Below are 72,089 nucleotides of genomic sequence, written 5' to 3' on the forward strand. Positions count from 1 at the left end.
TTTTCTGTTGCCTAAATATTAGCACTAATTTCGGTCATTTCCTCCTTTCGACGGAAAGGAGTAACTGTAAGCACCCACCCACCGTGAACGTTAATGTTTGAGATACTGGTATTGACTTTTTATTTTCCACAGGCATCTCGAATTTCGTAGAAAAGCGCAAACAGTCAAATTATAAGAGAATGCAACTTCACCTTTATTGTTAACTTTTCAGTTGTTACAAAGCAGGCAATCAAAGCAGTATCTAACGGTTTGAACCAGAATCGAGATCATGCCCGTGCACGATAAAATAGTTAGTTTCAATCTGGCAATTCAGTCTTCTCCGAATTCCGGACACAAGGTCTTTTCTGTGCAATGTTTGGTTTCAGGATGTTGCTCCATTTGTCACTGTAGATGTCGCAGATGTATCTTCACTTTGTTTTTTTTTTCAATTTGAGGTCATGCCACCCTTGAACAAGACTCTCATATCTCTGAGCTGATTTATCCAAGAATAGCGTAAACAGAACACATTTATATCCTCCGTTTGCTGGATCAGTCCAAATGTATCCTTTTTTTCTAAATACATAGGCGGAATACCCATCATAACAGGCGTTTGTTAAGGCATTGTGTTTCATTTCACTTTTTCCTTTCAGAGCAAGTGGATTTGGTGTTTGGTCAAAGGGTGGTGATGGAGGGTTGATTTGCAAAATGGGGGACTTTGATCAGTGGTGTGCCAAAAGGATCGGTGCTGTGTTAACTGCTTTTTGAATGTTAATAAACGAGGTTTGGTTAGTAAGATTGCAGGTGACGGCAAAATTGATGATGTCGTGGACAAGGAAGGTTATCTCAGAGAACAACGGGAACTTGATCAGATGGTTTGACGGGTAGAAAAATGGCAGACAGAGTTTAGACTAGATGAAAGTGAGGTGCAACACTTTAATAGGGCAATTCAGAGCCGATTTGTACACTCAGTGGAAAGATCCTGGGGAGCCTTATCACATAAAGAGATTGTGTAGTGCAGGTTCACAGTTCGATGTAATTGGAGTCGCAGCCAGACAGTGCAGTGAACTAGGCGTTTGCTGTGCTTGCCTTTCTTTGTCAGTGCATGAACTGTAGGGGGTAGTAGGCCACGTTGCAGATGTACATGACATTGATTAGGCCAGTTGTGGAATAGTGCGTTCAATTCTGGTATCCATGCTATATGAAAGATGTTGTGAAACTTAAAAGCGCCCAGGAAATATTTACATGGACGTTGCAAAACTTGAATGATTTGTGGTATAAGCAGAGACTGAAAAGGCTGAGGCTGTTTTCCCTGGAGCATCAAAGGCTGAGGTCTGACCTTACAGAAGGTTATAAGATGGTAAGGAGTATAGATAGAGTTAATAGTCAAGTTCTTTTCCACAGCGGAAGGGAGGCCAAAACTAGACAGCGTGGGTTTAACGTGAGAGGGAAGATTTAAAAGGGACTTAACCGTTAACTTTCTCATGCAGAGTTTAGTGAATTTATGGAATGAAGTGCCAGAGGCTGTCACAATTACAACTAAAAGGCAGCTTGATTGGCATTTAAATAGGTAGGGTTGTGAGTGATGTAGGACAAATGCTGGCAAATGGGACTGGATCAATTTAGGATATCTGGTCGTCATGGATGAATTGGACTGATGGGTCTGTTTCTGAGCTGTACATTGCTTTGACTCGGCATATGGCAACCATCGGATTGTACGCGTTTGTATTACATTAAATATAACTTATAAAAAAAACAGCCATACCTAATGAAAACGTATCCATTTCTTAAGGGATCCGATATGTAATCCACACTTTGAACGATGTTTGAATACAAAAGGGGTCAGTGTATTTGGAAACAGCGTGGGGCATAATGTGAAGACAGACGGGCCGCCCTAATATCCCTTATTTTAGGGCCCAAATAAATGGAGGAATGGTCTCTCCTGTTCAGATTTCATAGTATTTTGCATCATCAACTTTGATTTTATTTTACACCACTGAGTAAACGGTTGAGCAGAATTACGCGTGATTTGGAAAGTTTGAAAAGATTGGGCCTTCTCGCAAAGGTCGGCAGTATGAAGAGGTTTCATAGAAAATTTTCAGCCTTCGGATAAAGGCTGAATCAAATGCATGTGGAGACATTGGTTCAACTGTAAATCGCTCCAGAACAAAGCTCTGTCAATACATGAAGTGCCAACATAACAGATAGATATATTCAGAGGTTTGCATTCATAACGAGACAGTTCAGAGTGTGGAGCTGGCTGATACGTTGACTGGTTGGAGTGAATGTTTCAATGTGATGACAGTATCGTTGCAAAGTGGGGATAGGAAAATGGAAGGGAATAGAAGGAAACAAGAAACAGGTAGAAACGTGTTTCTTCCAGTTCGGGAGGAAGGAGGTATTTGCAGCGCACAATTGTTCCAAATGGACAATTCCTATCATGGAATTCCTATAGTGTGGAAACAGACCATTGGCCCAACAAGTCCACAACGACCCTCGAAAGAATAACCCACCCAGAACCATTCTCCTACCCTATATTCCAAAGATTACAGTGGAACTTCACAATCCTTACTACAATAGGTATTTTAGCATGGTGAGTTCACCGAATCTGTGCATCTTTGGCCTGTGGGAGGAAATCGGAGCACCCAGAGGAAAACCACGAAGGCACGGGAAAAATGTGCAAACTACACACAGACAGTCACCCGAGGCTGGAAACCATTCCGGGTCCCTGGTGCTGTGAGGCAGCAGTGTTAACCACTCAGCCAACATAGCCGCCCGAATGTAAAGATGCCATATGATGCAGATTTCAGAGCACACTTTGCCAGAAAATACAGAGACGTGATCACGAATAAACTGATGACCTTGATATCATGAGAATCTAGTCCTCAGTGACGTTGAAACCACAGTGTAAATGTCACTGACTGAATCCAAACGCCAATTGCGGGAGTTTGGGACGAATTCACGGGATGTTCAATAGCAAACAAATATCACGAAGTGAGAGGTATTGCTTTTGAAACGAAATGAAATAATTTGAAGCAATTGCCAGAAAAGGGAAGTCGAGGGGAATTAGTTCCCTGATTTGCAGAATGGCAATTATTTGCGAAGTGAACAGGAAGAGCAGTGTGGTCATGGACTGTCGCAGAAAGTTGGCAACCATACCAAAAGTAATGAAACTGTGGTGAGAGGTTAAAAAATAAAGCATACGGCTTCATAAGCTTTATTAAGAGGGATTTGGGGCCAAAAAAAAAACAACTAGGTTGTGTTAAATCTGTAGAACACGCTTTGACACCAACGCGATCGTTGTGCCAGAGTCTGGGCAACGTTCTTTAGGACGGATGTCAAGGAATGACAGAGCACTCAGAACCATTTGCAAGAATTATTTCACGGTCCAGGGAGTTTGCTAATGGAGCTGGATTGAAGAAAGTGGGGCCATTTTACTTCCATAAGAGGGGTTTGAGGAAATAAAGACGGAGTACAAATAACAATTCAGCACGGAAATTGACCTTCAGTCCTCTGAGCCTGCGCTGACACGTATTCTCCATTCCATACTGACACCGCCTTTACAAACAGGATCTGTATCGTTTAATTCCCTTCTTCTTGCTATATTTGTCCAGCAGCTCCGTAAAATCCGGTCTTGTGCTTGCTTCTGTCTCCTCCTCTGCCAACGTTAATCTGGAAATCCTCTCCCTCGCACATTCCTTCTGAACTCTCCCCTTCGCACTTTGAACCTGTGTCGCTAAGCAATTGACCCATCCACCCTGGAGAAAAGCCTTTTCAATCTATCCACGCCATTCACAATCTTATAAACGCCGATCAGATGGCTCTCACAATCTCCTGCCCTCCAATGACAACAATCTCAGTCTACCCAAACTTTCTTCCAAGCTAAAATCGTCCATAACAAGTAACATCCTGGCAAACATTTCTGTACCCTCTGCAAAGCATTCGCACCGTTCCTGCTTGGGGCAGATGACTAAATCTGGATGAGTGTAGACAGAACAGATAAAGTAAATCTGCTCCAGTTGGTGGAAAGCTTGAGAACTGAAACTAACACATTGAACAGAACTAATAACTGATTCAATGGCTACTTCAGCAAAATTAAGTTCACGTCAATGGTTATCACCCGGAATGTATTTCCTGAGACGGCAAGAAAGACAAATTTGATCCAGGTGTTCAAGAGGAAATTGCGCAATTATCCAAGAATTAAGAATGTGTCAGGCTGCTGGCGGCGAGTACACGCTGAACTTCCCATTCAGACAGGCAGCATGTACACGCCAAACCGAACGATCTTCCGCTGTGCCATTACTGTTCTTTGATTCTATGCCGGATACTGTGGCCTACAGATACCTACTGTCCATCTTGGCCATTCACTATTGATACGTTTCATCACGTTTTGTTGCATCATAATGAAGGTAGTGATGGAACACAGCGGGGGATATTGTCGGTTTTGCAAATTTACAAGGTACTCCTCGTGGTGAGGAGGATAATGACGGATTAAAATATTTCCCAGATGCACATTTCAACTGAAATGCACAAGAAGATTTGAAATAAAATCGATAAAAGAAGGCACCCCAGCTGGTTAGCCACTGTTCCGTAGTGCAGGTGCAGATGCTTCCAGTCTGTAACTTTTTCCCATTCGCCTGGAATCATTCCCTTTCTGTTGTACGTTTCTAATTACCATTTGAAATTTATTCTTGATTCTGAAATCTCCTAACCCATTCTGGCATTTGAGCCAGCTCATCAAATTTCCTTGTGTCAACAACAAGAAATAGCAACATCTCGACATTGTTTTATTAATTATGATGAAGACATCTCAAGACTGCGTCAAATTAAGATTTTGTCTTTTTAAGGAGTCGAACTGTTTACACCACTACCAGGTTTTTGGTATAGTCAGTGCGCAAAAAATAAGAAAAACTTTATTTTTTTAATTCCACAGATTCACCGTCCCTGGAGTCCCTCAGTCTTCCTCTAATAACCTCTGCTGCAGGCGACACCGTTACTTTCAGCTGTAAATATTCAGGATTCTGTCAGTACACAGTTTACTGGTACCGTCAGTTCTCAGGACAGGCTCTGAAGTACCTGCTACAGAGATACACTTCAGGAGAACAAAATAAAGAAAATGCAGCTGGAGGAAGAATTTCTGCTGATATTGAATCTGCAGCTAAAATCAGTCGATTAAAGATATCCACAATACAACTGACTGACTCCGCTGTGTATTACTGCGCACTGAGTCGGCGCTCAGCATACACTGTGATCCAGCGCATGGAGAGAGCTGTACAAAAACATGAACATACTTGTGAGTATGACACAATGATACAGAGCACGGAGAGACCTGAACAAAAGCGTAAACGAGCTGAGGATTGTAGCCACAGCAATACAATGAACAGAGAGAGCTGTACAAACTAATGTAGTGGTTTGCAGTTGCGGGATGTGGGAAATTTGTGAAACAGGGCTGCAGCATAGAGACTGTATTCATTGTTTGGAAATCCATTGTACATAACGGAAAGGTGATAATTATATTAATAAGTTTGTAATTTCGTGAAAATTAACTTCAGATATTACTTTCTGCATTTTTGCTGACTGCTATTGAAGAATTCGTCCAGGCGCTAGATGGTTTGTTCTCTTCTAAACAAGTACAGCATGGAGAAAGCAGATTCAATGAACATTTATAGAATTAACTGGACAAACGCAGTGGCTGCTCAAATTTGTCTAATTCTAAGGAAGCAGAAAGACTCCTGGGAATAATTATATCACAGCTTCAACGACCTGGGACAATGACAATATGACAAATGCATGAATATTTGATTTTAAATTTGTATTTGTAGGTTTTTTTCCCTTCGGGAAAAATAAACCCTAGTCTAAATGTAGATGGAAAAGTATTTTCCAACAGGATTTTATGGAAAAGCATAAACTGTGTTTCTTACTGCTTATTTGAAAATCAAGTGAAAAGGATAGATTCGGTTGAGCTGGGTTTCCATCGTCAAAAATTATGCGTTTCTTTTGTTTACTTTAATCGTCATGGGAGGTATATTCCTCCTTCATGTGAGTAGAGTTTTCCACTTCGACTTTATTTGAATTGAAAGTTAACTTTATTTTAACTTAGTTTAATCCTACCTTGGTTTGTTTGAGATTGTGCACCATCGTGAGAACTTGCCTGGCGGACTCAAAATGCTCAGTTTGTTTCCGTTTCTGTAGGCTTTGTTGTGGTTTTACTGTTACTCACTAGGAAGTGCATCTGCTGCGTCCACTACAACTGAAATACCGGACAAAGAATATTTGTCTTATTCTGCGCTGTGCTAACCGAACCTCTGAATTTTACATGATGTAAGATGTTCAAGGCAGGGGCGGGCTAATCAACCATCAACCAGAATTTTGTACTTTACACTAACCTTTCACTCCCTAACCATCACAAACCATTTTCACCAAAGCATCCTGTTCTTCTATTCCTTTGCCCCTACTCTAATTTTCCTTCTCCAGGCATCACCACCACGAGTTCCATGCACTCCTCTGTCAATGACGTGTATACTCTGATGCGATTCGATAACAAAAACATTTCTTTCTCTTACAGTCCTGTTATCGAACTGCTGCATTGATCCTTCTTTATTCTTCACCTATGCATAAAATACGGATTTTTTACACTCGCGTCTTGAACGTATGCATATTTTGAAATATTTTTGTCATGTCAACTCCTTGTTCCCAATTTTCCAATTATTATGGATTTGACCAGAGCCCCTGAAAATATTTTAAGGATGGAGCCTAGAACCTAACATTTTCTTACTTTAATGATAGATGCGAACTGGTTGTTCCAGATGTGATGTGACTGGTCCGCCAACACGAGGTTAAACCAAACACAATTTATTCAAACACTGTAGTTAATATACACAAAAAAGAAAGCAGAATTTAGAACAGATTAACTATTGAAAACCATAACCGAAAAATAGGTGCAGTACCGGTTTCTAATTAATTGTCATAACGCAATAAATTCGATAACATTTCCGTGGCAAGATGATGGCAGAGTAAGATGCTCCTGCGAGAGGTCTTCGACCCCACCAATTCTTTTTCTTTCTATTTCTTTTCTTTTCTGTCTTTTTTTCTTGTTCTCCCCTAGCCACAAAAGTGAATCATGGAGCAGCAGCAGGCATGGGCAGCACATACCAGACCAATGAGCCCTGACACCACGCCTGGGTTGCACATCCTGAAACAACACGTGGACTGCGAAAACCCAGAATCTCTGGAGCAGTTCATGGGCTGCAAGTCCCGGAGCAGCACGTGAGCTATGAGTCACAGAATGGCACGAGCAAGCAGCTTTGGAGCCGCAAGTAAGAAGCGAGTTTTGGCCCAAGACTGGCTGGGGAAGGTCGTATTCGAATTTACCTTGGAGCAGCTGAGTGGCACAATGAAGCAGACTGGAGTCTTGGCGGAGCTGAGACGGCAGTGAGATTGAGATCTGCGTGGGCACCCTGTGCTAAGCTGCTGCAATGTGATGTGTATTTGAAATATCTTACCATGCTGTAATGTCAAACCTTTAAATAGTCTTTGTTCAACTTAATTTTTATCCCTGTAAATTAATGCAGCTATATTTATTGCTCTGTTGTATTCAGGATGTGTACCGAGGCACTTGGAAGTAAGATCTCGGCATAAGAAGGCAGACAGGTTAAAACGTTTCCACTATAGTCTTAAAATGGAGTATACATTGCAATAAAGAAAATGCTATTCTATTCTATTTTATTATATTCTGATCTGATCTATTATATCGTATTCTAAACGCACCTCTTGGCACAAAAGGTAAATTCAAAGACAGGTTCTTACATGCAGTCTCCAATACAGGAGGAAACAACATCAAGACGGATTTCAGAGAAAGTAGCAGCTCACTGAAGAGTTCGGGTCTTCTTGGACCGCAAACAGCTTCTGGCTGATCAAGCTAAAAAAAACCTAGAAAGCATAGTTTGTGAGATCTAGTCACTCCCATTGTTTCCATTCTTCCAGCTTCATTAAAAAAAAACTAAATCACTCTTACCTTGTTTACCTAAGACCTCTCCCGAATGCTGTTCTGAACCTATGCCTTTACAACGTCTCTTCAAACAAAGCCCAGGACAGAATAACCTTTCAAACTGATAGTATTGACACACGATAGAAAATAGAGCAGTTGTTTTCACTTTCCAGATCAAACTATGTTGTTGCAGATCTCTTCTTTCAGCAAGCGCCAGAAATCATAGTGGTGAGGGGCCAATATCAGCAATAGAATCATGCCGGACATTCCACCTAAAAGCCAGCTCTACATGAACTATAGTCACGGCTGATCATCTCCCAACATTGCACTATCACAGTTAATTCCGAAAAACAAACATATTATAACAATATACCTGTGGTAGTCATTCGTGAGGCCAACATTTATTACCCAGTACTAATTTCAGGGAACAAGGTGCTGGTGAGCAGCCTGCGTCCACGACTGTAGACTTCAGGAGTAAGCACGCCCACAATTCTGAGGGGAATGAAGTTCCAGAAGTTTGACACACGGTCAGTGAAGAAATTGTTTCATTGTTCCAAGCGAATCTCCCTTTTAATGATTAATTTGAAGTGATTAGTTCGAAATTTCATGCATTTGCTACAGGAACCAAAAGCCAGATGAAATGCATCAGAATCGTCCTGCAAGAATTGTTCAAGAAATTAATATTCAAGAAGTAAGGACCCTGACAGTCATCTACTCTGACTTCTTTTTTTAAATGGAATGTAACATCCTTGGCAGTATTGTTCTTTGCTGCCCGTCCATCTCAGAGGATAGTTTGTAACGTATCATATGCCACACGTCGGCCACACGGAGTGATTTAGCAGCTTTGCTTCATGAAGGACGTTCCTGAATCATATGTTCTTCAATGATATCCGACCTTGGTGACGTGGCTGCCATAAGACTGTCGTTTTTTTTCAGACTTTGTAACATCATTCAAATTTCACCGTGGTGGGATTCACCCACGTCTCGATAGCATTCGTGTCTTAACTTCTGGATGGCCACTCCAGTGACAAAACCACGACTCTGCCGCCTTCATTCAAGTGTGACTCCAAATGCAGCACGATAATCTATCTCTATAAGTATATCAAAAGTTCCAACAAAGTCCGAAAGGTATTCTCCAGCGATCAGAACAATACACCTCTGTGTTTCCCAGAAAACATATCTGTTGACTAGGACAGTCTATTAAACGGCTAAGTCGCCTGTAATCCAAAGGGTCTTGATTGAGACTTTTTCTTCATTGTGTTTAAAAAAAACGCATTTAAATTTGCATCTTTGTTATTACCGCACCAGGCCCTGGTTGTTATTGTACGTGTCACATCAGTGTCGAATGAAGGAATGGCCTTTGAGAGGGCACCAAGGACATTTATGAGGATGAGTCAGGACTGGAAAATGGACTAAAAGAAAGATTGGACAGGGTGCCGTTGTTTTCTGAAGCTGAGGAGCTGAAGCGGAGATTTCTTTGAGTTGTTCAAGGTTTTAAGGGGCGTGGATACAATAGTTGAAAGGGTGTATTTCTCTTGCTTGAGACATCAGTGACTGGTTCATAGATTAACAGTTATTGAGAACTGTTCACCGGTATTGTGAGAATTTGACTTTTTTTATCCTGGACCCTACACATATTCTGGAACTCGGTGGCTGAAATCAAAATGCAGGCACAAGTGTTTCACCCGCTGAGCAGGGGGATATAGACTGTAAGTGGAGAAAGTGAGGTCTGAAGATGCTGGTGATCAGAGCTGAAAATGTGTTGCTGGAAAAGCGCAGCAGGTCAGGCAGCATCCAGGGAACAGGAGAATCGACGTTTCGGGCATAAGCCCTTCTTCAGGGCTGTAAGTCCCGAACCTCCAAGTTTACTGAACAACAAAATCGAATTAGGAAAATGATGGGAAATGTAATTCGGTTTGATGGCTATTTTCCCAGTCAGAGATGGCCAAGCTGCTCGGTTTCCAATTGTGCTGTGAAATTATATATATTTTATTAATGTCCCAATTGTCGAAAACGTCTAATACTGCCTGAGGTGGGAGTTTGGCATTGAGTGGATTGGTCCTTAGCAGAGCTGTCATCGATCTGAATGGTTAAACTGCCTTCTTCTGTGCTGCATTTATCTTTTCTTGTTGATTATGGCATTAGCTTCTCGATGGATAAGTGCTTCTCAAGGTTGTATAACTTCCGTGATACTCTGTTTTATTTGTCTAACGTAATGTTTCACCTGTCCCCAACCTTCATTGCATGAGCACATCGTTGGAAATAAAAGACATCAATTTGTTCAGAGATTACTACGTGTGTCAGCAACAGATAGGACTTAAAACAGGCTCTCGGGCTCCTCATTAAGTACAAAGGACACCTCAACAAAGAATTATTACACTCGATCCTCCCCGTGATAAGTAACTATCACATGTGCTTCTCTATAATTACCAGGGTTGTCCCGACTCCTCTTCTCCAACAAGGGAACAACATTTCCTATCCTCCAGTCTTCTGGCACTACTCTTGTCCACAATGATAACTTAAAGATCGAAGCCAAATGCTCATCAATCTCCTCCTTGGCTTCCCAGCGAATCCGAGGATAAATCCGGCACTGGGGTCTTATCTATTTTCAGATCTTTCAAAATTGCGAACACCTACACTTTGAAACCTTCATCTTATCCAATTTGTAGCCTATATCTCCGAATTCTCACTAACATTGCCCTGTTCCAATGTGAATACTGACGAAAAGTATCCATTAAGCGCTTCCCCTATCTAGTCAGTTTCCGCACACAACCTTCCCCTACTTTCTTTGATTAGACCCAATCTTACTCCAGTCATTCTTTTATTCCTTATATACATATCGAAGGTCTTAGGGTGTTCCTTGATCACATCCGCCAACAACTTCTCACGTCCCCTCCTGGCTCTTCTTAGCTCTCTCTTTGGATCTTATATATCTAACTTGTAACTCTTAAGCCCTCTAACTGAGCCTTCACGCCTCATCGTCACATAAGCCTTCCTCCTCCTCTTGACAACAGTTTCAACTGCTTTAATAAACCATGCCTCCCTCTCTCGACAACTACCTCCATGCCTGATACACAGATCAAGGACCCACAGTAGCTGTTGTTCAAAAAGCTCCACATTTCAAGAGTGTCCATTCCCTGCAATTTCCTTCCCCAGTCTATTCATCATAAATCTTGCCTAATCGCATCATAATTGCATTTTCACCAGGTATAGCTCGTTCCCTGTAGTATATACCTGTCTCTGGCAATTGCTATTCTAAACATAAATGAATTATGGTCATTCACGCTGAAGTGCTCATCTACCTCCAAATCTAACACTTGGCCAGGTTCATTCTCCAGATCCAAATCGAATATGGAATCGCACCTCGATCGCCTGTCTACAGAAACCCTCCTGCACATATTGAACAAACACTGACCCATCTAATCTACTTGTACGTTCGTATTCTCCGTTAATATTGGGGAAGATAAGTTTTCCATAACATCTACCCAGTTACTCTCGCTCCTATCGAGAATCATCTTTGCAATTCTTTCCACGACATCCTGCAACAAATCGGAGGCCTATAGAAAACTCCCAACAGGGTGACCTCTCCTTTCCTATTTCTCACCATAGTCCAAACTACCTTAAGTGGTGAGTCCTCAAAAGTTCGCTCAGCTGCTGTAATGCAACTCTTGATAAACAATGACACAGCCCCGCCTATTTTCTGTTCTTGCTGAAACATCAAAATCCTGGAATCTACAACAACCATACACTTTAATAATACTTTAAAGGTACTTTCAAAGGAGGGCATCTAATTTCTCCTCATTATACCATGGCTTTCATGGCCCTCCTCTAGCCATAACATCGAAATCCCAGGTAGCAAACCATGCTGCAAGTTCAGAACACCTTAACCCCAGTCCATCAATGTAGACTTCACCAGTTTCCTCATTTCCCCTCCTCCCATCAGTTCCAACCTTCCAGCTCAGCACTGTCCTCATGACCTCTCCTCCCTGCCAATCTCCCTGCCCACCTATCTGCTCCACCCTCCTCTCTGACCTATCACCTCCATCCCTACCCATTCACCTACTGTACTCTTTGATACCTTCTCCCCAGCCCCATTCCCCACCACTATTTATTTCTACATCCTGGAAATTCCTGCCTTCATTCCTGATGAAGGATTTTTGCCCGAAACGTCGATTTTCCTGCTCCTAGAATGCAGCCTGACCTACTGCGCTTTTCAGCACCACTCTGATCTAAACTCTGGTTTCCAGCATCTGCAGTCCTCACTTTTGCATAGAAACAAAAAGCCTACCAAAATGTACTCATGTGCGTATGCATCTATCAAAAGGATAAAGGTGCCGGCCCTGCATAATATGTGGTGGAAAGTAACTCAATCGGTATTAATTTAAACCAGTAGAAATATACGCATATAGAAAATAGTTGCAGGATCAGGTCATTCGACACCTCGAGTCTGTTCCACTATTCAATGTGACCCTGACTAATCATGGAGATCAATGCGCTCATGCAACCCACTTCCCATATCCCGTGATCCCTTTACAGACAAAAGCGAATCTTGATCGTTCATACAAGAAAGAGAGAGATAATAAGAATGCCTATGTGAGAGAAAGAAAGTGAGCTTGTGTATGAGAGAGATAGATAGTGAGATTGTGCACGAGAGAGAGAAAAAAACCCACAGGAGATGAAGGTCCGAATGGTCCCTGCACTGGTCGTTACAAATATCTTCTTCCGTGTGAAGCTGTCAAAGTCTGTCTTTTTGTGTGGAGACAAGAGTGGGGAATGCCCGATTCCTCTGGTCAATTTTTGTCTGTAAATCTCACCGTTCTTTTTTTCCATCTGAGCCATTGAAATGGAACAGCAATAACGATTAACTTTGCTGATTACACAGCTTGTAAATGTTATCATGGCGGTTCATATCCCTGTTCACAAAGGGCACAACTGGCCGGATGCATAATAATGTGCGGCGTGCTCTCTAGCACAACATATCTTGCAACCTCAAATGATTAGAGTGTGATTGCATGTTTCATCCTCACCTGCCTCTAATGCATTTTGAAAACTCAGTGTTCATCACGTGCCAAACTAGATGGCTTTTCTTATACTATTTCAACAGTTCACCAAAAAAAAATGCTGATGTGAAAGGTAGCTGGTAGGATTCGAAAATGTGCAAGGAAAGCATTGTTGTTGCGTTCACATTGCGGCAACAATCACCAGTTGGACGCTGATAAAGTTCGTCTGAGATCATACAAGGACCCCACCAGCGAAAAAGGCGAATCCACCAGGCCTCGTCTCGGTCTGATCCTATCCTTCCATGTAATTCTGCTGCCTCTCGTTAATCCTGCCATAGAATGAATATTAGAGTGAGAATGAAGGATGAAGAGTATCAACGGGTTTGGGGATTCCCCAGAAAACCAGTCTCAGGATCAACACATTTTCGGCTGTTAATACAGGAGCAAACAACAACACTTTATTTTCTTTACCTATTTACTGCATGAGGACGTCGCGGGTAAGGAAGCGTTTATTGACCATCCCGAACAGAGGGTAGTTTAGGGTGAACTACATTTCTGTGAGTCTTGAGACACGTGTCAGACAGACCAGGAAATTATGGCAGTTTCTTTTCATTAAAGACATCAGTGAACCAGGTGGGTTTTTCAGATAATCGACAGTAGATTCATAATTATCATGAGATTCTTAATTTCAGTTTTATTTTTTATCAAATTGAAATTCCACCATCTACCCGAGCAGGATTAGTACCAGTGTATCCAGAAATTCATCTGGTTCTCTGGATTAACAGACCAGCAATAAAACCAGCAGGTCATCTCCTCTTTGTCGCCACCTACATTCCCTGATGAATTTCAAACCTGTGAGGCAGGAGTGGGTTCACTGAATATATACACAAGCGAAGAGTGACTATGATATTCCTGAAATTGGCCCTCAGTTTGGGGTGAAGAAACTTGGTTCATAATTAACTGTGACAAGGTGAGGACTGCAAGGTGAGGACAAGGTTGACTGAATGGAGGTCAAAGTCGAAGAGTGTGTTGCTGGAAACGCACAGTCGGTCAGGCAGCATCGGGGGAGCCGGCGAATGATGAAGGTATTATGCCTGAAGCGTCCATTCTCCTGCTTCACGGATACTGCCTGACCGCCTGTACTGTTCAAGTGCCACACTCATTGACTCATTAGTAACTGTTTCAAGTTGATTATTGTCCTTCGGAAAAAATAGTAGTAGATTGGATAATGAGGTCAATAACAATGGCAGACACGGAAAAAAAAATGGTTCATGACTAACAACAAAGCTATCCCAGTGAGGAAGAATGATTCTACTAAGATGTTAAACCAGTCATGGTTAACTCAGAAGGTTGAAGAAAACAATCGAAAATCACAGGTAGAGAGGTTAAGATGCATGAAAGAAGATTGCTATTTTCTTTTAACAAAAAGCATTAGAAAGTGGAGGTACACTGCAAGAAACAAACAAAACAGTATCGACTTGTTGAACAAGTTAGTGACCCCTTCAGTAGTGAACTTAATGCGTTCAATATTGGAGATGGAGACAGAGACAAGCGAAATCAATGATGTTGTTCTCGTCTCAGATCCAGAGGCCCATTCAAAACAGCATTTCACTTATTTTGACAAATCCCTGCAGCCGATACACGGAGTAACTGCTCATTATGGGTCTGAACACAATAATGTAATGTATGCATGTTACTTTCCGATTAATAAAAATGGGAGGAGTAAACTTTGTTGTTTGGTAAATTCGATCAGAAGAGGAAAGTGGGCTCAGTAATCTTGAGGTGAAGCAATCATAAAATGTCTTTGCATCACACTTATTTTACAAGCAACTGAGGTCATAGAAATGTATTCATTATTTATCAGAACTGCAAGCTCCCATGTTAATTCGATGTTTTCAGTTTTACTGTGTCAATAAATTTGTTAAATTTCTTCTTCCGCATTACCTTCTGAACACACAAACTCCACAATCACCGCAAAGGCAGCAAAACTATTGGAGAACCAGAAACTACAACGTCTTCGCCAAAGCACCCACACTACGCCAAGTTCGAACCTAATCAAAATTCTTTTACAGTAACAAAGTCAAAATCCTGAGTTTCTCTTCCTTATAGAATTGGGGGTACGTTTACCAGATTGGCAGTCCGTGGCATCTTGGTAGCGTCACTGCTATCGCAATCCAGTTGCTCAGATTAAGTTTTAGATGTCATGGACCCTTCATTCTATCTGGAGGTATTTGATCCCATATTCTCAGAATATGGAGTTAAAGCTTAGCACCTGGAAATGACTGTGAAGCTCTCATTGGTGTGCTCTCAACAATGTCTTGTGCAAATGCAATGAAATCCTTGGCGTGTTACTTACACGCACTTGCAATTAAGACAAATCTAGAAATATCATTGTCGGCTCCTTACTGTAATTATACACGAATTCTGAATAGCTAGTGTTGTGAACCGATAAAAGAAACATTCCTCTAACAGTTTGCCGATTTAGACAGACGTCTAATCCATAAGAGAGTGAAGGGTTATGGAAGTAAAGCAGAAAATTGGGTTTTAATATCTTCAAGTCATCCATATTCTCATTGAAATGTCGTATCCCGGTTGACTGAATGGCCACTTTCTGCTTTTACATCTTATTGCCTATTGTGCTCTAATGATTATTGATGAAATTCTGCTCTCGGTTTATTGTCATGAAAAGTACACTCTCAAGTTCCCTCCAGAGTCGCTGCCACTGATTTTACAAGTAAATGTTTATATTTCATGCTACTACTGCCCTCTGGTGGCAGCCTGCTATAATTTTTTCACCACGTTCAGAGAAATTGGGCAAATTATTTTCAGAGAGTCTCAGGGATATAAAGAAATGAAAGAGAGCCAATTCGTCCACGACGACCAGATATCCCAAACAAATTGATTTCCATTTAAAAGCATATTGCCCATATCCCTCTAAACACTTCAGATTAATCAAGGTTTCTTTTAAATTTTGCAAGTGTTTCAGCCTCCACCACCTCCTCGCAGAGCTCACTCCATAAACATGCAGCCCTTTGCATGAAAAAGTTGCCGCTTTGGTCCCTTTTAATTCTTTTCCCTCTCGCCTTAAATCTATAACCTTCACCTTTGGACTCCCTCACCCGGGGGAAGTGATCTTATCCAATGAGGAGAAAGTGAGATCAGCAGATGCTGGAGATCAGACTCAAGAGTGGGGTGCTGGAAAAGCACAGAAGTCATGCAGCGTCTTAGGAGTGGGAGAATCGACATTATTGGTACTCGCCCTTTATCAGGAATGAGACAATCTAATTCTTGATTAAGGGCTTGTGCCCGAAACGCCAATGCTCCTGCTCCTCGGATGATGCCTGACCTGCTACGCTTTTCCAGCACCCCACTTTCGAATCTTATTCCATGGCCCTGTCCGTGACCTTAATGATTTTATACACCTCTTTAAGGTCACACCTAAGCCTCCAAAGTTCCAATCGAAACAGCTCCTGCTTATTCAGCCTCTCACAACAGCTCAAACTCTCCAACCCTCGCACATCCTTGTAAACCTTTTGATAATATATTCTGCTTTTACTACAGGAATCATTCACTGTATGGACATGCATTTTCTGTGTAATTGTTTTCTGATTATCGTCATAACTGTTCAGCATTCCAAATAACTTCTACGAAGAAAGTTTAATGCACAAAGTGGACATTATGCCTGTAGTGCATTTCAGCCAAGGTTCAGTTACAAGAAACATTTTCATCATTCTATCGTACAGACATGAAGGACCCGTGGGCCTATTTCTGTGCTGCATTCTTCTATTACTGATTCTAACTGTCGCTTCAATGTCTTGACTCAATCAACAATAAGTTATGACATTATTGCTGTTGGTGTTACTGAGTTGTCAGACACTGTTTTCCATCACTGCACACTGGCGTACTGAGACAAAGACTGAGCGCTCCCATAAACTATCCATGCAACTGGTTACCATGAACTTGCATGACTGCTCATGTTTTTCATGAACAGGTTTCACCTCTTCTATAACGGAAGAGTTACTCTGACTGCGCAGAATGTATTAACTCCAGAATGGTGCCAAGTCCCACGAGCGTCCTTATTCCAGAATCAGGAATGTCTCTTTCATGACTCCGTTTCAAAATGGGTTCATGTAATTCTCAATTGTCGCCAGAGGATGAGAAGGAGCCCATCGGTCTTTATAGAACATAAATTTCTCGAAGTGACCCGCTGGCAAAGAAGGAAACCTTACATGAAGGATGAAAAATGCTCAGTTCCATCCAGACTGACCGCAGAAGCTTCACGTGACTGGACGGCTCACAGTCACGAGTCAGTCATCACAATATGTTTTTGATTGGTTATTATTGTTAAGATATAAATTAGAAACCCCTTTCCTATTCATATGTGAACCAAGTCTGCGTGATACTGGATCACTGAACCTATCGTTCACCATTCTGCAGTTGCAAATATAGACATAACAGGGCAATACTGAAAATCCCGCAATGTGGTTGACGTTGTTCTCGTTGCACGAGTGTTTGATTATTAGAAATACGTGACAGGTTATTGTATCTCAAACGAGTTCTGCTATTCCCTATGTCGCTAGAGAATTCTGTTAAACCGAAACTTTTTCCTGCATTTTCTGCACTACAACATCACTGGAACAGTGAAATAGATTGGGCCATCTCAAAACACACAAAACAAATTATTTATATCCAATATATTGAACTAAAGGTATTAGTTGATATTAATAGTAGATTATTAATCATTAAAGTTTTCTGTTCGAACTTGTATGCGATATCAGTCTGAATGCGGGTACCACTTCAGAGCCGCCCCTGATCTCAATGTTTCCTTGACGTGCTATCATGTTCAATTGCTCTCTGACAGTTTTTGTCCGGGGTCAGCCCAGTTCGAGTCTCTGTGGGGTTCAGTGCGCAGTAATACACTGCAGAGTCTGGAAGTTCTGTTTTCAACATCTTCAGCTGGATAGTGCGGTTCACATGATCCAACTTCGAGGAAAGCCGGTCTCCTGTGGTGCTGATATATTGGTTTCTCTTTAGGAGATATTCCATGGAGCCGCTGGAATGCTGCCGGTACCAGAACAGGTAAGGATCACTGTTTGTTGTAGCAGTGTAATTACAGAATAACAGGACATCATCCCCCTCATTCACTGCGATTGCGGCGGGTCTTTGTGAGACAGAATCTGCATAACAGCGCCCTGTAAGAACCAGATGTGAGAGTAAATTTTAAAAGTTAATTCATGATTCTTATTGCCCAGATGCAGCCCGTTCACCTTGATCAGTAAACAGAGAAAGAAGAGGCAGGGAAGCTGGAAAAGAATCCAACTCGTACAACTCAGCCACTGGGACCAACAAGATTTTGACATATGAAATAAAAAGGTTTTTTAAAAAAAGAAACACAGGCCACGTGTTTAACGAGATGATTCCCATTTCCCTTCCAAGGGGAGACCTGGAAACAGTCGGTTAGTTTAAAAGTCCGGCCTTGGTCCAGTCATTTCAGGTCGCTTCAGTCCTGTGTGGATTCCCAGCCTAACTCTTCCACTGTCATTTTGCAAGTACAGTCGCTAATTTCTTCCAATCTTTGCTGAGTTGGGACACGTTTAGACCCAGATTATTTTCATCTGTGGAAAATGTGTTCCTGCCTCTGTGATGCCAGGACACCGCGAATCAATGTGTACCCCGGCAAACAGCTGACGCATAATGTCCCACAAGCTGTGGACCTGCCGGTTAGAAGAGCTGCAGCCGTGAGTAATGAGCAGAGAGTTCGAGACGGCATGTTTGCTGAGATATCACGTTGAACATGAGCAGAACTGGACGAAATTAAAATTGTTTTCGTGAAGAGTTGGGAACAATTGAGTAATTTCCGGATCTCTGCTCATTGGTTCATTACTGGCAAAGACATCAGGTGACAGCCAGGGAACTTGGAGCTGTTTCATTCTTCAATTGGACCACTTTTAAGCTCGTGGGATCCTCAATTCATGCCATGACTATGAACAAGATTCTGAAAAACGGTTATTGATATGGCACTGAAATGTTGATTTTGTTTTTTTTTTTCTTCACGGGTACTACCAGGCTGGCTGAGTTTCTCCAGGTAATTTCACTTTTCTTTCAGGTATCTAGTAAATGCAGTTCTTTGTTATTTGTTTGAACAACAAAGTCAATTTAATCACCTGACAACACGGCGATGGACAAGAGTTTAAACCAAATGTTGTCCCAAAACGGTCATTATTTCTGCAGGCAACGCTAGAAAAGTAAAGTAGTTCATGTTGTTTGACAATCGGAACTGGTGTTCCCCAGTTGCTCTCTAACGATGATAGTTCCCTGCAACTGATATGGAAGGCCAGTGGGTCAGAGAGATTTGGAATAAAATGACTAGATAAATAAATAATTGAGAAAACTTCAGCGTATGTAATGGCAGAATCAAATGTTGTTTTCTTGGCATTTTGGTGGCAAACTCCATTGGCTGCAATGGTAATTCAGTGGTTAGCAAGGCCTGTCACACTGCACCTGGGTCACATCTTCTATTCCAATTTCGGGTGAACAATTTTTGGAGAGTACACATTCTTGCTGTGCTCCGGGTATTTGCACACAGTTCAATGATGTGCAAGCTATGTGGATGAACCGTGGGAAATGCTTGGTTAATGGAATAGGACAGGATAGGGTGCATGCTTTTCCGTGGGTGGGGTTGGTTTCCATAAGCTGCATGACCTGCTTTCATACTGTAGAGCTTATATATTGTCAAAAGCTGATTGCGTTTAACTTTACCTTTAGTCATCGCAAATGAAACTTATGTTTCTATGTCAGATGCAGTGTGTCCAAACGCTTGCTCGCCGTCATATTGTCAGGCATTATTAGATGTAAATATCACCATTACCACGAGCACCATACAAGGACAACTGATCCATTTTAGAAAATGTTGCGGTACAAACTTCTTCATGTGAATGGGAATGGTGAAAGACCAGAGATACAAATTAACACACCACCTAAATCCTGACTAAAGTGAACGTACAACTGACAAGCTTACAGATGACACAAAAGTAAGTGGGACGATAAGTGGTGACGGTGACTCAAAGAACCCATAATTCGACAAAGACGTAGATGATAACAGTAAGTGTGAGTATAGCACCCTCTGGTGGATCGGTATGAAATTTGCAATGCCTTAAAATGAACAATTTCTGGAAGGGCAATAACAGATGATGAATTTTCAGGGCCTGTTCTCGAGATGATTGGATTGCATAACCATTGATGTCGAAGGATGGGCAATCATAATGCCTTCACGTTTCACTGAATTATGATTTAAACTGTTATTTACATGCAGCGTCATATGCTCATTGTTTTGCACTTTCTTGCCATTCTCCTTCAATACTTTCTCACGATAATGGCGGAGGTGAAACTGTAATCAATTGGTATGTTTTAAAAAAACAACCTTTGATATCATTTCGAGGAAGGATATTGCCAGTGTTCCCTGGTGCACATTTGTCTCCAGACCTGACAAAGTGGCTGATGCTTAACCGACCTCCGAATATATTTTGTAATGCACAAAATTCAAGGGGAAATTAAGGAAGGGAAAATATTGCCTTTACCAGTGACAAATTCTGGAGATTTCTGGGATATTGCTTTTCCTCTGAGTTTGATCACGTGAACCGCTCGTTCCAGGTGAAACCATTGAAAACAGAACTCACACACTCTGCAACATATTGTTCTTCTCAGAGACGCAGAATTGAAATGGTTCACAATTCGATCTTACATCTTCAATCAAAACTTTAGTATTTATAAATATATTCTTGAAATGAATTGATGCTGCCAGTTTAGGGAATGAAAAATAAAGAACGTATTTCAGGCCTTTTGAAATGTCTCGAATGCTTTCGCCGTTAAACCAATGGGACGCTGTAGAAAATCCAAGAACCAGTTTTGTTACAGTAAACTCTTACTGTGAGGCAAGTAACTGCAGCACTCATTCGAGCAACATCGAAATGTCACATGATTCTAATAATGAAACACTGGAAGAACCAGAATCATGTCAAACACAAAACAGTGGCATGGGGAAGCCACTGGAGGGTGTCACTGCATCAGTTTAAACAGAAGACGGACTGACAGATGTGGAGATTGAGAGAGAGACATTCTGAGCCTCTTAGTTATCAGGTTGGAAATCATTCATTCAAACGTCCCTCCAGGACAAAGACTTTCCCACTGCAGGCATAGATGATCTCTCTTTCACACGCGTGTGCGCGCGCACACACACACACACACACACACACACACATACACACGCACGTATCGAGACAAACCTCAAGGCGAGCAGTAACATTTCATCACTTTATCAGCAAGAGAGACAGAAAAGAGAAAGAGATATTGACTCTTTTCTTTGAACAAACCTCCGAAACAACAAACAGTCCATTGCACACAGATACAGATATAGAGACATACACAAACGTAGAAACACATATGAATACACACTAAATACAAACACACGTACTTACAAACGCAAATAGATAGTCAGGAGCAGAGATACAGAACATACAGATAGAGAAGCAAAAACACAAATACATGGACGCATGTACTCACTGTCTTGGTCTCTCTGACAATCCATCTCTCGAATTTCCCGTGTACAACATTGAAAACGTCAAAATTCGGAGACAGTTTGAGAGTAGAGTTCATGAAAGGCATTCCCTGGGGGCAGGAGTGTTGATAACTGAGCTCACATTCACCAGAAAATGTGTCAGTAATTTAGGAATGAAGTGAGAAACATTGATTCGCACAAAGGATTGTGAAACTTTGCAATTCTAAATGAAATTTGGAATGAATCAACACAACAATTTCACTACCATTACAAGACATAAATACACATCTTTACTCTTGATGTGAAATGAATGAATCGTGACACTAGGAAAAGAGAGTGGTTTGCTCAGCCAGTCTGTACCATTGCCACAAAATTCCACGGTCACTCTGCATTTTATTCTGTCTTTTTCATTATTCCAAATAAACTTGAAATGGACGAGAGAGCAGAAAGGAATAGAAGAAGCAAAGGTATTCACAGAACAGAGGAAAGAAAGTCTTGGCCAATTAATGATTGCATTGCAAAAGCAAAAGGCAAGTGTCTTCAATGACAATGATATCCAAGCGACAGGATAAGAAGCGCCCATTCATGAGATATTTAGTATAATCACAGCATAAGTATGTAATAATAATTGCTTCAGATAAGCAAATGTGGACATGAAGTTAACAGTGAGGTGGCCGAAATCAATTTTCAACTTACTCTGAAACTTTCGATGTAAATACAGATCCTATCTAATGTGCCATGCCAGAACAATACCCAGTGCTCCCTATATGATCTAACCAGGGTTTTGAAAAGCAGCAGCCAACCTGACTTTCAATTTTCTCTATTACAGCCACCACAACACGTTGAACGTCGACTGATATAAATTAAGACATACTTGACTTGAAAATTGTCTTAAAATGGACATCAAATTTGAAATCAACTTCTTAAAATCATACATAGAGTTACACAGCACAGTAACGGACCTTTTGGCAAGCTTTTTCACGCTAAACAGATGACATACATTGATTGTGCTCCATTTGCCAGCATTTGATCGGTATCTCTCTAAACCCTTCCTATTCATGTACCCATCCAAATAACTTTTAAATGTCATAATTGTACCCGCCTCCAAAACTTTCTCTGCCAGCTAATTACTTCCATGCACCATCCACACACCTTTTTTTATTGCGCTTTTATTATTTCACAAAACGTATCAGAGGCCAGACTGTAAACCGAGATTTTGTTGGGTAAGGAAAATGTGTTAATAAACACAAACTCTGCATATGCCCTGAAACTACGCGGAATCAAATTTAAAAACATAAGCTTTTATCTCGCAATAACCCCTTTCTATGTCCAGACCGTAGCAATAGGATCATGAGTAATGCAATACCGACTTGATCATGAGCCGTAAGTATTGTGAAGGGCGCATGTGCAATAAGGTTACTTGGTCTCTGTCAAATATGAAAGAAAGCAGAATGTGGGAGGATCATTGGAGGTGGTTTGCGCGAGCGTGGAGCTTTCATAAACACCGAGTGCACACCTCAAACCTCGAAAAAGACACTCATGGTCCTACACTGACAGTGAACTAACCTGAAGCTATTCTGCCACGTGTCTCAGCGACAAACCCCGACTCATGGTTGACATCTTTTTTGGTGGGACGCAATAGGCAACAGCGTGCGTGCACGCCAATCCTGAGTTCAGAGAGGAAAGCCATGATTATATATGCAAAATGGACAGGGATGGAGTTTATAAAATCTTTTTGCAGGGGATTTACCCAAGGGGAATTTAAAGCAAGAGGAATAGTGAAGGAAGACTGGAAGTGCAAAGAAACTCAAGTCAGGTAGAATCATTGGAGGGAAAAGCAGCGAGTCCAACAATGCAGAAGAGTGGCTGAACTTGAAATGTTAATCCTAATTTACTCTCTACACATGCTGCTGTGCCAGCTACGTTACTCCTTCATTTCAGATCTCCAGCATTTGCAATATTACACATGTAAACAAGAGATTTATTTGTCACTTCTGCATTTCTATTCTGAACGGGTATTGAAGGCTTTAATCACGTTTTATTTTTTCTGCAGTACATTTCAAGCACGCACTTGATAGCTGAGAAGCTGAGCTCATCTGTCACATCAAGATACGGCACAGAGTCGTGAAATTCATCATGTCTGAACATCATTTGTTTTGAAGTTGGAACACAAGTGTTCATTTATTCTGTCTGTCGGCAAAGGCTGCAACTAAGAATGAGAGCCACTGGGTGGAGAGCCAATTTCAATGGGTATGAATGGATTGGAGCCAGATAAATTGCAATCAAAATGATGGGTGAACATTGTATTGCTTTCAAGCAGAAATAGTTCTGACAAGATTAAGGTATGTCCCCATCAATGGTGGAGACATTTGGTCGCAAAGCCAAAGCTGTTTTGATGACAAAATAGAGAAAGAAATTGAGATTCCCAAGGAAAAGACACTTGTTGACAAACATGAAGTTGATAGTTCAATGATAACCAGGGTAAGTTTGGACTGTTCTGGGATAAAGGAATAAATAAATTTCAGAAGCAGAACGAAAGTTTCGAAAGATGGCAAAGCTAACTTGGCTGTGCAGCAAAGGCTCTTCAATAGGCATGTAACCAATAAATTTGCAATTAAACGAAAATGCATTGAGTGTGGAGAAGACTTTAAAAGATCATCCAAACTGGACAGATTCAGTTTTAACCGCGCCAGAGACTGTGAAAAAGGTTTCAAATTCCCGTCCGAGTTGGAAATGTATTGAAGCAGTCATACTGAGTAGAGGTCCTTCATTTGTTTGAAGTATGGAAAGGGATTCACTGGGTGTTCACATATACTGACACATCAGCGGTTTCACACTGAGGAGAAAAGAGACCTTTTAAATATCCAAAATGCGAGAATTTCGATAAAAGTTCGAGTGAACTGAATCTTCATCAACGTGTTCATAATGACGAGATGCAGTTCTTCTTATCTCACGACAGCACTAGATTCAACTAATCATCTCAACTCGGTATCATAAGGGAGTTCACACCACGCGACACCATTCTCCCGCCATGAGTGTGGGAAAATATTTACCACTTCATCCAAACTTTTGGCACACCAGTGATTCGCCTTGTGAATAGACCACATTTCTGTCTTGGGCGGGGGAAGGGTTTCACTAATTCATCTAAACTACTGATGCTTCAGCGTCTTCACACGATAACAACGCCGTTCTTATGACCTGAATGTGTGAAAGGATTCATTGTCGTTCAATTTGGTCATACAGCAACAAATTCACCAATGAGATCTCATTCATATCTTATAACATATTGTTGTTTGCCTTGGCGTATACAAAGAATCAAACATTTTGCAATCCTAAGATGTGCAGGTCGGGTGAATTGGCCATGCGAAATTGCCCATAGTGTTAGGTGCGTTCGGGGTAAATGTAGGGGAATGTGTCTGGGTCGGTTACTATTCGGAGGGCCGATGTGGACTTGTTGGGCTGAAGAGCCTGTTTCTGTACTGTAGGGAATCTAATCTAATCTAATCTAAATACTTTGAAGAAGGTCTATTTTATATTGGTCATTGAGAAGGTGGTTACAGAGACATCCAAGGTGTCAGACCGACCACGCAGTTTCCACTCAACGGTTCCTAATGTTGTGGCTGGAGGGGTGTCACCAGGAAAGAGCTTTCTACTTATCTGCTGTGATTTGATTTATTTTTATTGTGGACATCGATGACCTGGTGGTATGTTTTAATGGTAGTTTGATGGAGTTTTCGGGGGACATGAGGAACAATACATCAACCAAATGACTTGCAAAAGTTCAATTCACTGCCTTTCAGGGTGGTGGAGGAGAAACTCAAAAGATATATAACAAGAATTTAGAAGGTCACTTACAATGTCAATAAATGTCTTCAATATCAGTGATCCTGAAAATAATTCCATTTGTTTTAGCTTCCTTTACGTAGTCGTATTATGCACACATGTCTTCCCGAAACTATAAGCGTTCTGGGATTGGCAGCCGCCGTATTTTAAGATTCGCATTTTTGTTTAGCTCCATGATTATAACAAATCCAGTCGAAGTGATCTCTGCAGAAACACAAACTTCTAAAATATCTGCACTCATCTCATTCAGGTCTGTTATGTATTCTTGATGTAAATTGCTTCATGACTGGGGGCCATTCTTTTCAGTTGCACATGACAGAAGTTCTGGAATTACCTCCTTAAAGTGCTCCCCCTCAATGCATCCCTTTCCTCCTTAAATACACCCCTGAGCGAATTCCTCCAGGACCAACATATCTGTCACCTGTTCTGATATCACCGAGGCAAAAAAACACAAAACATTCCCGTCCTGGATACCTGAAATAAAAACCGACATTGCTGCAGAAACTCGGCGTGCCTGGTAGTATCTGTGGAAGAGAAACGTTTCTAATTGAGAAAGACAGTTCTCCAGAACTGAAGAGACGTGGAAAATTGGTGGAATTTAGATTGCACTCAATATTATATAATCAATTTCTCCCTCGTGTGGACTTGCTGATGTTTCAGCAACGTGGAATGACTGAATGAATCTCTTCCACACTTCTGGCAGGTCAACAGAGTTGGCTGAGTTTGATACCACCAAAGTATTTTCTGCACAGAACGGGAAATGAATCCCTTGTTATATACTACATCGTTTCTCTGCTTTCGGAATCCAATTTGAAATAGAACATCCTTTATTATCCGTTCTGCTGGATCAGACATTTGAATTAAGCTTTGTCCACACAAGCAAGACAAGTACAGTTTCTCTTCACTGTGAACGGGGCTTTTTACTCACATCTTCCAAAACTGACAAATGTTCAAATAATTTAAAATTAGACGTCTTCTCCCAGCTCTGCAAGAATGGTTGACTCAATTTTCCATCCGTCTGTCATTCCCTCTTCATTGCCTGTGAATTGATTTTAAATGCAAAAGCATCAGAGTGGGGACATTCAAAATTACGAAGGCAAGTTTTGAAATTGTGATGAAAGAACCTGATCATTTCTGGGGACATTACGAGGAAAACGTGACCAAGAATACCGATCGTATTGCCATTGAATCACGAATAGTTAAGTAATACACTGGCCTCTATAAAAAGAGACAAATAGGAGAGGCAGGAGAAGAATAATCGGGTTATTCATTTCCGACAATAGCACCGGAATGTTGATAGAATCTCCCAAGCCGTTCACTTCCATCAATCAGAAGGACCAGGGCTGCAGGTCTCACACATTTCACTTCAATGCGCACACTCTCCTGTCTTGTGTAACATCTAGTACTGGAGATATCGATGACCAGTCACATCAACGAGTTCTTTCCAGCACGGAAAGAAGACCTTCAGCCCAGAGTCAATGCATCAGGTTCAGTGGCTCATCTTCAGAACACCTGCATCGTCCCTGTGAGACACAACACATTCATAACTCGGGCATGTTTTTCGGTGCAAAAAACTGCAATGATATTCGTACAAAACTACAGCCGAGTTACAGCAAAGAACGGAGGCCTTCGATGACGCCTCAGTCCGTGTTACTCTCCCAGTTTATACTGCCTCACCTCGTTCCTCAACAAAGGTGTTGTTACACGAACTTGACAACAGGGCAGGAAAATGAAACTGCAGTCTCTTAGCTCTGTCATCACAGCTCTGACAGAATACAGTTGCCTGATTCAGGGAATACAATCATTTAATTCCAGCTCTTTTGAAGCAACCTGCCTCTTTGGACTTATATTGGTACAGCCTCTTTCATTCAATCAGGGATCTGTTCACACTCAACAACAACTCAATGGCGAGAGCTTTCACGTAGCAAAGCGTCTCGGAGTTTCACAGGTATTTCAGGTCATATTTAATCACATGACCGAATGCTTGGCCAAAGCGATCAGTTGTAGTGAGTGTTTTCAAGGAGGAAAACAAAGTAAAAGGTTTGCAAATATTTTGGGAGAAAATTCTAGGTTTCAGGGTCCAGGCAGCTCAACAGTAGGGTATTAAAAATCGGCAATGAAGTGTGTACGGAATCGGTGTTTTATGCATGTGGGCCCACAGCCCAAAATATGCGGATACTGGAGATCGAAACTAATGATATTCAAGTGTTGGAGAGATTCAGCACATCTGACAGCATTTGTAGAACACGTTTCAAAGGTGAATCTTTGGAATCGGAGCATTAACTATCTCTGTCTCTGTGAATGCTACCAGCGCTGCCGACTTCCTCATGCACTTGCTCTTTTTATAAAGGTCTTACAATCTTCTTGTTTATTGACATGTTGTAAAGTGAACGCTAGCTGAATCCACCTGTGCAATGGATAGGGATTCACTTTAACAAACTTTTAAAAAGTCTGAATCTCAGTGTTTCACCCAGAAGAGGTTTTAGCAGAGGTTAAAGGGGAAATAAACAAAGTACAGGAATAGAACAAAAATAGGAACATTCACAAGAGATTACACATCGTTAGCTATTGGTAAAGTCGTAGATGAAAAACATTCAGAATCCACAACCAACGCTAAACCCTTGTCCAGAGAGGAAGAGCAATGATACTTCGTCAGACTAATTGTTGGAATGGTCGGATTGTTCCTACAGTAAACTCCATCTGAATCCTCTACTGTAAGGAAGAATGGGCGATAATCTTATTAAAACATGGAAAATCTTTCTCGGGTTAAATTGTTACAAGGACTGTTGTAGAAACAGTTTGTTTAAATGTCTGAGAAAGTTAATTCATCATGTAAGTTCTGTGCATCCACCACAGCATTCTGACTGGACGATATCATTTTTGTCATCCTGACCTCAGTTGCATGACTGAGTGAAGCCACGTGCTTTAAGGTTCAGGTTTCCTGATCAGATGTTTGACTCGGGTCCCACAGAGGTGCTCAACATTAAATAATCACCAGCACTATTGAATTAACATGAGATGGGGGTGAGGCAGGGAGTTAAAGAAATTGATGCTGGGGACAGTGGAGTGGGATCGCTGTTTTTGACTCCTTGCAGCAACATATCTCCACATTCTTTGTTCAATACATATGACTAAATAAACATGGATCGGGTACCCAGTTCATTACTGCGGGGCCAAGAAGGATTGCACGATGGCTGACAGAAAATGTCCTCACCTTCAACCCAACCCCCTCCCTTTGTTCATTGCGTGAGTGTGGGAGGTGGCTACATATCTAGCTCACAGAGCTTGTGAAGTGACATAAAACTGGACGTTCCCTCCTCAAAACCTGCTTATTCAAACAGTGCACGCCCAGAGACCTTGATTCCACGGGGCTCATTAATCACCTCGTGGACACTGGAAAAACAACCCAATTCATCTGAAATGCTTCAGTACAGGTCACGAAAGAAAATCCCAGAATAATTTGTCTTCCCATCATCAAACTATCAGCTCCAAACACGGGAATGATGGGCACCCTCCATGGTTTGATTCTGTGTGTTGGTTTACCCTGTGAGTATCGATCACAGAAACAAACATTGCATGAAATTTAAAATGCACTGCTGCCGATTTCGTCCACATTACAGGGATGGTCTGCAGTTTTCACTGCGTTGTATCGGTCAGTTCTGATGTCCGCTCATTTCTCTCTGTTTAATTTCCAGGTTATTTCAGTCAGTCAGTGACACAGAGCCCAGTAGCGGTTAATAAGAAGGAGTGTCAGTCTCTCACCATCAACTGTGTTTTTAAAAGTCGTTCTGTTCATTATTTTGAGAGTGGACATTTCTTTAGACAAACGCGGACAGCAACGGAATGGGAGTGGATCTCCAGTGGTGGGAGATTCGTTATGTCCACAGATAAAGCACAAAATTTATTTTCGTTGGAAATTCGGGGTGTCAGAGTTGAAGACACCGCCACCTATTACTGTAAAGCTCGATACCGGTACTACACACACAGTGATGGGCCTCGGCTTCCCGTCGCTCAAAAACTCTCACTGGAGATTGTTACAGAAACAAATTGACAACTGAGCCAATCTGCCCAGAAAATCCCACATTTCTGCTTCTCAGCTGCAAGTCAACCAATTTGCAATTAGACTGCATTATTGTTTATAAAATGTGTGTTTCACTGATAACAAGTGCGCTCTGATGGTGATGTCTTTTTTCAAGGCTTGTGTGGGTGAATCGAAGTTAGGAATGATTGATCACAATTAAAGGAGACTGACGTGAGAAGTCTTACAACTGGAATCGGGATTGCAAATCAGCTGTCATATCCAACTCCCAACAAGCCCTTGGAAGTTTTACACAGACCTATAGCACTGTGTCAAGTTGGAGCAAGACACAGTGAAAGGAGCCAGATCATATACCTCTTTACAATTAAATTACAAATTCTCCGTCCCCAATAGTTAATTGTCAACTTGAAGTTCACTTCGCTGTAATGCAGGTTGATATCTTTTCAATCTGCAGCAAGCACTAATTTCTTTACTCGATTCTTCTTCGCTGATATGAAGTGAAAATCCACCTCATGTATTCCTGTGCCATTTGAGAGAAGAACAAGAGATTAGCTTGAGCCAAAGCAAACTTGGACACAGAGGACATGGTCTATTTATCTAAATCTCGTGAATAATTAGTTTGTTCAAGCAGCGTGCTGATGATTTTTTGATGTTTTGAGGTACCACTGGTTCTTGTACAGAGGAGACCGAGAGGAGTATTACTGTGTTATTATGACCATGTAGATGGATCTGGAACGGCGGTGACTGTCACAGCTGGTAAGTGACTCTGCATTTCATCTTGCTATTCATTATGTTGCTGAACGATCGATTTATTTTTGTTCGTTTAAACGTGAAGAAAGTAAACAAATATCTTAGAAAAAAATCGCTTCTGCTCCAATGCCGGAGTTGCGTGTCAGCAGAATATGCGTGTCTGGTCTTTGTTTCCTCAGGCGAAAAAAAAGAATGACACCTGGCCCTGAGTCAGCGGTTTCGCTGTACCTGTGGTATCAGTGGCCCAGCGGGCCAATAGAGGGATACCACCAACATGGCGAACAGGTGCTTAAATGAAGGAGTGCCGACTGTCTGGAATCGATTCTACGAGTTACCTGCGACTGAGGGAGCTCCGTCTGTTCCTTAGGTCTGTGTGAAAGAACTTTGTACCAGGCAGAGATTCAAGCCCGAATTCCAAAAGTTCAACAAAAACATTTAACCTACAAGAAAATCAGAAACACTACTCAGCGAACCTCAGGTATAAGAGGTCTGGCTGTATGTCAAGATGAATTATCCTATTTGAGGAATGGGTGTCAGGAATGATCGACTTGCTATTTCTTTTCAATTCCTTTCATATATTCATTCATCTGACCAATCATACTTCCATTTTACCAGCCTCCGAATTAAACGTGAAACTTTAGTAAAGAATTTTGGTTTATTTAATGTAGGTATTTTGAGAAATCGATTTGTTGTAATGAAGGTGCTTATTGGAACCAGTTCAAACTGAAGAATGCTCATTCGAAACAGCAAGTAACAATTCATCGAAAGGAATATTTGACAATTTCTGCGGCATCGATCAAATTACAACTCCTCATCAAGCTGTTGAGTGAGTCATACAGAGGGAAGGGCTGGAATGGGTTCTAGCCTGAAATGATAGTTAGACATTTGTTCTCCTTAATTGAGAATGACTCGATTTGGTTTCGAGCAAGTAAAGCTACGCTTCACCAGGCATTCCCTTGGGATAGCGTTATTGTCTTCTGTGAGGGTATTCTGAAGCCTAAGCTCCATTACTTATCGTTTAAAAGAAGCAGGAGTGTTCTAATTTGAGCATATAGAATTTTAAGGGGTAGACATTAGATGGAATTTTCTCCAAACAGGAAAGTCTAACCAACGGTCACAATTTGCGATTCAGGGACAGCAATTTGGACGACGAAGAGCAGAATGTTTTTCAGACGAACAATTGCCTTGAATTATTGGCATTCTGCATCTCAGAAAGCAGTGGAGACCCAAACGTTAACTGTTTCCACTGGTTCTGTTTTATTGGGGAAAAAACGAAGCATGAAGACACTTCATGAAAGTCTTAAATACGATGGCCTCGAAACTGGGATGAATGAGACTGAAATGTGAGTAATAGGCCACTAGCAGAACAAATAAAGTAATGAAGGTGAAGAAATGTGCAAAATGTGGAACTTGCCACAAGAGTAGTTGGAGCACATTGTATTGAGTCATTTATAGATCGTTTTGAAATCACAGGGAGGAGAATGGAATACATCCACACAGTGTGTTGAATGGGCAATGTTAATTAGATTTCGGGCAGAAGTGAACTTTGGCATAAATGAACAGCCATAAATCAGTTTGGCTGAATGACCTTGCCTTCATTTTTTAATGTAAAACTGAAAAGATTTCCACCCAGAATACAATAATTCAATCAAAGTAGCTGAAATTGAGGGAGATCTAAAAGATAGTTCCCAGTGTGTAACAGTCAAACAATCCCAGAAACAGGACAGACAGAACTCAACAGACAGCTGAGGTATTGGTGCAAGTTGCCAGGATTGCAAGAAAACAAAAAGGCGCAAAGGAAAGTCGAAGAAGAAAGTGACCTGATTGGGGAAAAGTTTGATCAAAAGTCGTGTATGCTCTCATGAACAGAGGAAACATGCAGACAACGATTGAACTAATCGGTGCTGATCAAACCCTATTTTGGATCCTGCTGTGCATGGTGCCGCACCATCGTTTGGTTACTTCTGCGTGGTTAATTTTGCAAATTTATTATAGAGTCACAGTGTCATGCAATTGATCAGGTTTCCAAAACCAACGTTGTCCATTTGCCTGTGTTTGGCCTGTATCTATTTCAACATTTCCTGCCTGTCATACGTTTCCAAATGATTTTTACCTGATTTCACTGTACTTGTCTCTAAGTACTTATCACTACACTTGGCAGTTAATTCCATATACGCACCACGCTCTCTGCAAAACACTCCCTTTTAAATCATTCCCCTATCACCTTAAACATATGCCCTCCAGCTTCCAAGATAATCACTAGAGTTTGTCTGTCCACCGAGTATGTGAATGCTGCCTTCTTCAGAATCTTTTGTAATTGTTCCTACTGTACTTGCATTCTCCGCATAGCCCTTCATTGCCCGCCTGATTCAGCTGCTGTCGATTCCCCATTTGAACTTTATTGTTAAATCACTTTCCAGCGCCCGTTTTGGCAATGTATTGCACGTCACAAGAAGAAGGTATGTAAAAGAAAATATCACCTTAACGCCTCATTTCTTCATATTCCGATAGAACAGAACAGATTCAAATATAATGTCAACAAAGCGAACAGAATAATTCCTGTGCTTCGCAATTTATCTTTTCAACAGAGGCTGAATAAGTGTTCAATGTCATCCCGCAGGTTTCTTTTCCCTCGTGTCCCAGAGTCCAAACCAACAAACCTCTGCTGTGGGTGACACCATTGCTTTAAGCTGTGAATACACAGGGTTCTGTCAGTACACAGTTTACTGGTACTGTCAGTCCCCAGGACAAGCTCCGAAATACATGCTTCAAAAATACACCTCAGGAGAGCAGGATAAAGAAAATGCTGCAGGCGGGCGAATTTCTGCTCTCATTGATGCTGCGGCGAAAATCGCTTGGTTAATGATCTCGCAAATACAACCAAGTGACTCCGCTGTGTACTACTGTGCACTAAGTGGCGCTCAGCACACACACTGATACACAGTGCGGAGAGAACTGCACAAAAACCTGAACATGCTGGGAATTACGGACAGTGTCACAGATCACGGAGACAGCTCAAAATACATGAACATGGGGTGATTGCAGACATAATGATACACAGCACAGAGAAAGCTTTCAAAAAAAAGGCTGCTCGTGGTAGATTATACTGTGATAGACACAGTACCACAGCACGGAGAAACCTGCACAAGATACTGAACATGGTCAGGTTACAGACAATCAGCGTCACAGAGCGTAGAGACAGCAGTACAAAATCATGTTGGCAGAGGCGTGAGGAGCTGGACTCTGAGCTCGGGATTTGGGTGGGTTTGAGCGGGATTGTTTTTATCCAGAATCTGCCAGCTTAAATAGTGCTTCTTGTTTGGCAATGTGCTGTTTTTGAAGGAAACATCATATTCACGGGAAGAATTCTAGCTTTATGTAAAGCAGGTCGAACATAACTTGTTTCTTCTTTGCAAACTGTTAATAGAAAATCAATCAATTAAGGAGATGGCATGTGACATTTTGCACAAGAGGTGAATAACATGAGCAGATTCGTCATTAACTCATGTCTTCTAATTGAATTATTATTTGAACGAGAAATGCACGTTGGATTATTGAGAAAAATCAAAAGCTTGAGGACTAACTTAAGGGTCCCAGCTTCATGGGGGGGGATTGCATGCATATCGAGTAGCATTCCTCTGTGTTGTGTGAATGCGTGGTTTTAGTTTTCATCTTATAATCTTTTCTGAAGAAACATAATTCTAAATATACATTCAGACATCAGTGGCACGTTTCATTTCCAAAAAGCATGTTTCTGAGAGAGGCCCACTTCAGTTCTATCAGGAACTGCTCACAGGAACATTTAACCAAAAGTATAAATTCATTTAAATTGAGCACTGACTGTGAGCGATCAGAAATTTTGACATATCAACAATTTAGGTAATGTTCTATCGGTCCTTTTTTGTCTATTGTTGGCCATAAGGAGGCTCGATATTATCGATTTCAAACTATTTTGAATGTTCACAGTCAATTTCTTTTTTATTTCTACAAATACTTTGTTCTCTTTGTGGTTTGTGCCCTCGTGGGAGTTTGTTCCAAAGTCTCTGAGTTGTCGGTTGGTTTCAGTTTGTGTAGGTTCAGATGCGGTTTTACTGTTCCTCAGTGGGAAATTCCTCTTCAGCGTACATGACCATCCCAATTCCCTCCAGTCAATTGTTTGATTCTCTCCCGTCTTGTCCGGGCCTAGCTTTCTCTGAACTTTATATTATAACCAATCTGCAGAGCAGGCGCAGGACATTTACCTAATATGACCCTGCAAATATGTATGCTTCACATGAACCTCTTTCCACTTTACAACGAATGATATATTACCAGTTTTTTTTTACTTCCCTGTTCCATCGACTGCTTGCATGAGCGTTTGTATTCTGTTCAAAGGTGCCTTTACAAGAATGCATTTGCCTTAACATCTCAATTTGTTCTTCTAGTGAACTTTGTCACTGAGTCATGAATAAAAATGGTTTTCCGAATTCATTTCATTTAACAAGGGCATCATTTAAAGCATCCCTGTTCAGTCACCATCTGTTTCCATGTTTTCTGGAGAAGAGTGATCCAACCTGTTCAAGCACATTTGCAGCCGCAGAATATAGCCCTGTCACTGAGTGTCTATTACACACGAATGAACGTTTGTGGATGCAGTTCTCATTAAGTTAGTGCCTTTTTACTGGATGTCATCGGATTTCTCGAGCCTTATAAGGAAGGTCAGCCGCCATCATACCAAATAGCACAGCTGACTCGAGGTTGGACTGCTCTTCTAACGTTTACGTTGATGCACGACCAGTGATAACATATTGGATTAGATTCCCTACAGTATGGAAACAGGCCCTTCGGCCGAACAAGTCCACACTGTGACTGCAAAGAGTAACACGCCCAGACCCATTCCACTACACTCTATTTACCCCGCCTGATGCGCCTAACACTATGGGCAGTTTAGCATGGCCAATTAACCTAACCTGCACGTCTTTGGATTGTGGGAGGAAACCAACGCTAACAGGGCTCCCCCTGTTGTGCAAACTCCAAACAGATAGTTGCCCTTGGCAGAAATCAAACCCTGGTGCCGGATGCTGTGTGGCAGCAGTGCCAACCACTGAGGCACCGTGCCGTTTCAGCCGTGTCTCAGTAACTATGTCACTTATATTGAAAAGTAGCAGGTAGCGATCATGTTCTTGCTGAGCATTTTATCATTATAAAGTCAGCCAATTTTGATGGCAGTTTTGTAGTTCTCTGCAGTGCCCTGAATCCTCTGAATTTTATTTTTTCACATCATCTCAAGTCTTTTATTTGGATTAATTGACAGACCTTTCCCTCCTCTCTCGGCTTCAGACCTAAAGACTCAACGTCATATTTTGTGAAGTTGCACAAACCAATGAAATTACAGTGAGCCTGTCCCCAAAGGGAAATATAATCATTCAGCGTGTTGGAAGACACGAAGCAATTAGGTAAGCTCTTTGTTCAGCGAAATGTAAGTAGGGCGCATACTCTACATTAATTGTCCCTGTTGCGACTATCACACTGAATAAATGAGGGGCCATTTCAATGTGTCACAGAGCAAACCTCTATGGCGACAACCACTCCTGCAGTTTCTGAAGGAAGATGCACGAACCAGTCATTTCCCCATTCTTTGTCATTTCCTATTCAATTCTCGCTGCTATCGGTCCCCCCCTCCCCCCCCCCCCCCCCCCCCCCCCCCGTCAGTCACTGATTTTCGAGAGAAACCATTACCTCATCGTGTATTTCCAGAAGTTTACTTGTTTCCCTTCCAGGATTCGGTAGCACTTTGCCAACATGCAACTCTTTTATTTTCAGGCACTTCAACAGGTTTCCAGTCTGAATAATACATCATGAAATAATATTTGTGCTAAATCATCGTGCATTGCTCCCGATTTCATTATGATGAGGGGCACCGTGTTCTTCAATTTTGCATGCAGTGAACTGATAGAAAAATGATCTATGCGACGCTGAACTGAGAACTGTGGTGAATGACAATGCACGAACATTAACCTGTAATATTGTCACAGATTGAGTTTCAGCCCTATTCAGTAAAATGCAATTTGGTTCATTGCAGGATGAGTTGTCTATCATAGTGTGGTAAAATGCCTTTATGCACGGCTTTCATTGCAGCATCTAAATATGAATTATTTTGTGGCTGTACTTTAGGAGATAATTTGTGACATCAACCTACATTCAGTGATTAAACGAATCTACAATATGTGCTGTGGAAGGGTGTAATAAAGTATAGAATTCCCAAAGGACAACAGCATTGCTAATGTGGTCTTCGGACTTAAATGAAGTTTAGTCTAAAAGATGTCAGCAGTGATGCACCATTTTTGAGCATTTATTAGCTTGCTTTTCTGCTGTGAATTCTCGCATATTTCGGATCATTATCTTTTAAATAATTTGCCAAAAAGATATTGTTTCTCAATTATTAGAACGTGCGGTTTCACCTCGACTCAAGTTGTCACGCTGCCTAGAGCAAACACCAGAACAATTTACTTTCGAGGAATATGAGATATTGACAAACGGTTTGATCGAAGGAACGTCTGAAATAAGAGAGCAGAAGCCGAACTGCTTTGGTGACAATTCCAAAAATTTGGGTTTCAGTCATTTAATCTATAACCAACACAGTTCGTTGTATTCAATTGAGGAAGGCACAGGACATAGTATCAAAGTTAACATGAGATTTCAGACAGTTGTATGATGCTGCGGCAAAGGATGCGGCTAGACTCTGAAGCATCTGAAAATTTGAAGGATGAGATTGTAAAGGCTAAGACATCTCTGGTAAGGTGCCAACGTCGGTCAACATTTATGGGTTGAAGGATGGCCGGTGCTTGATATGAATATGTTCATGGCAACCACATCATTCTTGCAATTTCGAATTGGACAAACAGCTACTTGGCATTAACTCAGTGACGGGAGAGCGGTTTTTATTCTGGGCTGATCACATTGACAGATGATGTGATGGTGCGGTGTTGAACTGGGGAGGAGAAAGTCAGACATGACAGTAGCCCAAGTTATTGTCCAACTCTCGAATGGACCCCATTTGGTCCAGGGATTTATCAACCTTCAGTATAAGTTTTCTGTTCTCACTATCCAAGGATTTTCATGCATTGGTCTCCTCCTCGGATATCATCCATTATTGGGAAACAGTCATATCAAACTTTTGAGCTTTATTTAAAGACGAAAGTTGAGATAGCAAAACCGGAGAAGGAAAATCTTTCACTCATGTCATAACTAAAGATACGAAACAATTGGGACAAATGCACAGAAGGACTGAGATGTCCTTCAAATTAGGCATAAAACCTAAGCTCACATTTTGAAATAGGAACTCTATTTGATGGAGTAATCAAAACACGTGGAAGGGGGCCTCAGAATTTGCAAGTTGCTGTTCTCGTTTTACGCGTATGCAATTGTGCAATATTCCAATGTTACATAGCAGGCATTAAATGGTGAGATATTACTTTCGTTCACCGGACCTGAAACGAAGGTAAGTGTTCGAAACGTATTTGACACTCTCTCGACTCTGAAATAGTTTAAACTGGAGAACGTTTTGTTTATGTCACGGAGCTCAAGCGAAGGGTTCTGAGATTTCCATTAGTTTATAACAAGCAATGCATGGCCCAGCGAATGTCTCGTTCTATGCCCTGTATTATTCAGCTCTTGCTACTACTGGTGTCCCTGGTAAGTAACAGATTCTAAGTATTTGTTTTTAAGTGCAACAAAGTATTTTCTATTAAATTTCAGGATCGTCCTTTTTTTCTGATAGTCACCGTTGAAGGGAACAGCCTAGATCACTATGTATATGTAAACTATTGAGTTATACTAACCTGCACGCGTTTGCAGTGCACAGCAACATTATATCCAAACTGTTATATTGAGCAACTATAGAACAATTGGTTATTGGATTATTGATTTGTGAATTGCAATGTGTGGCATTGCATGAATAATAATAATCAGATTAACTGCAAAAAATTAAATTCTATTACGATGCTGGAAACGTCAAGCTGTTGTTTTGGCTATTGTCTGGAATAATGCACTATCATTGTGTTCGATGCTTCTATGCACAGATACTATGATAATTCTGAAGAAAATTATTGCAGATACGTCATTATTTTACAGATTAAAAGTATATCTAGTCATTACTCAAGTCAGTTCAAAATTGGTTTGCAGTTTCCCCCAGCCAACCTGCTGGTGATCGCCATACTATTACGAGGACCATGCGGATTCTCTGGGTGCACCACTTTTTACTTGGTGGGGATAGTAGTGAGCGATTTTCTTGTGATCATCACTTGGTGCATCCTGAATCGAATTGGCGACATTTACTTCCGACACAGTGCCCTGTCCACGACCACTGCCTGCGCAGTCAGCACCGTGATGATCTATACCAGCCGAGATGGCTCAGTCTGGGTAACTGTGACATTCACGGTTGCCCGTGGTCACCTGCTACCAGAGTCTGAAGGCAAGTTACTGCGCCAAGAAAGCTGCATCACTGATCATCGGAGTGGTTTGTGCTTTGAGCTGCATCAAGAAGCCTGCCTTCTGACTTCTTCGCCCAGCCCTTGTGCATTGTGGATGGGGAGTCCTGGTTCTGTGACTTCAGAGACACGTATTACAACTGACCTGCATGGACGCCCTATGACTGGCTGAATAACACCTTGACGCCTATTCTCCCGTTCCTACTTATTCTGCTGCTCAATGCCTTGACTGTCAGATTCATCTTGGCGGCCAGCAGTGCCCGAAGGAGGCTCCAGGACACAGCAAGCCACGGAGACTCGGAGATGGCCAACCGTAAGAGGTCCATCATATTGCTTTTCACCATCTCGCTCAGCTTCCTCCTTCTATGGGTCACCATGTCAGGCGCTTCCTCTATGTACGGGTTACTGGTGAGGCATACTTCAGTGGCTTGGACTTCACTGACCCACAGTTTATTCTCCAAGAAACGATGAACATGCTGTAAATACTAAGTTCCTGCAAAAACGTCTTCATTCATTCAATATCCCAGAACAAGTTCAGAGATGAACTGAAGAAGGTGTTGTTGTCTCCCTCCACATCTCCCGCTGGGTGCAAATAACTTTTTCATGTTCTCCGTCGATCAGAGTGGCTGAGTGTGTAACACACGCTCTCACTCTCAACATTAAATGACGTTTGTGCGTGTTCCAACTTCTGTACTGGAAAATGGGCAGTCCATTTTACATCCTTGATATCCTCTGTTAAAGACGAATGGAAAATAAAACTAGCAGAAGATGTATTTTTAAGGACAAGATACTAAACTGTAATCTGTGCCTGTGATGACTATTTTGCTCTTCCAGTGGTCCAGGCTGTATCATTTGATATTCATCTCTTTCTCTCCTCCCCTCCTTCCCTCACAGTCGCCATTCTTCCGTTACTTCCTTCCTTCTTCTCCCTCATTCGTGTCTCAGCACTATTACATCTACTTATTTGAATTACTCACGTTGTCTTTCACTTTGACACAATCAAGATGAACAGCTCGTCACGTCCTCCACAATGATCACAACAGTTTTCATGTTTTCGCTGGATCATATAATCCATGCCTGCCTTGACAAAGCTCAAATTCAGGCTAAGCCTTTCACAGTATTAGCAGCTCCAAAGAACTCAGCGCACCCCACACGAAACCTCGACCTCCACACATACATTCTGCACCAGAAGTCAAATGTTGTGCTCATTCCTTTAACCACATGAAAATCAAGGTTATTTTCATGATTTCCCAACGTTATGTGTTGCTCATCTCAGCACTATTACATCTACTTATTTGAATTACTCACGTTGTCTTTCACTTTGACACAATCAAGATGAACAGCTCGTCACGTCCTCCACAATGATCACAACAGTTTTCATGTTTTCGCTGGATCATATAATCCATGCCTGCCTTGACAAAGCTCAAATTCAGGCTAAGCCTTTCACAGTATTAGCAGCTCCAAAGAACTCAGCGCACCCCACACGAAACCTCGACCTCCACACATACATTCTGCACCAGAAGTCAAATGTTGTGCTCATTCCTTTAACCACATGAAAATCAAGGTTATTTTCATGATTTCCCAACGTTATGTGTTGCTCAATATTATACAGTGGAACATAGAACATGACAACGCAGTACAGGCCCTTCGGCCCTCGATGTTGCACCGACCTGTCATACCAATCTGAAGGAGAAAGTGAGGACTGCAGATGCTGGAGATCAGAGCTGAAAATGTGTTGCTGGAAAAGCGCAGCAGGTCAGGCAGCATCCAGGGAACTGGAGAATCGACGTTTCGGGCATAAGCCCAAAGAAGGGCTTATGCCTGAAACGTCGATTCTCCTGTTCCCTGGATGCTGCCTGACCTGCTGCGCTTTTCCAGCAACACATTTTCAGCTCATACCAATCTGAAGCCCATCTAACCTACACTATTCCATGTACGTCTATATGCCTGTCCAATGACGACTTAAATGTACTTAAAGTTGGCGAATCTACTACCGTTGCAGGCAAAGCATTCCACACCCTTACTACTCATGAGTAAAGAAACTACCTCTGACATCTGTCCTATATCTATCACCCCACAATTTAAAGCTATGCTACCCCCACCTCCCCCCCCCACCCCCCACCCACCCAACCCCGTGATCGCCGTCACCAGTCTTGGAAAAAAGCTCTCTCTGTACACCCTTTCTAACCCTCTGATTATCTTATATGTCTCTATTAAATCACCTCTCAACCTTCTTCTCTCTAAGTAAAACTGCCTCAAGTCCCTCAGCCTTTCCTCGTAAGACCTTCCCTCCATACCAGGCAACATCCTAGTAATTCTCCTCTGCACCCTTTCCAAAGCTTCCACATCCTTCTTATAATGCGGTGACCAGAACTGTAAACAATACTTCAAGTGCGGCCGTACCAGAGTTTTGTACAACTGTAGCATAACCTCATGGTTCCGGAACTCGATTTCTTTATTAATAAAAGCTAAAACACTGTATGCCTTCTTAACAACCCTGTCAACCTGGGTGGAAACTTTCAAGGATCTGTGTACCTGGACACCGAGATCTCCCTGCTCATCTACACTACCAAGAATCTTACCATTAGCCCAGTACTTTGCATTCCAGTTACTCCGACCAAAGTGAATCACCTCACACTTGTCCGCTTTAAACTCCATTTGCCACCTCTCAGCCCAGCTCTGCAGCTTATCTATGTCTCTCCCTTCATCTCTATCCACAACTCCATCGACCTTAATGTCGTCTGCAAATTTACTAACACCCTTCTACGCCCTCATCCAGATCGTTTATAAAAATGACGAACACCAATGGACCCAACATCGACCCTTGCGGTACACCATTGGTAACTGGACTCCAGGATTAACATTTCCCATCAACCACCACCCTCTGTCTTCTTTCAGCAAACCAATTACTGATCCAAACTGTTATATCTCCCACAATCCCATTCCTCCACATTTTGTACAATAGCCTATTGTGGGGAACCTTACCGAACGCCTTGCTGGAATCCATATACACCACATCAACCGGTTTACTCTCACCTAACTGTTTGGACACCTTCTCAAAGAACTCAATAAGGTTTGTGAGGCACGACCTACCCTTCACAAAACCGTGCTGACTATCCCTAATCAAATTATTCTTTTCTAGATGATTATAAATCCTATCTCTTATAACCTTTCCCAAAGCTTTACCAACAACTCAAGTGAGGCTCACTGGTCTATAATTACCAGAATTGTCTCTACTCCCCTTCTTGAACAGGGGAACCACATTTGCTATCCTCCAGCCTTCTGGCACCATTCCTGTAGACAATGACGATTTAAAGATCAATGCCAAAGGCTCAGCAATCTCCTCCCTGGCTTCCCAGAGGATCCTAGGATAAATCCCATCCGGCCCAGGCGACTCATCTGTTTTCACACTCTGCAGGATTTCTAATACTTCCTCCTTGTGAACCTCAACCATACCTAGTCTAGTAGCCTGTATCTCAGTAATCTCCTCGACAACATTGGCGTTTTCTAGAGTGAATACTGTCGAAAGATATTCATTTAGTGCTTCTCCTATCTCCCCTGACTCCACACAAAACTTCCCACTACTATCCTTGATTGGCTCTAATCTTACTCTCGTCATTCTTTCATTCCTTAAAACAAGCCGAAACGATGTTTTGCTTGTGTTTTCGACAATTAACACAATTGTCAGGTCCTGATTGTCATTTCTCTCCTTTCCCTCTATGAATATTATGGGGTAAGGACACCATCTGGTGGTGCATTCAGATAAACTATGTGCGCCGATTTTCAGTCACTGAAATTTAATGTTCTGGTACTAATTCTGCAGTAAAGATTATATTATCATTATGGCAATCCATTGCTCCTCCATTGTAAGTATTGTGGACATCTTCATTGTTATTTATCTCTTTTGAATGACACTAAATAATTTAATATAAATAATATATATATATATAAATGTATGTCATATATTATTGTGAATTGACATCTCCATCAAGTTTGTTGGGTATTCTTCATGCTGAAATAGAGTTTGGACTGATAAAAGTTTCAACATTCGTGCAGGATGAAAATGTAACAGAAGAGATGAATTGAACACCTACCTTTAATCTGCCATGTTCTTCTCGGTGAGAGCACGGGTGACTGGATCTGAGTCCACGAAAAGCTCGGCCATGACCTTATTGCATGGTGGAGCAGGCTCCAAGGGTCGGACGGCCTACTCTTGCTTCAATTTCGTATGTTCTTATGTTCTTCTGAAAGTCAACTGGGACACGCACTTTTCTGATGAAGAGTCACCAGACTCAAATTTCTAACTCTGTTTTCTCCTAACAGCTCCTACCAGACCTGCTGAGTTTCGACGGTAAGTTGTGTTTGGTTTCAGATTTCAGCATCCACATGTCTTCATTTTGTTGTTCTGCTGCAGACAATAATATGAGATAAATATTAACAATTGTTCTGATAATACATTTGAAAGTTCTGAACACACAGTGGACTTTGACAAAATCCACACTTTTATTGTTTGTGCAACTCGACGAGTTGACAAAATGCACGAATTTACTTTTTCCTGTGTTGCATCTGCCGCACAGTTCAGTTTGTTCCGACAATGCAGACAGAAAATCGAAAATTGTTATATCATCCAAGGGGCATTCCAGACATTTTCTTGATCATGGGTTTACGCACTGAGTTCAGTTATAACAGTGACCAGGTGTGAAGAGCATCAAAAAATACTTCAACGTCCATCAAGCCATCAATAGCCCCGACATCCAAGTTACGAACACCCAAATCACACCTCGCTAACCTGGACATGGGTTAGAATGCCTAAGTTATGAGTACGAAAGCAAATCATCTTCACTGAGCTCAAAGTAGTACTCAAACGACAAAGGAAAATTACAAAGACAGCTTGAAGGCTTCCGTCCAGAAATGGAAAAGATGTCAACACGTGGGAGCCCGTCGTTCAGGAAGAACTGACTTGAATCTGTTGCAGTTGTCGTTGAGAGTGCAGTGCTGGAAAAGCATGGCCGGTCAGACAGCATCCGAGGAGCACAAGAATCGACGTATTCGGCACAAGCCCTTCATCAGGAATCTATCGCCTCCAGGGACACACTTTGAGAACAGCCACCCACAAGCTGAAACAAGGAACAGGAATTGGAGATAGGGCTGCCAGCAATGTCAAAGCCAAAAAGTAATTCCAAACCCCTCAGCACAAGCCAAGTGTGTGGTCTTAAATGGAGATCCTGAACTTGGGACATGACTCATGCCTGAAACCACAGAAACCGTGTCCAATGACAAGGAATTTTCTAGTTTGAAATCGAACGCTGCAACGAGTGATTTGAGAACCATGACCAGTTTAGACACATTGCAACATGCACCAGAACATGGTCGAGTCACACCTACGTCATGCTGGTCAGCAGTTAGATACTCTGTCCATCGCATTGTCAGCCTAGGTCGTGTTTTAGCAGATATCCTGCAGAATTGAGATGTTAACAGAGTCAAGACCGGGAAGAGTAAACGTCACAACATGAACAAAAAGCAAAGATAATAACGCTACTATTTCAACTGAGTCTTAAAAAGGCTTGCACTTTCTGAAAAACAAACCATATTTGTTCCCATATGGCTGCTTCACTGTCATCTCTTTCCCTGTTGGAAATTTCCCCCTTTTCATCCACAGTTATTCCTCCATTTCATAATTCACTCTCGGGAAATGCGCCTTCATGCCTAGTATTTTGAATTCAACATCTTGAACAAATTCATCGAGAAATTTCTGGCTATTTCTAGCCCGGGTTCTGGATTCAGACGAGTTGAAGGACACTTTTTATTGGTGATGTACAGCCCCTAAAAGCAGGCCCCTGTTCTTTTCTTTCGTGCAGCACGTTTGCTGAACAACATCAAATTATTACAATTCCACTTTCTTCCAAATGAAACCAAAGACGACAATCTGAACCTGTTCAAACTTCAATGTTTTGCCAAGGATTGGAAGGCGTTGAGACTGGGAAAAACTGACAGTACACATTCCTACAGTCAGTATTTAGCAGAATCAGGTTTCTCTGGTCCTGGTGCCTCTTGAAGCATCACATCGGAATACTTTTTATCTTAAATTCTGTAGCCCTGCTTTCCAGGTTCACACTGAGCAACATCATTGTAAATCTTTTGGCAATATGCTCTGCGAAAATGCAGACATATCTACTGTATTCATTGATTATATGAACAATTATTCCATAAGTAAATGTTTTGTAGTTGTATTTATATCTGTCTGGCATTCCAAGGAAAAACTTCAAATGCACAAAGTGGAGAGAGAGCCTGCAGAATATTTATCGGGTGCATTTATGAAAAGTATTTTCATCATCACTTGGTCAGCACAGACATGATGGGCCAAAGGGTCTGTTTCTATGTTGTAATGTTCTCTGACCGACTATGATTGTCGGTTCACCCTCTTGACTGAATGAACAATAAATTATGACAGTGTTGGGAAATAAAAACAGAAAGAGCAAATGATACTGAAAATCAGGATGAAAAGCAGAAGTTATGGAAAAGCTGAGTAGGTATGGCAAAATCGGTGAAGAAAAATCCGACTGAAAGTTTTGGGTCGAATTTGAAGGAAGGATCATCACACCGAAATAGAAACTCAGAGTTTTTCTTCACAGATGCTGCTAGACCTGCCAAACTTTTGCAGCAACTTCTCTTTTTGTTCATTACATTATTGACGGTGGTACTGAGTTGTCGGAGACTGCAGTATATCAATGTACAATGATGTACTGACACAAATACTGAGCACTCCCATAAACCATCTCTGCAGCTGCCCACCAGAAACTCTCATCACTGCCGACTCTCAATATGTCATCTCACTTGTGATCCAATCAAAAGGTTTCACTTCTTCTATAACAAAAGGGTTATAACTGACTGGCAGAATGCACCAACCCCTGAGGGATGCTAAGTCCCAAGTGTATCCTCTGTTCTGCAGAACCACATTTTACAGGATCGAATGCCCAAACACAGGAACTTTACTTTCGTGGCACGCTACCAAAATTCGACATTGTTTTTCTCAGATATTGCCAGAGGGAGAAAAGCAACCCAATGGTCGAAACGCAGCTTAAATATCTAGATGTGATTTGTTGACAAAAAAAATTAAGAAATTTGCTGAGAGCATAAACAACGTTCATTTCCGTCCAGCCTAACAACAGAAACCTCAAGTGACTGAGACTTTTACAGGCGGCTCTGACTCATTAGGCAGCCGCTACTCAATGCTTTTAATTGGTTAGTGTGGTTCAGGTGTGAGTTACGTCATGTCCACTTCTTGATATTTTAAAGCATGTCAGCGTTATCCTTGACCAGTGAATCGATAACGTGCCTTTCTGGAATGGTTCACGTAAAGGCACAGGGGCAGTACTCAATATTGCACAATATGTTTGCCATTGTTCGGATTATTCTAAACTTTCATTATGTGAATCCTATGGCAAGTTATTCTCTCAAACTGAATGCTGCAGTTCCATTTTACTGGAGGATTTTTCTGGATCAAACATATTTGTTGAATTTTCCACAGCAGCTCATCGCTGTAACAGCATTTTCCAACATCATGAAATGCACAAGAAAGTTTTCTTTTGTTTTACATTCACGAAACGATTTGTTTGTTTCAGTGATGGATTTATAATAGTTAAAGCTTTGTGTCCGAATGACAAGTGTCAGATATCACTGTGAGCTTGAGTATCACTTCAGATATACCCCGAATCTCACTGTTTGCTGAACACACAATCATGTACAGAGATACTCTTCGAGTTTTTGTACAGGGTCAGCCCAGTTCTCATTCTCTGTGGGACGCAGTGCGCAGTAATACACTGCGGAGTCTGTTAGTTCTATATTCAACACATTCAGCTTGATAGTGCGGTTCACAGGATCAAAATTCCAGGAAAGCCGGCCCAATGGAAAACTCCCCGTTTTCTCGCTATATTGGTTTTTCAGTAGCAGAAACTGCACGGATCCGTTGGAAGGTTGGCGGTACCAGTACAGGTCAGGATTGCTGCTTGTTGTAGTGTAATTACAGAACAACAGCACATCGTCCCCCTCATTCAGTTTGATTGCAGCCGGTGTTTGTGAGACTGAATCGCCACGACAAAGTCCTGGAAGAGCCAGGAGTTATACAAAATTAAATAAGGCTCGACAATATACTTAACATCCAGAATTCGCCCATGTACCTTCATCAATAAACCGAGAAATAAATGAGGGACGTTAAAAACTAGATTCCATTTCATATGGGGTGTTCATTTCCCATTTCATCTCCCGAAACCCGTAGGGGAACACAAAATCTGTTGGTGGATATAAAACTCCCCCTTCGATCGAATCATCTGAAAGGCCTTAGTCCTGTCTGGATATCCTGCCGAACTCTTCCACTGCCATTCTCTCATGTACACTTGCTAACTTCTCCCAATCTCTGCGCATTGTTGGGGCGAGTTTCGATCCAGATAGTTTTTATTTGGGAGAATGTATTGTTGCTTCAATGTTGTGCAAGTCGCTTGAATAACATGCAATTCTCAGCAAAGAGCTGAAGAACATACAAAGACAAGTGTTCAACCTACCAGTTAGAAGAGCTGCAGTTGTGAAGAGTAAACCCAGAGCTCCTGGTAACATGTTTGCAGAGAGTTCACGGTGAATGTGAACAGAACTGGCTGAAGCTAAAATGGTTCTCGTCAAGAGTTGGGTAATTCAGGTTGAGTAATTTCCGGACCTCTGCTCGTTGGACCATTGTTGGCAAAGGCATCTTGTGAAAGCCAATGAGTACCAGGCTCCTTTGTTCTTCAGATGAGCCAATCAGCTTGAAGCTCATTTGAGCCCCACTTCATATTATGATTGATGTGATAAACTAACAAAGTTCAGAATACGGGTTACTGGATCCGGAAAGTTCACTCAGTTTTCTCATCACAGTTGCTGCCAGACCTGCGCCATTCTCCGGTTGTTTGTTTTTGTCTTGGATTTCCAGCAACTGCGGTTCTTTGTTATTTTTGTTTCACCAACTGGAGTGATTAGAATCAGGTGGATCTCATTGACTATGAGTTCTTTCATTGGGATTGTTAAATCGATGGAGCCCTGGGCAAAAGGGACACATACCAGATTTTGAGTCGCCTCACATCAGGGACAGACTCCAAACAGACTAGCCATGGCCAGTGTCCTGTCCACATGTAAATGAAGGGGGACCTGGTGACGAAATTTCAGTCTCTGTGCAGTTATTTCAAGAGCAAAGTAAATTTGTTCATCTATAAACTATGGTAAGGACAGAGATTAAACCAAACGTTGTCCCACATCGATTATTATTTCTGTCAGCATTTATACAAATGGGAATTCGTTCATCCTGTTCGAGTATGAGAACTGTGGTGTCTCAGGTAACAAAGCTGGTCTTGGTCTTAGACAGTCCCATTAGCTGATGCGTAGGACCAGTGAGTCTGGGACATTCTGATATAATAATGAGAAAATAAATAAATAAAATTTTTAAAAATGTTACAGTACAATCGAATGTTGCATTTCCTGGTATGATACGTTGCAACTGCCTTTCATTAACTTTACTTTGTGCCATCGTAAACATAACTCCTGCATGAGTATCAAATACGCTGCAGTGCATCAAACACACGGCTCACCGCCACATTGTCTCAGATTATACAAGACTAACTGATTTCTCACAGAAAACAAAAGATAATCTGTCAAATCATTTGATTGGGAATGGTGAAAGGGCAGAGGTGCATGCTTACGCAAATTCCAAATCCTGACTAATGTCAGTGTATGTTTACCAGGTTTACAAGTGACACGAAAATAAGTAATATGGCAATTGGTAATGATTATGACTTAAAGAGTCTCTTGAAAGACAAAGTCACAGACTGTTTCAAAGAGTGTCACTATACCATACTCGGGCGACATCTCCAGGAAATGTTCAAAAAAGAAATAAACAATTCATGAGTGGGAGGAAAAGCAAATCGTGAATTTTCATCTGCCATTCTCAAGATGATGGCACGGTGGCTCAGTGGTAAGCACTCGTGTTTCTTAAAACCAAAGACCCACGTTCGATTTCAGCCTCAGGTGGCTGTCATAAGGCGGCCTGCACGTTCTCTCTATCTCTGCATGGGTTTCCTGTGGTTGTTCTGGTTTCCTCGCACAGTCCAAAGGCGGGCAGCTTAGGTAACTTAGACATAGGAGATGCAGGGGGAGGTTGGGTCGAGATGTGGTGTTCTTCAGATGCTTGGTGTGGTCTCGATGGACCGAATGGCGTGCATCCACGCTGCAGGGATTCTATGGTTAGATTGTGTTTATATTGACCTTTATTAAATGTCGTTATTGGCAGGCTGTAGGCTGTAGGCACCGCGGTCTAGCCAGCATTTATTACCTGCCCCAAGTTGTTCTTGTGAAGGTGGGAGTGAGCTGCCTTATTAAACTGCGGCAGTTCACCTGCTCTGGGTTGACCTACAATGCCATTGGGGGGGACGGAATTATCCGTTTTTGAACAAGTGAATTCCGATCAATGCTCTGCCAATCAAACGGGCTGCATTGTCTTGGGTGGTGTCAAGAATCTAAAGAGTTGTTGGAGCTGCACCCATCCAGACAATTAGGGAGTATTCCATCACAACACTGAGTTGGGCTTTGTAGATGATGGACAGGTTTTCGGGAGACAGGAAGTATATGTAACTCCCGGCATTAATCCTAGTCACTGACCTGCTCTTGTTGCTCCTGCGTTTCCGTGTTGTGCGCAGTTGAGTGTTTAATCATTAAAACCCGCACGACGTAGACAGTGGGAGATCGGCGAAGTTAACGTGGCGTTAAAGGACATGCCACTATTTTACCTTCATGTTTCCGCCAACTGTGATTTGACCCGATCTTTCACATCATCCTTGTTATTTTTCTCTTTCTTCCGTTTCTTCTTCAACCGTTTCTCATCGTTCTGCCTTCTGCAAGTATTATTAAAGTATCTCTCCACTTTTCCTTTTCTCCATCACTCTTTCAGTTTTGCAAACAAGTACTTCCTTCACCTCCATCCGCATCCCCAATTGTCCTCACTTCTGACTATCTCTAATTTAATCTGTTCCACACTTTCAGGTGTATTTTGCTCACTTTTCCATTATCTCATTATTTTCCATTTTCCTTGGTTGGGGTCAGAATTAGTTGCACTGAAATTTCAAAGTAAGCATACTGGAACTCCCACTCTGTGCTGGTTTTAGTACGCGCTCTCCATCTGTTTGTAACACTGTGTCTTCATTGCACAGAGATAGATTGCAGTGTCATTCAGTCTGGCGTCTTTCACAGTCAGTGTACTGAGTTTGTAGTCTCCACTGATTGAAGCAGTGATCCTCTCGGGCTGATCATTTTCCCTTTTGGCCATCACCAGATGCTGGGGTGGCTGATTCGGGACCTGTCTGTACCAATGCATTGCGTTAGACATAGTGGCAAACGAGCAATTCATGGACACAATTCCCACTTCACGAACAACCATCCACGAAGGACGTTGCGTGACATCGCCTTCTCCAGTCACATCCCTGGAGGTCAGAGTGGAAAACATCAGGAGGATTCTGCAAATTCGGAACATTATCAGATTGTAAGACCAGTAGTAAAAGCAATTGTCCACGGGGTTCTCTTGGGTAACTGGAGGCAATTGTTACATTTACACAAGTAAATATCGAGAACAATGCACGCTTGACGTCTAGCGCAGACCAGCCTTGCTGTTGGAGTTGCAGAAGAAGCTGAGTCTTGGTGTTTGTTTCTATAACAAGCCTCTGACAGTGAAAGGTGCTCACGGTCTGTAAGGTCATTCCTCCTTCAGCCGACGGCGTCAATATTTATCCCAGGTTCACACTGCCATCTAGTTGCATGAAAAAATAATTGCGACATCCACATCCTCGCACCAATTACACCTCACGCGATACTGCTCAACGAAAGCAGATACGTCCTCCTTCCCAGAAGAAATCTGCATTTCAATTTCTTTTGCAGCATCCAACGATTTCAGAAGACGTTCCTCCGGCATTGTAATCAAAGCTTTATTCCTCAAGGCCATTTTTGATGAATGAAGCAGTAGAATCGAATGCTGCTTTTGCTGCATTTACTGGGCAGATATATTATAATCGCAATTATTTAACTTTACTTTGTCTTATTCTAAATCTAACTCCTATAACTATATCAGATGCACTGCAGTTTGTCAAGTAAATGGCTCATGGCCACATTGTTTTGGACAATTAGAGGAAGGTGTCAGCATTGCGAGCCACTCCCATACAGGATTGCCAAATGATTTAAAAGGGAAGAAAACACAAATTGGTAAAGTCTCCAACATCTGAAAGGGAATGGTGTAAGAGCAGAGGTACATGACAACGTGGGAACCAAATCCTGATACGTTTACAGATGACACAAATATAAATGGTAAGTGTTGATGATTCAGAGTCCATAAGAAGACCAGTTTATCACCTGCTCCAGTGAGTGTGACAAATGCGTACTCTGATGAGATCTCTTGTAATTTTGCAGCACCAAGAAATGAGTAATTTATGAGTTAGTGGAATACCAAATCATGAATTTCCAGGAAGCATCCCACAGATGATGGCATTGTGGCTCAGTTGTTCGGACTGCTGCCAAACAGCAGCAAACACCCAGGTTCTGTTTCAGCTTCTGGTGTCAGTCTGAACATTTTCCCTGCGTCTGCGTCAGTTTCCTGCAAGTGTTCTGGAATCCTCCAACAATCCAAACGTGTAGCTGAATTAGCCAGAGGAGGAGATGCAGGGATAGTTTGTGTGTGTTTTCCTTCAGAGACTCGATGGTTCCAATACCCTGCTGCCATTCTGTCGGGATTCTATGTTTAGAGTGCTAAAACGTTTTTTTCAATTTGTGAGATGTGGGCATCGCTGGCTTGCCAGTATTTATTGCCCATTCGTAGTATGTTTTAAGGATTTTGTAGCGAGCTGCCGTCTTGAAACGCTGCAGTCACGTGCTGTCTGTATACGCATAATGCCATTGGGCAGGGATTTCCAGGATTTTCAATAAACGACAGTGATGGAACGCTGATATATTTCCGCGTTAAGATGGTGATTGGCTTCGACGGGAACTTGAAAGTGGTAGTGTTCCCATATATCTCCTGGCCCTGGAAGTGTTTGTGGGTTGGGAAGGTACTTTCGAACGATCGTTGGTAAACATCTGCAGTGAAACTTGCAGGTAATGAACACTGAGTGGCGGTAGTGGAGGGAGTGGAAGCCTGTGGATGCTGTTCAAATCAAATGGACTGTTTTTTCTTGGTTGGTTTCAAGATTCTTGAGTATTGTTGGGGCTGCACACAATCAGGCAGGTATAGAGTATGCCATCACACTCCTAAATTGTACCTTGTAAATGTGGGCACTCCTTGGGCAGTCAGGAAGTACGTTACTCGCCACAATAATCCGAGCCTCTGACCTGCTCTTGTACCCATTGCGTTTATGTGGTGAGTCATGTTAAGTTATTTGTCATTAAATCCCCTAGGGTGTTGACACTAGGGCACCCAGTGATGATAACATCATTTTAAAGGAAAATCTATCATATTTTCTTCATGTTTCCTTTTATTGTGATTTAAGATGACCTTTCACCTCTGCACATCATGCTTGTTATTTTTCACTTGCTTCCAGTTCTTCTTCAACAGGTTCCCAACATACTGCCCACTGCAAGTATTATTAAAGTATCTCTATACTTTCCTTTCTCTCTATCATTTTTCTGATTTGCAAATATACACTTCCTTCACCCCCATCCGTATATCCAATTGTCTTCACTGCTGACCATCTTCAACTTTAGCTGCTCCACACTTTCTGATGTATTTTGTTCGCATCTCCAATATCTCGGCTTTTGGGGCATAGAATTAGTGACAAAGATACTTCAAAATCAACATATTGGAGCTCCCAATCTATGCAGGTTTTAGTACACGCTGTCAAGCTGTTTGTGACACTGTGCCTTCATTGCACAGAGGTAGGTAGCGGTGTCATTAATTCTGGTGTCTTTGACAGTCAGGGTACTGGTTTTGTAATCTCCACTGATTGAAGCGGTGATCCTCTTAGGCTGATCATCATCTCTTTTAGCCATCACCAGATACTGGGGTGGCTGATCAGGGAGCTGTCTATACCAATGCACATTGTTAGTTGTTCTTGCAAAAGAGCAATTCATGGACACAATGCCCATTTCACGAACAACCATCCAACGGGGGAGTTGCTTCACTTCACCTTCTCCGGTCACCTCCGTGGCCATCAGAGTGGAAAACATCAGGAGGATTCTGAAAATTTGGAACATTATCAAATTGCAAGAACAGTGGTGAAAGAAATTGTGCACGAATCTCTAGTGAGGAATCAGAGAGAAATTTTATTTTTATAAGAGTACATACCTGGAATAATGCATGCTTTATGTCTAACTCAGAACCGCCTTCCTGTTAAAGTTGCAGAAGAAGCTGAGTCTTGCTTTTTGTTTCTGTAAAACGCCTCTCATACTCACAGTTGCTCACAATGTCTGGAAGGTCACTCCTCCTCCAGCCCTCATTTTCAATATTGAGCACAGATTCGCAGTGCCCTCTAGTGGCCTGTACACGTAATTGAACAATTCACTCATCGTTCACTGGATACTGCTTCATGAAAACAGGTCTGCCCTCCTTCCCGGTAGAACATGTGAACAGGTGAGATCCTGCATTTCAAATTCGTTTGCACCATCCAATGATTTCCGAATGTGTTCCTCCTGCATTGTAACCAAAGCTTTCTTCCACACAACGATTACTCTCAGAGAAATGTCCCCACATTCATCCTGAAATATCGGTGTGCACTTGAAATTGTGTGAATCCTCAAACTGATTACACTATGTTTCTGGTAGGTATCATGTGCGAATCCATGATGAAAGGTAGCATCACCTTCATCTACCAGAGAAGGGGGATTAGGAGGAAATTAGAAACTTTTGGCCAATATCATTGCTGAATGCAGACTACAAGATCCTGTCTGAGGTCATCGCCAAAGAGGTCAGCGAGATCCACCCTGCCATACCAGGCAGAATGACTTCAGGGTGTCTCAGTCCCCTCAGGGATGCAAACGCCTAAACGGAGGACATGGGGTTGGATAACTCGCTCACCAGCCCGGACCACGAGAAGGCCAATGACGGGATGGATATCGTTCACCGACATGCAAGACGTGCTCTCCAAAAATTGATTTCAGGAGGGAATCTACAAACGGATCTGACTGCTCTGCACCAACATTGTCAGTTACGTCTCAGACAATGGGTGGGAATCAGAAAGCCTCCTGATCAGATCCACTGTCAGGCAGGGCTGTCCCCACTCTCTGGTCTTGCTCGTGTGTTGTATACAGCCCTTCGCTGAGTATCCCAGGAAGAATGTGAGTCTGAGAGGGGTGACTATTGCAGGCAGCGGAGGCCAGCAGGTCAAAGCCTCCCTGTACACGGATGGTGTTTCGTTTCAACTCTCTCTGGAGCCAAGGTAAATCGATGCAAGAATGGAGGCCATGTTCTTTGGGAATTGGGCCGCCTGATCTTTCGTTCCCTTCAGCATCAGGACAGATAACCGGAAAGTGCTCAGAGTATGCACAAAATGTTGAGGGGAGCGCAGCACCAAAATTAAGCAGGAACTGGTCTTTTGGGAACACTGCGCCCTCGATATTGTGGGTAAAAACCTGGGCATCAGGCCTGAGGTATCCTCTCTGTTGTTGGACATGGTGCATGTCTGGCCCATTCCCTGAACCTGCTCAGTTTCAGACAACCCAGCCATTTTCCACTTCATCTGGAAGCCTAAGATAGATCGGGTCTGGAGGGACCCCACGTACAAAACTCTGGATAAGGGGTGTAGATACTTACCCAACGTTGCCCTCATCCTGGGAGCCACTTTTGTGTGTGACTGCATCAAGCAGTGCGTCGATCCTCGGTACGTAGACACCAAGTGTCAATATGCACTGAGGTTCTGCCTGTCCCCAGTGTTGTGAATGATGTGCCTGGCCTCATAACTGCAGAATTCTCCAAGTCGACGGACCATCCTGTATCATCTGCCCTGCATCAAGAAATTTGCAAAGCGAAACACCTTTGACAACCAGACGATCAGGAAATGGTCAGCACAAAGCATCCTCGAGACACTGACAGAAAGGTGGATCCTGTCCGGTGGTTCCCTGAGCAGATGCTCACAGTAATTTCGCAAAATGCCTCCTCACCAGAACTTCCTCACAATTACCAAGATATCGCTGGTCTGGTGGCGAGAAGGGCCCGAACTCAGATCCTCCATGCACACCCAGTTAGCCCTGCACCAGCGCACACTGCCTTTGAAGCGAATGTGAGGAATTAGACTGTCAGACAATTCCTTCTGGAATGTGCCTTTGCAAAGGGAGTCTGGAGGAAGTCCAATTATTTGTGTCAAGGGTCGTCTCGAGCAGCTGTGTGACGCAGGGACGCACACCGAAGGACCGTCAGGTCGGTGAAAGATGCTCGTTGATCTGCCCGAAATTTGTTGATGTTCCTGAACAAGGATTTGGCCCCCATTGAGTATTGCAGACTGGCACATCCCAAAGGTCACTTACATGGTCAGGGACGCACTAAAGCTTGGGGCAACTGCCGCAATGGGGAAAGAACACTGTCTGAGGTCTTTCTGCTGAAGGTAAATGGGGGTCTATTCTGTTATTGGATCCTGCTCGTGCCTAAAGTATTAGTATATATTAGTATTGGATGAGTAAGACAAGTGTTGGTTTTCTGGATAGATTCTAAGTTTAATTTCTTTCGTTTTTGTTATTTGATGAGAAACTGTATAGAACTGGACTGCTTTTGTGAGAATGCATACAGATAGATTTTTAATGAATAAATTACATTTTTGAAATGAAAAAATGTATATTTATTTCTGTTAGGCGTAACATTCCCATAGGAAGATCGACGTTGATAGCTCATTACAGTGAATCACTTTGTTGGGATCTGTCAGAAATCACTCTCCTCCACCTCTCTCACACACACACACGCACACTTCATTCATCTCCATCTTCTACTGGGTGCAATGAATTCTTTATGCTGGTGTCTATAAGAAAGTGAAATCTGACGAATTTGGAGTAGAGTTGGAGACATGGTTAGTGTGGAAACTGGAAGGGTGTAGGGTAAGAGTGTCAGAATAAGGCTATTTTGTCCATCGAATCTGTTCTGCCATTTGATCATGGCTAATATGTTTCTCAAATCCATTCTTCTGCCTTCTCCCTGCAAGCCTGGATTCCCTTATTAACCAAGAATCTATCTATATCTCTCTTAAATACATTCAATGAGTTGGTCTCCACTACTTCTGCAGCAATGAATTCGACAGATTCTCAACCCTCTGGTTGAAGAAATTCCTTCTCTTTTCAGGTCTAACGGGTCACTCTATTCAGTTTCTCAGTATTCTGCAAGTTTCAATCAGATTTCCCCATCCTTCCAAACTTCATCAAGAACAGACTCAGAGACTTCAACCACCTCTAACATGACAAGCTATTCATCCTGGGATCTTTATTGGAAACTTTCTCTGAATCACCTCCAAGACCAGCACACCCTTCCTTAGAAGTCAGGTACAAAAATGCTCACAACATTTAAAATGTTGTCTGACCATAGCCTACACAGCCTCAGTCATGCATCCCTACTCTTGCATTCTGATGCTCTCAAAATGAATGCTGATATTTCATTTGCCTTCGGAACTGCCAACTCATAGAGTCATTCAGTACTGAAACAGTCACTTCAGCTGTGCTGAACACACATCCCAATCTGACCTAGTCTCACTTATGTGCTTCTAAGCTTAATATTTATGCTTGTGTGTGTGTGTGTGCACGCATCTCTGTGCGTTTTATATTCATATGCTTGTGTGTGAGAATCTTTGTGCTTCTATCCGTGTGTTTCTGTCTATCTGTGCGTGTACCTGCATGAGCATGTGTTTCTATGTGTGTCTATCTTTGTGCGTTTCTGTCTGTATACTCATTTCTGCACTCAATGCGGGAAACGCAGATGGAGGTTGCTCTCATCTGCTTGAAATGACATAATGTCACCACCTGCTGGCGGATCGACGCTACTGCACGAGCGATAAATTTTTAATAAGGCATTTTTTGTGAGGGATCCTGTTGGGAATTTTCTTGTTGGTTACTTTCTGATTTTCGGGGAATGGAGTTAACTCTAAGGTCCATGGATTAAAAATAAGGAGGCGTAATGTAAAACAGAGATGAGTGGAAGCCATTCTGAGGCAGCTGAATTAATGGCATCATTTTTGGCTCTTTGCAGAGCGAGAGAGATCGAGGTATAGAAATGTGATAGTTACAGGAGATTCAGTCGTAAGGGAATTGATGGGTGTTTTTGTGGGTGGAAACAAGAGTCCAGAATGGTGTGCTGGCTGCCTGGTGCTGGGATGCTCGATGTCTCAGAGCAGTTGCAGGACATTCTGGAGGGGAAGGGCAAGTAATCGGTAGTCGTGGTATGCCTTGGTATGAACAACATAGGAAAAAAACTAAGATGAGATTCCAAAAGCAGAACGTATACAACTGGGAAAAAAGTTGAAATACAGTACCTCAAAGGTACTCACCTCAGGATTACTACCAATGTAATGACGGAGTCAAAATCGAAAAGCAGGATGTATATGATGAACACCTGGCTTAAAAGATTGTGTAAGGAGGAAGTTGTCAGATTGGCTGGGCATTGGGACCGGTTCTGGGGGAGTTGGGACCTGCACAAACTAAAATGATAACACTTGGACTGATGTTTTGGGGGTTTCATTGGTTAGACAAGTTGAGGAGAGTTTAAACTCGTGTGACAAGGGAATGGGTACCAGAGGAGTAGAGCAGCAAATGGAGAAAGTAAGGGAGATTTAGAAGCATGACAAATACGACTAAGGAAAAGAACAGGAAAGGTAACGCTGCTGAAAAGACCAGGGGAGGTGGTCTGAAATCCATATATTTCAACGTGAGAAACATAAGTGGAAGGAATAGGGCCTGTCAAAGCAGGAAGTTGGAAGTTGCGTGTGGATTCTGAGGAGATGAGAGTGGTGTTAAACTGTGGTGCTTCACTCAAGAACACGGGAATATTGTAGAGGAGAAGGCTGAGATACGGGCAATTAGGCTTGAAACGATTGAGGTTAGTAAGCAGGAGATGTTATCAATTGTAGAAGGTGTGAAACTAGATAGGTCCCCTGCGCCTGAAGGGATTTTTCCGAGAATTCTCTAGGAAGCTAGGGGGAGATGGCGGAGCCTGTGGCCTTCATCTTTGATTCGACATTATCTACAGGTTTCAGGCCAGACGAGTGGAGGATTGCAAATGTTGTGCACTTGTTCAAGAAGGACAGTTGCGATGACATAGCTAATCGTAGACCAGTGAGCCTTACTTCTGTTGTAGGGAAAGGTTTGGAAAGGTTTATAAGAGATAGGATTTATAATCACCCTGCCAGCAACAATTTGACTGGAAAGAGTCAACATGTATTCATCAAGGGCAGGTTGTATCGCACAAATCTCATTGAGTTTTTTTTTGAGAAGGTGACCAAGTATGTGGATGAGGGTAGGGCAGTTGATGTGTTGTACATGGCATTCAGTAAAGCTGTTGATACGTTTCCACATGATACGCTATTGGAGAAAATGCGGAGACATGGGAAGGAAGGTGATTTAGCAGTTTGGATTAGAAACTGGCTTTCTGTAAGAAGGCAACGAGTGGTGGTTGATGGAAAATATTCTGCCTGGAGTCCAGTTACTAGTGGTATGCCTCAAGGATCTGTTTTGGGACATTTTATAAACGACGTGAACGCAGGCATAGGTGGATGAGTTAGTATGTTTGCAGATGATACTAAAGTCAGTGGAGTGGTGGGGAGTGTGGAACAATGTTGCAGGTTGCAAGGAGACTTGGATAAACTGCAGAATTGGTCTGAAAAGCGGAAAATGGAGTTCAATGCAGACAAATGTTAGGTGACTCACTTTGGGAAGAATAAAAGGAAGGCAGAATATTGGTTCAAAGGAAAGATTCTTGGTAGCGTGGATGTGCAGATTGGTATTGAAAAGCAAAAGGTATTGTGTGCCTTAAAAAGCATTAAGGTAGATAGGTCCTCAGGACCCGGTGGGATTTACCGCAGAATATTCAGGGAGGCAAATGAACAACATGCTGCTGCATTGACAGACATCCTTGTATGCTCGTTGGACACAGGTATGATCCCAGAGGACTGCAGAATAGACAATGTTGTCCCATTGTTTAAACATAGAACAGGGATAATTTAGGAAATTACACGCCTACGACCTTCACACAGTGGGCGGGAAATTATTGGAAAACATTATCAGCGATAAGATCTTTACGTATTCAGGACCAATTGGTCTTAATCGTGATAAATAGCACGGTTTTGTGCAGAGGAGGTTGGGACTCACTAACTTGCTTGATTATTTTGAGAAGGTAATGAAGATAACTAATGAGAGAAATGCAGTTGATGTGGTCTACATGGACTTAATTAAAGCTTTTCTCAAGGTCCCTCATGGCAGGCTGCTGCAAAAGGTAAAGTCACATTGCAATAAGGTGAGCTGGTAAGATGAACACAGAACTGGCTTAGTCATAGGAGACAGAGAGTAGCGGCAGAAGGATGTTTTTCGGAATAGAGACTTGTGGCGAGTGGGGTTGCACATGGATCAATGCTCTGACCTCTGCTGATCGCGGTCTACATAAATGACTTGTAAGAAAACGTGACTGGTCTAAAAAGTAACTTTGAGGACCATACGAAGATTGGTTGGAGTTGCAGATAGTGAAGAGGGCTCTCAGAGAATATATCAGGATATAAATCATTTGGAGGCATGGACAGTAAAAAGGCAGATTGAGTTTTATTTGGACAGATGTGAGGCGATGAATTTTGAAAGGTCAAGTACAGGTGGAAATTTAAAACTGAATGGCAGAACTTGGAGGAGTCTTGATATGCTCAGGAATCTGTGTGTGCAGGTCCACAGATCACTGACGGTGGTAGTTCAGGTAGATAAGGGAGCAAAAAAAGGCCTATGGCGTGCTTGCCTTCATTGGAAATGGCATTGAATATAAGGATAGAAAGATATGCTGCAACGTTATGGAACCTCAGTAAGGCCACGCTTGAAATCTTGATAAAGCTTTGGTCGCACACTACTGGAAAAATGAGACCGCAGTGGAGAGGGTGCGACCGCAGTGGAGAGGGTGCAGAAAAGGTTTACAATGATGTTGCCTGGTAAGGGGGAGTTTTTTCGAAAAGCATTTTGGGGCATAAGACAAGCTTCCGGCCAGAGCTTCGTCCTGTGATGGACAGTAGTTGGGATAAGGGGAGATCCTACACTACACAACCAAGAGTACAGAGCACTTGCAAGCGTTTACCACAGGATAAAAACGAAGCCCAAGAGGGTGGAAAGGAGGTGAAAGGCCTCGGTCGTTTCCATAATCGTAAAGTGAGACTCCTAAAGACACAGTGCGAGATCATTAAAGAAAGGAACTGTGGGAAAAGATGTGGTAAAATAAGCTAAGCGACTGGCGTCAGTGAAGGTCGTAAAAGAGACCCCAAGAAGAGCCAGGGAGCTGCAGGAGAGTGCACAGTCTCGACGGGGTTGGGTGTGGAGTTAGTACCTGATCTCTCCAAATAATTTACATCTATTATGAAGGTAACACAGGAAAAATAGGCGAAGAAGGTCAAGAAGTTATAATTTCGAGAGTTATAGGATCTAACCAGTCGCTGGTGGTAAGGAATGAGCGAATATGCCCTCTTTCTGATCTGTTCCTCTTTCTGATCTGTGTAATTTGTGGGATAGATGGACAGACATTTAGCATTAACCTGTGTAAAGTCAGGATGGAGTGCCAACTTAAGTCTGGGGAAGTTACAGTGGGAGTGATTGACAGAGTGTCAGTTCCAGGAATTCAGTTTGTCTTGGGAATGATTTGGCAGGATGCAAGGTAGGGGAGTGACACCTCTTGTTGTGGGGAAGCTCAATAAACAACAAGAAACTGAGGATTTAAAACATAAATAGCCTGGTATTTTGTCAGACTGCGTGGTCACCACATCCTACTATCATAAGTCACAGCACGAAGCGAAAAGTAAAGTGAATAGTGAAGGAGAAGAGGTTCAGTTAGTAGATACACTTATGACTTAATGGTGCTGGGGAACAAAAACAGAACTGGCAGAGAGACACACAGAAGTATTCAGTCCGGACAGGCTCAGAGACTTGCAAAAGCATGATAAGACAATAAAAGATGTATTTTTGTTTGCTTACTCTGAAAAGCAGGCCTAGAATATTCCAGGTTATTATCTGAAAGATAGAATCCGAAGAAGGAAATAGAGACGACGGCAGGTTAGTGCAGAGAGGAAGTGGGCTAAGGTGCATCAGATTGTGTTGTCGGTAGCATACAGACAGGAGGTCATACGCGTAACACATGAACTACCCATAGGCGGTCACATGGGATCCGAACGTTACAGGCTAAAGTACAAAAACATTGCTATTGGACTTGAAAGCGCAAGTATGTGATTAACTTTTGATGTACGTGTCATACATGCCAACTGGTATTTAAGTCAAAGGCAGTAATAAAGCCACAACTGTGTTGCCAATTCCCCTTTCACGCGGGTTATAATTAATTGTCTATGACCGTGCCCGAGTAGTAAATGAACCAGTACTTGTTCACCATAATAGACGTGTCTACCAGATTTCTGAAGGCAATTCCATAATGGAGTTTCAAGGGGAAATGGGTAGTAAAGGAGTTAGTAGCTTTCTTCACACGGTATGGTCTACCCAGAGAGATTCCGTCGGACCAAGGGTCAAATTTTACTGCCAGGCTGATTAAAGAGGTTATGGATAGCTGAGGTATACAGCACTTTAAATCCAGTGTGGATCATCCTGAATCCCAGCGACCTTTAGAAAGTTGTCATCAGACCTTGAAGACCATGTTGAGAACATACTTTTAGGATTACCCGAATGATTGGGATAAAGGCAGCCCATTGGTATTGTTTACCATTAGAAATGCCCCAAACGAATCGACTCAGTTTACTCCCTTTGAGTGAATATTCGGTCCTAAAGTGAGAGGCCCTTTGAAATTAATGAAATAAAAATTGACAGGACCAAAGTCGGAGTTCTTGCACTTAGATTAGGTATCGGAGGTGAGGGAGAGATTAAACTGAGGAGATGAGTTAGGTAAACAGCACCTGTAGAGGGCACAGTATAGAATGAAGCAGGTGGCAGATAAAAGCTCTGAGACACTAAAGTTTTCCTGAGAGGATAACGTATTAGTACTGTCACCAGTGATAGGAGATCCCTTCAAAGCCAGGTCTAGTGGTCCCTATCAAATTGAGAAAAAGTTGACTCAGGCGAACTATTGAGTAAAGATGCCAGATAGAAAGAGAGACATACTGCGTTTGTCATGTGAACATGTTTAAACTGTATTACACTGGAGAGAAAGAATTAGAGAAAAGGTGTTAGTTACTGTCCCCCAGAGGGAGGAATCAAATCCAGACGATATGGGTTTTAAAGTGCCTCAAAATACATTAAAAGATGAAGACGTCTTTCGGGCGTGGGATGGGTTAGCAAGCTATCTGTCTCAGGAGCATAGTATGCAGTTCAAAAATATGTTACTGCAGCACACAGACATATGTAAGAATCAGATGGGGCGGACTAATGCTATTGTACATGAAGTAGACATAGGAAATACTGCTCCAATAAAACAACACCCCTATCAGCTTAATCCTTTCAAAACCAGACAGGTCCAGAAGGGGGTGGAGGCCATGCTCGATGAGAACATCATCGAACCAAGCCAAAGCGAGAGGAGTTCGCTGATCCTCTTATTTCCCAATCCGGATGGGACTCAAAAGTTCTGCGTGGATTATCAGAAGGTCAACATTATTACAAATTCGGACTCATATCCAATTCCAAGATTGGAGGATACCATCGAGAAAGTCGGACAAGCCAGTTACATCACCAAGTTGGACATAACGCGTGATTACTGGAAGGTACCTTTGTCAGGGTTGGCGAAAGCAATTTCTGCGTTAGTAACCACAAATGGGCTAGATCAGTTTAAAGTAACGCCTTGTGGAATGAAGAACGGGCCCGCCATATTCTAAAGACTCATGAAGAGAGTTGTGGCTGGGTGAACAAACTGTGTAGTCCATTTGGACCATGTAGAGAACTTTAATAAGTCCTGGAAAGATCACATGGTACAGCTGACGGAGCTCTTGGAACGATTATGAGAGGCAGAAGTGGTAATGAACGTAAATAAAATGGAATTCCTAAAAGCAGAGGTGACGATCTTGGGACATGACATCGGCCATGGAAGGATGACCCCAAGGAATGCAAAGACGAAGACCTCGAAAAGTTTCCACGACCAGCCTCGAAGAAAGAGGTGCTTCGATTCTTGGGCACAGCGGATTCAATCAGACGTTTGTTGCAAACTTCAGCAGCGTAGTGGCACCGTTAACTGATTTGCTCAAGAAGAACACAAGGTTTCGGAGGACAGAACTATTCCAGGAGGCTGTCGACCATTTGAAATCGCTATTAAACACCAAACCAGTTATGGCTTCACCAAACTTTTCAAAATCTTTTAAACTCAGCATCAATTCTAGTGACGTTGGTGTTGGAGCGGTACTCCAGCAAGAACATGCGGTTGGGATTCAACTGCCAGTTGGCTACTTTTCGAAGGAGATCAACATCCACCAGAAGAAATGCGCCAGAATCGAAAAGGAACTATTGGGTTTGCTACTGGCTTTCCAACATTTTAATGTGTATTTCATGATCAATGTGTCCGAGACAGTTGTGTACACTGACCACTATTTGCTTCCATTCTTAGAACGTATTAAATATGAGATAATGAGACTATTTCATTGGAGTCAGATGTAACAGCCATTTAATTAAAAAATCATACATTTTCCTAGTCAGAAGAACGTCATCACCGATGCGTTGTCATGGAGTTTATATGAGATTTTTCTTCATTTAATGTTTTATATGTATGCAGATATAGGGGAAGAAGTTAAAGTGAACTTATATTAAAGTTACCTGTATGTTAGGGTAATGTGTTTAGAAAGTAAAAAAAAGAAGCCGTCTTTTCATTATGATAGTTCATTATAATAGTTCATTTTCTCTTAAGTGGGGAGTTGTGATGAAGATATGGGTGTACTTTAGGAGAGTTAAAAGCAGCAAAACTACATTACAGTTAGTCTGGAGTCACACGTAGGCCAGACTAGGTAAGAATGGCAGTTACCTGCCTGCAAAACATTATTGAATCATATTTTGTTTTTCATTTCCCAGGCAATTGATTCACAGTAATCGGGAGATTCTTAATCCCAGATATTTACTTCTTTCAAATTCCACCGTCTGAAACGGCTGGATTTGAATCCATGTGATCTAAATGTGATCTGGGACTTTCTATTGACAGTTAGTGATAGTGCTACGAGACCATCGCCTCCCCGACTGTGGAGCTGCGTGCTGCTGCCATCCTTCTTACTGAATCCTGAACGATTTTATTTTTCCTCTGTGAGTGCAGTGATTCTCTCCTCCAGCAGAGAATAATAGCTTTGGGTGCAAGACAGTTCACCGATGAGCTGATAATGTCCACATGCATTGGTTAGCAAAGTGCAAGGAATTGGACAAGTACTGGGAGGTCTGGACACTTCTGTCATTCCTTCAAGAGAGTCCACGCATGCATCCATGGACGGTGGAGTGTCAATCCAAGCTATGAATGCAAGTAGAACTGCAAATTGGGAAACTACATTCGAGTTGGAAACAACTGCCTGATATACAATTAGGCATACAATGAACGATTAAGGAAGCGATTGCCCAGTGGTATTAATACAGAAGCCCATGGAATATTCTGGGACCCAGGTCCGAATTCCAACATGGCAGTTCGTGAAATTTCAATGCAGTAAAAGGAAACCTAGTGTTATGGGACCTATTGAAGACCATGAAATAATTTCTGACTTTTGGAAAAAAACATCTATGTGACCAGATCCCGTTGTTACCTGGTGCAGAGTAGACATTACTCTGGACCCATATCAGCGTGCTTGAGTCTGAACTTCCCTCCAGCAAGGAGCAAACAAAATAATTTTAAGAAAAGGACTCGTGTCTGCGAGGATCATTAGTGATTACTGCAAATCAATGTTGCATCGTCGGAGATTTGAGAAATCCATAAACCAGTTCCTGCACGGGCAGGAAAACGTGAATCTAACTCAAAAGAGTCTCCAATCAGAATGTGCCATCATTCAAAAGGGCAATGCCGTCGGCATTCCGAAATTAACCTATTCAGAAAGGATCTCAGAGTGAACGCGACTTTGAAAGGAATATCTGAGTATTATGGTCAATTAGACGAAATTTGCAATTTAAAATTGATTTATGTTTGGTTTTATTATTTCAAAGCTTACAGAGTTTCATGAGGATTGGATACTTCAAACCATTCTTTTACTCAGCTCTGAAGTTACTCTGAGTCCCAGCATAACTAAATGGATTAATGCAGGAACTCATAAACTGCAGCAGGTATCCATTTTCCTGCTCAATAAACGCCGACTGGCTTAAAGTGAAACCTGAGAAAAAGGTTACATTCGCAATTCAGACACAGGTGGTCGTTATTAAAATTAACGAATATGACAGGATGTAGCTGCCCAAAATAGCGAAACGGAAAACCATGGAACTTTTTCATTTTTTCATCTCTCAATCCCTCTGATTTTCTCCACAACTCTGAATCCAGAGTCTTCTGTGGGCTCCATTAGCCACCACAAAATCTCTGACAATTAGAATGTTGAGCAATAAAATCAGATTAATTGGCAGATAAGTGGTTAAAATGGTACAAATCAAATCATACGCTGCCCATGCAGGCGACGCATAAAATATTAACTTTATGTCGCAGAACCAGGGTACATTATTAATTATGTAGGTAAGTTCATTAATAAAAAAAATAAAGGCACTTTTTATGCAGGTGACTGCAGTCACGATTCCAAGAACCAACAATGCTGATCGTTCCATGCATTACTTCATTTTCATCTTCTGACAAGCAATGGCCAGAAATCGATCAATGTAAAAGCAACCATCAACATACTGAACAATCAGTAGCTGTGCAGATGATTGCATCATGGACACTGCACACTGGAGTGATGAAAGAGAAAGTTGCTGAGAAGTTAATTCCAGCAACTCTGTTTAATATTACAGCAGTTACCACGACCAGGAGATCTGCCATTGCCATGAACATCAGGTAATAAATGACACAAATAAAAAGACCGCATTTTCTTTGGGAAAGGATCACAATCACTGTAACGTTAACTGTCAGAGAAACATGTATACGTGCATGTAGAAAGCAGAGTAGTAAGAGTAATGATATCAGCAGATAACGAGAACTGTTCTACAAAAGTTTGAATGAAATCAAGACATTTGAGACATGATTTCGAATTTGAAATTACCAATTAACATTTGGGCAGTTATTTCTACGTGCAAACTGTTTGCCTGAGGGCAGCATCGCAGCATTGTGGTGTTTCACAGCACCAAGAAAACGTGTTTGATTCCAGCCTAGGTTGATTGCCTGTGTCGAGCTTGCACATTCTCAGGTGGTATTGCGAGTTTCCTCCAAGTGCTCCAGTTTCCACCCACAGTCTAAAGATTTGCAGGTTAGTTTGATTGCTTATGCTATATTATCCCATAATGTCCAGGAAACCTTCGGCAAGGTGGGTTAACCATGATGAATGTGGGTTTACGGGGATTTGGTGTCTCGGTCTGCCAAGCATCACAGCACACATAATGAGTCGAATGAGCTCTATCTGCACTGCAAGGATGTTATGATTCCTGATTTGAATATAAACACACCATCGGAATATGAATGCAAATTAATATAATGACAAACACCATACAACAAAATGCATCGAAATTTTATGTGTAATCTGAAATGAAGGATTATAAATGCTATAATGGTCATATTGACAAAGTATTATCGAAATGTATTCCTAATGAGAAATAGGAAAATAAAGCAAAAGAAATTTGGAAACTAAAAAGAAAAAGGATCCATTTTTCTGAAGAGTGAAATTTGCTCAATCTTACGATCTACTGCAAAATTTTTCCCCATTGGAAAGATCGACGGTCAAAATCAGGAAATGCTCAGAGAATCACATGGAAAATATTGAGTTTGAGAAAATAATGAAGGGATTCTAAAAGTGCTAAACTTGCTCTGCTTCCACATCCATGCGCAACTCACGTATAGTTGTATTACTTCATTAAGTCATGCGCATTTTAAATTGGGAAGCACGTGCTTATTGGTGTTTAACGTTGTTCAGACCAAAGAATGCAATCAGTTCTGTGTGCAATGTTTCATTCCCACTTACTTAAATGGAAGGCCCAGCAGTCAATTAAAAAGTGAAAACGAGCGTTAACCATGCATAACTGTCAAAATTTGGAACAATTCATGTAAAATCGACACTGCTGGCGTCGACTAAAAAGAAAACTGAACTGAAAATAAATTATAGCATCCTGTCTAACATTGCAGATATTATCATGTCACAATCAAGGAAATCAGCTGATAATGATAAAACTGGAAACATGGAGTGCAATCACTGAATTAGTTAGTTGATTGGGAAAAAAGAGGGATAAAGAAAGAAAGAAAATGACAAAAAATGAGAAAGAGCAAGAGGGAGGAAGAGGGATATTTGAGCGTGTTTAAGAGAGTACAGGACTGTTAGTGGTTCAACTTCCAACCAAATGCCCGGACCGTTTTCTACGACACAGTGTTGAGGGCATTGATTAATATGTGATCCTAAGATAGAAATCATTCCTTACTCCATAAATAATCATTCTGCCATTGAAGGATAAATTATGTTACGTCAGGTCAATAGAATGTTAATGAATTTTAATAGAATTAAACCTGTGGAAGAAACACGGAATGTAAAATAAGTGGGAATCAACACAGCAGCATCGAATAAACGACAAAACGAATGTTGGGTTACATTGCGGACATCACTGATTTGGTATATTACAAATAGAAGTCAGAAGTTTGGAACCTAACAAGGACACGGTTTCTCGCCCACTGAGGTTCAAAAGTGATCACATAGAAAGCCTTACTGTGACATGATTAACTGTTAGAAAAGATGGAGAACAACTTGCTCAAGTTTATCCTCAAATGGAGTGAGTGAATATCAAAAAGTGTTACTCTGAATTTGGAGTGTGATTGTGGAGTGGCACACAATTCTCACTTTGAGCTCTTAAACGAATAATCATCTAGTTTCTTCTGTGTCACCCTGGATGATTGGAAATAACTGACGGGGAGGACTCAAAGAGCGTCCTACCAATTGAACATTCCACGTCACTACCTCCACGCCATCTAAACAGCTTCAATAAACTAATTCATTGAATCCTGTAAAATTCGTCATTTGTTTCAATCTTCTCAATCAATGAGATATTTACAGTAATTATTCCATCACTTCAGAGGGAATAACTAATGAAATAAACGATATTTACATGATATTTACTATTTGCCCACAGAATTGATGCCAAAATGGCAATAACTAAACAGCTGCATTTCTGCAGCATCTTAACAGCATGTTATTATAAACTGAAGAAGTCAAACAACACAATACTTCTATCTTTGCACAGAAACAACGGGATGGTCTTTCACCTGGAATCACAGCATTAGTAACACAAGGGTACTTTATGTAAACTGTAGTAACACTATGCCAGTTCATCATAGGACAGTGGCAATGCCACATTACGTTGCATTTGCACAATAATAATGAGAACATTTCAGTAATTCACCCCCAATAGCATTGCCAGTGAACTCCTGTGATTGTATTTAAAATATGATATCAGTGTAATCAAATCACTTCATAATGACCCTGTCCGTGAACTGAATACAAGTACATTTATTTCCTCTTATGCTAGTAGAACATGGGATCAGTGACATCGTTCAAACAATCGAACGGCCACCATCACAAGAAGGTAGCATCAAGTTAAAGCGGAGAAAGCACTTTGATAACGTGCTTTCTTCTCATAATGAAGGCATCCACGTTTAAACGAATGAAATTACAGCATCCATACCAAAAAAAAAGTTAAGGCCATAAAAATCAATTAGTTGAATGCTGAAATGGCAAAACTAATATCGTTATATTGGTCAATGATGCTGTGAAAGAGAAGTCGTGCCATGGAATGGAAAGAAAAGAGCACATTAAATTGGAACATGTAAATGTGCTTCAGGTAAAATTGTAGCATTGATCGAACCAAACAATGATACTCTCACTTGTAAACTGACTACAATGTTTTACCTGGAACGCGATAGCCCCGAGGGTGGGATAATAAATGTCAAACGCCTTGGCTGTTGGTATTCCATGCATTATTATCAGACGCTCCAAGTGCACGTTGCAATGCTCTGAAATTCACACTGTTGTTCATAATTGTAGGCTCGAGGGAGGTCATTTGTTGTTTCGATGCTTTGAACTAATTAAATTTATTTCAGGAAACAAATGAATGCAGCTACTGCTCGAATGAAATTTATTTTTTGGAAGGACATAATATTATCCCTCATGCTGAAGGTATTAGGTTGAGAATTAAAGAGAAAAAAGATTGTTCAAGTTATATGTGCAACGTGACAATATATTATTTAAAAGTATATGCTAAACTCTTATATTATTGTGAGTAATTTTGTGGTTTTGTCTCTAGAAAATATAATTAATTTGGTAAAAATTTATCCTTGTCTTTCAAGTTCTGTATTTTAGCTATTACAGCCAATACAAACATGTTGTGGGCCAGAAAACACAAACAAATTTCACATTTTATTGCAAATGAAAAATATTCTCTGCAAAAGATTGGCGTGATAGTTGCTGAGACAGAGTCTTTGAATTTTAAGCTACCAGCTTCTCAGTTTCATTGCTACATTTGAAAGGGTGGCCTTAAAAGTCAAAATCGGATCAAAATTTAAAATTGTGTTATACATTTGAGATATGTATTCACAATGATCTCGCATATAAAGATAGTATAGAAATCATGCAATGTTACATTTCACTCGTTCCATTTTATGAAACGCATAGCCAAAAGCGGATTACACTCTAATTGGTATTGTTGTTTCCGATGGAGTGTGGCCTTTTCAAACAAAGGTTGGAAATGACTGATGGCGAAGCACAAATAAATTATTTAAGTATGATCCCACTGTTTTATTCCACCACATTATCATTTCAGTCTCTTCTTGAACTTTAAGTGATATACATTTTCTCTGTTTGATGTATTATCTTTGAATGGAATTAATTCTTGAATATGAAATATTATGTTAGCACTTTCACATTAGGAACACTGAGTACGTTACTTTTACACAAGAGAATTCAGTTGAAAGTCTCAAACGAAAACAACAAATATTCCAATTGCAAAGTAAAATAACGATATTAACAAAAACAACATAATAGTAGAAGGGTTCAGCATAATCTGTGACCAAGATGAATTATTCATGAGAACTGCTCAGCCTGTGCCGAAAAATATGTCAGGATGAACAACCAGTCTTCATTCCCCCTGTAAGGAACTGACTGCCTCTCGTGTTGTGCCACTGCAAAAACAACTTGCAACGTCCTGACAATGTTCTGGTGTTATTGTGTGAATGACTAAAGGAGCTGTAACATGAAGATTGTCAGACGACTGCCAGGTTGCCTTCTGGAGTGCCATCTAATTGCTCAGTCGCTAATTAGGCAAGAGTGTGCTGAGTTCATGTTTTCAACAGTCCACCTATCAATAAAGATTCAGTAGGCAGATAAATTTCAAACATTTGGATCCAGATCTGGTCTCCAGATTGGCAGAGATGGGACGTATCGAAACAAGTTGCCAAGCGTGACCCAATGCTCTGATTGCCTGTGAGTATCTGTGAATTTTGAAAATCATGGAGCATGTTTATTGGCTTCAGAAGAATACAGTCCGGGTTACTGAAATTCAGGCCATTGAGGTAAATGTCACAAGGATGAGAAAGTGGAGAAAATGTGACGTAAGTGACCCACAAGAGGAGGAAGCTGAGTAATTTGACTAAGATCAGAACAATGGATATGCAATTGAGGAAAGATCTGGAAGATAGAGCATTGTATGTAAATATTTGCAATTGTCAGATATGGCAGGAAGAATACAAAAAGAAGCACATTATCTAAATGGCGAGAGTTGCAGAGCTCTGATATACCGAAGCTTGTCACAGTCCATGAAGTATGGTAAGTTCCTACTGACATGCAGGAAATAATTAGGAAGGTTCATAGAATATTCTGATTTTTCACCAATGGAATACACGGAATCATAGCTTCACGTTTCGTTACTCTGTCAGAGGAGGCTATTCAGCAGCTTAGTCTCAAATTCATGAAAAGTCCACACATGACCTGTGCACTTGTTCGATCTACAATATTTCAATGCCTTATTGAATGTCACAATTAAGCCTGTCTCCAGCCCATTCTTGGCTATTCACCCATAACAGTGCGGATAGTTGTGTGAAAAAATCATTTATCTGATCCTCACATTACCGTTTTTTCACAATATGTCTGCTGCAAAATTGGAATATTAGAATATCATTTTATTGTCACGTGCACATTGAAAGAGTACAGTGAAAACCTTTTCCAATGTCTGCCTTCTTATGGCGACATATTACTGACACAAGTGCTTCAATACAATTCTTGAATGCAGCAGAGAAATAGAAGTATTTGCACTACTAAACCGAGTTGAAAATAAATTAAAAAATACAAATAGATATTACGTCATTGCAGCTCAGCGCATGATCAGAACGAACGTACCAGATCCCACTCCACCACCCAACAGCAAGCCTCGTTCTGATCTAAGCCCCACTCCCTTTCATACGGGCATTCAACTGCTCCAGAGTACGTCCTGGTCTGCTTCCCCTGTACAGGTGTGTGCCTGATACTCACTGCCTATATGGTACACCGTGGATGCTTCCTGGCTGTGCTGCTGTCGGACTGATAGCCCGCACTGCTTCCTTCACCTTTTCCAGGCCTTGCAGCACACACGCAGCTCTGGGGCTCGTGGCCGAATCGCTGCTTCGGGGTTGGTGGCTCCCACGTTGCTTGTGGCGCACACGCTGTTAAATCTGTGGCTCCTGGCTGTCGAACATTTTACCGTTGGTAATACTTTCTCCCGTTCTATTCTGAACAGAAACTTGTACATCAGTCGGAAGGTACTGCTTCATGAATACTTTCGGTGTGTGTCTGTGTGTGTGTCTGTGTGTGTGTGTGTGTGTGTGTGAGAGAGAGAGAGAGAGAGAGAATACATCTGCCGTGCTATGCGCAGTAGTGCATTCTTTATTTAAGAAGAGTGTGAATGTATTCATTGCAGTTTTCTGAACTTATACTGTACCACTGTCTCGAATGGGTAGGTTGACTTGTGAGGTCAGGATGGACAGTTGAGATTTGTCCATTTTAAGCTAGAAGAGAAAGAGCCCATTTGACTGGCACATTCAAAACCTTGAGAGTTTTGATAGAATAAACATGGAAAGAAAGTTCTATCTTGTAGGAGAATCTAGAACTCAGTATCCCAGGATGAGGAGGAGGAGGATTCGAGCATTTAAGCCAAAGTTAAAGACTATTTCTTTCCTCACAGAGTACGAA

General features: G+C 41.7%; 1 protein-coding gene and 2 gene segments (V, D, J or C); 1 reads left to right on the forward strand and 2 right to left on the reverse strand.

The window, feature by feature from the left end:
• The first annotated feature begins 26,777 nt into the window (after positions 1-26,777).
• LOC148144554 (uncharacterized) lies at positions 26,778-33,086 on the forward strand. The gene is made up of 5 exons (XM_087975404.1): positions 26,778-26,885; positions 27,219-27,366; positions 29,056-29,332; positions 30,091-30,155; positions 32,770-33,086. The coding sequence occupies exons 1-5, from the start codon at positions 26,778-26,780 to the stop codon at positions 33,084-33,086; spliced, it is 915 nt and encodes a 304-aa protein (XP_087831530.1).
• Positions 33,087-46,354: 13,268 nt separating this feature from the next.
• LOC122543665 (T cell receptor alpha variable 19-like) lies at positions 46,355-47,227 on the reverse strand. The segment is given in 2 exon segments: positions 46,355-46,719; positions 47,176-47,227. Coding segments are annotated over 2 exon segments (417 nt in total).
• Positions 47,228-52,495: 5,268 nt separating this feature from the next.
• LOC148144555 (T cell receptor alpha variable 26-2-like) lies at positions 52,496-52,969 on the reverse strand. The segment is given in 2 exon segments: positions 52,496-52,847; positions 52,956-52,969. Coding segments are annotated over 2 exon segments (366 nt in total).
• Positions 52,970-72,089: the final 19,120 nt, after the last annotated feature.

This window comes from Chiloscyllium plagiosum, unplaced genomic scaffold (genome assembly GCF_037043375.1).
Source record: "Chiloscyllium plagiosum isolate Xiang-an unplaced genomic scaffold, Cpla_swu_hap1 HiC_scaffold_27, whole genome shotgun sequence".
Taxonomy (NCBI): domain Eukaryota; kingdom Metazoa; phylum Chordata; class Chondrichthyes; order Orectolobiformes; family Hemiscylliidae; genus Chiloscyllium; species Chiloscyllium plagiosum.

Excerpts from the sequence above, each read along its gene's own strand:
- LOC148144554 (XM_087975404.1), top strand. The coding sequence starts at position 26,778 with ATGACCAGTCACATCAACGAGTTCTTTCCAGCACGGAAAGAAGACCTT. Across the intron at positions 26,886-27,218 it reads AGAACACCTGCATCGTCCCT|CCTCTTTCATTCAATCAGGG; the intron begins GTGAGACACAAC and ends ATATTGGTACAG. Across the intron at positions 29,333-30,090 it reads TACTGTAAAGCTCGATACCG|AGGAGTATTACTGTGTTATT; the intron begins GTACTACACACA and ends GAGGAGACCGAG.